Source organism: Hemitrygon akajei, chromosome 10 (assembly GCF_048418815.1).
Source record: "Hemitrygon akajei chromosome 10, sHemAka1.3, whole genome shotgun sequence".
Taxonomy (NCBI): Eukaryota; Metazoa; Chordata; class Chondrichthyes; order Myliobatiformes; family Dasyatidae; genus Hemitrygon; species Hemitrygon akajei.
In genome coordinates, this window is record NC_133133.1 from 81,395,841 (window position 1) to 81,456,788 (window position 60,948).

The following is a 60,948-nucleotide window of genomic DNA, read 5'->3' on the forward strand; positions in this document are numbered from 1 at the left end:
AGTGCAAAGGAGACTCTTTGAAACAGTCAGCTCGACACCGTCTAAGTTCCCAGCAGTCTATGGAGTTTCTCACAGAAGAGGAGGTGGCAGACGTGCAGCAGTTTTCTCAGACAGTAGAGACCCTGATCAACAGGTATGGCCCAAAGTCAGAATACTGCTTGCCAGGAGCCTGCTAACATCCATTGCATTCATTCTATTATTCATTTTCATTTTTCAATCTTTTTATTGATTTTCAAATAAAGAATATACAAATCAGAGAAGGAATTTAGCAAACATAATATAAAAGACATATAAACAACAATAACAAAAACAGAAAGTATATAATGACAAAATCAAATAGGTAAAATATTACGCTGTTATATATACAATGGTCAAAAAAACCTACAATTCCTCATAGCAATCATAAAAAAACGATTGGAAATTTTATTTGATAAAGGGAAAAAAAACCCACTAACTAAACTGAAATTAAAAAAAGAGAAAAAAAAGAAAAAGAAAGATTGGGCAGTCCAATTGAGGATAAAAATTTTTAAGAAGAAAAAAAAATCCTTCCAGTCATCTCTGAACCTTCATGGATAAGGATTTTCCCCAAAAGAGAATAAATAAATAAATAAATAAATAAATAAATAAATTAGATCATATGAAAATATTGAATAAAGGGTCACCAGACCTGTTCAGAATTAAAGGATGTATCAAATGTCCGGCTTCTAATTTAGTGTCTAAATAAGTGTCTGCTTCCGCTCAACATGTGATAGCTTTTTCAACTTTACTGGCTAGGAGAGCTACTTTGCTACACTGGAAAGAATCTAACCCACCTACTTTTTTTTTATTGGCTCTCCTCCATTATGTCATGTCATTCTATTATTCATCAGTCATCCATCATCATTGACAAGATTCAATAAAGAGAGATGGTGAATGGTACAGCAAATTCAGCCACAATATCGTGGCCCCAGTGGCCTGGATTTGACCGTGACCTCCCATGTTGTCTGTGCAGAGTTTACATGTTCTCTCTGTGGACATATATGTTTCCAAAGGTGTTCCCATTTCCCCTCACATCCCAAAGGCATGCAGATTGTTTTTTAGGAGCTTCAATAAATTCGTCATCAACCTATTTTCATTAATGTTAGTCATCTAAACTCATTTCTGTAGTCAAATATTGTAGCCCATGAGTGACATTGATGAGATTTTAGTGCTCAGGCAAACATGATGAGGACCACTACCTGCAGTGATCTTTCAGGGAATAAGCATCAGCATCCTGTTGTTATTTAAGTGTTGTCTCAACTCCCCTGTAATTCTTCCAAAATTTATTTTAAGGAATGACCATAAATTATTGATAAATATGTTAAGGAATGCTGTTTCTCCTCTTCAGTTAGGATTTTCGTAACGTTACTCAGCTTGATTCAATTATTTTCCTCTTTACTGGATATCTCAACTTCCAATACCATCTTCATAACCCTGTGGACTCTTTTGAATGTAAATGAATCTTTCGTCAGCTAATGCTTTAATCATGACCAACCTGGAATGAACTCCCTGTTCCTTTATTTCCTGGTCTTGGTCAGAGAGGTCAGTATCTCATCTGTCTTGGGATGCACCTTACCCATCTGTCTTGGTACTTTCCAGGTTTAGCAAATATACATTTCCGAGTCTATCTGTCCTTCAATAGTAACTTCATTGTAAATGTTGATACATCTACCTTGTTTGTGCTCTGCAAGTAAATTAACTTACACTTCTTCAGAAAGAATTTCATTTGCCATTTTAATGCATTAAAAACAAACTATTTTCCTGTGGTCTAATTTTGTGTAGCATTTGCAAATTTCCTTAATTACCGGTATGTCCTTTAAGTTTGAAGGTAAGTCCTTGATACATAGATTGAATGAATGGACCAGTGACTGACTGCTGATGAACTCCTTCTCACAAAATTACTCATTAGCCTTTACTTCCCAGCACTGAGTGACACATTGTCTAAACTGTATTTCCAGACAATTTTTAAATCTTGTGGGAGTCCCTGTCTCTACCACTTTTATGACAGTGAATCTTAGATGGGAATTACCCTCTGGATAAAAAAATAATTCTTCACATCCATTGTAGAAGACTTAACCCCACCATAAAACCAAGCCTTCTAGTTTATGCACTTGTGCTATAAGGAAAAATTTCAAACTATCTACCATATCTTGTCCACTCTAATGTAACAAAACTCAGTCTTTCCAGTTAACTGAAATGCTCTATCACAGGCAACATCCTCATGAATCTCTTCTGCATCCACTTCAGAGTAAACATATCCATCCCTCCTATAGTTCTGTGACCAGACTGCACATGGTTGTCCAACTATGTCCTAATTTTGATGAATGGTGGTACAGGCTCAAAAGGCCAGATGGCCAACTACAAATCCTGTTTCTTTTGCTCTCAGACAAAGGATCAGGTACACTAGCACCTTTGTGAATAGGGGGAGTGGTGGGTGGGATTGGGGGCACTAGAATAACATGCAGTATGATTGTGCAACACAAGGTAAGTTACGTATAAATTAGCAAACATGGTGGCAAAGATTCAATGTATTAATAGTAATTAATTCTGGTGAGATGATCAAGAATAGAAAACCAGTAACACGTCTGAAAAGGATATTTTAAGTGAGTTGGCTCAACACCATTGATGTTGCAAGCAATGTATCCTGTGACCCATAGGGAGGAGATATCTTCATGTCGTACACTGTTACACTGTACATGCTAATTTAATATGAGTGGAATTTTTCTACTTTACAGAGTCCACCAGGCAGCAGAGAAGCAAGAGTTGTTTGAGCAGGAGCTGGCCCATGTCGTCAATGCCTGCTCCCAGCTGCTGAATGAAGCCTTACCAAAGCAAAACACAACTGAGGTAAGTCAAGTTTATTTAATACTGTCCTTGTCCCTTTTTTAAAAAGTCCCTAAGATCTTGTGGGCAGTGTACTATTCCTCTGACACTACATAGGTTGGGAACAGGGTAAACTATTGCTCTATCAAACTGCCCCAGGTATAGAATTTATCTGATATAGAATGGTGCTCCTCTGAATTCAGATGCCTTGATCTAAACTCCCCAACACCCCTCCACCCCTCCACCCCAATGTCTCATCTTAAACCTTGGATAATATTCAGAACTAAACTAGTTCTGCTTTGCTCATAAAACAGCCCAGGCCAGTGCTTGAATGAGATAACTACTTAGCGAAGGTATGCTCTCGTGTTCACCAATCCCAGAGGAGGTGTGGTGCAATTAGATACAACTACTGAGTATAAGGGGCATTTATACACATTTAAATAGACGAGGAATCATACAGATGGACACAATGGTCAACCTGGATGTACTAGACTGGAGGGCCCGTTACTGTGCTGCACAGTTCCGAGGACGTGCAGCATGGATCAGAATCCGAATCAGGTTTAATTTTGCTGGCCTTGTCGATTGTGAAATTTGTTTTGTAGCAGCAGTACATTTCAATACTTATAGTAATAATAAAAGTTATATATAACAAAAATATATAATTTTAAAATTTAATCAAATATGTAGTGCAAAAAGGGAGCAAAGAAGAAGAAAAGAATATAGAGGTAGGGTATGTGGGTTCATTGTCCAGTCAGAGTCTGATGGCAGAAGGGAAGAAGCTGTTCCTACAGAGGGCTCATCCAGGGTCATGGACGTCCATAATGATGGATGCCACCTTTTTTGAGGCATCACCTTTTGAAAATGTCCTCGATGCTGGGGAGGCTCGTGCCCATGATGGAGCTGGCTGATTTTGCAACTTTCTGCAGCTTTTTCTGATCCTGTACAGTGGCACCTCCATGCCAGACAGTGATGCAGTCAGTTAGAATGCTCTCTGCAGTACATCCGTGGAAATTTACAAGGGTCTTTGGATACATACCAAGTCTCCTCAAACTCCAGATAAAATTTAGCTGCTGCCATGCCTACCTTGTAATTGCATCAACTTGTTGGACCCAGGATAGATCTTAAGAGAAGTTGACACCCAGGAACTTGAAAGTGCTGATCCCTCGATGAGGGCTGATGTGTGTTCCCTTGATTTTCCTTTCCTAAAGTCCACAATCAAATCCTTGATCTTATTGATGTTGTGCAAGGTTATTGCAACCAGCTGATCTGTCTCACTCCCGTACACCTCCTTGTCGCCATCTGAAGCTCTGCCAACAATAGGTCAGGTTTCAACAAATTTGTAAATGCTGTTTGAGCTGTGCCGAGCCACATGGGTGTGGGTGTAGACAGAGTAGAGCAGTGGGGTAGACGCATGTTCTTGAGGTGTGCCAATGTTGATTGTCAGTGAGGAGGAGATGTTATTATTGATCAGCAGTAACTGTTGTCTACCAATGAGGAAGTGAAGGATCCAGTTGCATAGGAAGATACAGAAGCCAAGGTTTTGGAGCTTGTGATTAGTACTGAGGTATGATGGTACTGAACACTGAGCTGTAATCAACAAACAGCAGGCGATGTATGCATTGTTAATGTTCAGGTGGCTGGACAAGTGGAGAGCCAGTGAGACTGCATCTGCTGTAGACCTATTGTGGCGATAGGCAAATTTCAGCAAGGCCACAACCTTGCTTAGGGAAGAGTTGATTCTAGCCATGACCGACTTCTCGAAGCATTTCATCACGATAGATGTGAATGCCACTGGGCAATAGTTATGGAGGCAGCTCACCCTGCTCTTATTGGGCACTGGTGTGATTGTTGCCCTTTTGAAGCAGGTGGAAACCTCTGACTACAGCAGTGAGAGGCTGAAGATGGCCTTAAACACTATTGTCAGTTGGCTGGCACAGGTTTTCAGTGCCCTACCAGGTAGGCCATCAGGGCTTGATGCCTTGTGAGGGTTCAGCCTCTCGAAAGATGTCCTGACTAAGGCCTCTGAGACAGAGATCACAGACGATTAGATGCGAGATGAAGCTACAGCACAGGCAGTTCGCTGAAGACTGGGAAAGCTCAAGTCTGATGCAGCAGATACTGACCTTTCATCAGAAGTATTTTGACAGAACTTTATTCTGCATATGATGTATATTGTGTCTGCTCTGGAATTGTTTGATAAGAGAGTTGTTCAGTTTAGAGGATGGGGGTGGTGAGGATGGGGGTGTATTTGGGTCATCCAGAGAAACCACCTTATCAGAATGCTCCTGGGCCTGACCAAGGTGACAGGGTACCAGTCTAAGAAGCAAAATATCAATACAGCCCCCCCAACATGACTGTCTGTCCATCTTCCAAAGTTATATCGGTGCCAGTGTCCATTGTTCACCAGCTCAGTGGATGCTGTCTGGGATTGTTGGACACCAAAGGAGATGAAGTACAGACTGGGCAAGGAGGATAATGTTTCAACTGCCTGTAGTAAATGAACAAGAAACAAAAGAAAGAGTTAAACACATTGAGCACAGTCTTGTCATATATTACCAGGGCAGGGATAGATGTGGTAGGCATGTTAAAACCCATAAAATAAGACCTGCAAAGACCCTTTAGATTAGATTATGAGGACACTCAGTCCTCGTTTATTGTCATTTAGAAATGCACGCATTAAGAAATGATACAATGTTCCTCCAGAGTGATATCACAAAAAAAACAGGACAAACCAAAGACTAACACTGACAAAAACCACATAATTATAACATATAGTTACAGCAGTGCAAAGCAATACCATAATTTGATAAAGAGCAGACCATGTGCACGGTAAAAAAACAGTCTCAATATGGACTCCGATAGTCCCCGATCTCAGGCAGCAAAAAGGGAGAAACTCTCCCTGCCATAAACTTCCAGATACCGACAACTGATGCATTGGAAGACCCGACGACAGCAGACTCTGAGTCCGTCCGAAAACTTTGAGCCTCCAACTAGCCCCTCTGATACAGCCTCCCGAGCACCATCCTCTGCCGAGCGCCTTCGACCTCGTCCCGGCCGCCGAAACAAGCAAAGCCGAGGTCTCGGAGGCCTTCTCCTCCGGAGATTCCGGATCGCACAGTAGCAGCGGCAGTGAAATGGGCATTTCAGCAGTTTCTCCAGATGTTCCTCCACGCTCTCACGTCTGTCTCCATCAGATCAGGATTGTGCACGGATCCCTACTTAACAAGTAACAAGTATCATTCACCGGAGAGGCCGCGCGCGCTGCGTTGCGTCGCCATCTTCTCCTCCCTCCTTTGTGCAGATAGAACAAAACTTGTGCAAACAATAAAAGTAAGCTAATGTCATTTAAAACAAAAATGAGTCATCAGACATAAAGCCTGGAACAGCTGGAGCTGGCCAACAGCGGACTCCACCCAACCAGCGTTTTCACTCCAGACTTAATGATCCATACCAACAGTATCCCATTTGAGGTAGTTCATTTTCCTAACTTCCCACTGAGTGTACATGCACCATCCACCTCACCACCCGTTGTAAGTGGTGCCACATCTCACATTCTTACGGTTTCCTAAGAGAAGTAACTTGTGTTACGAATGTGCCACAACTCTGAGGGGCTGAAGGGTACAAAGTAGCCCCCTCCTTTTTGAGAATTGCAAGATCGCTATTAATTCGGGTCTGGGACCCAGGAAATGAGAGAGAGAGTCACGCAGAATCCACAAGGTTTGGAATGTGTCCTGGCCTCAGCGAAACAAAAACCCCTGATAACGGCTATTGTCTCTAGGAGATGGAATTGTGTATTGAGTACTGTAATATTCATTGAAGCCCCTCAGGGAATGACCAGAGTGGGCTGGTTGAGGGATTGCATCATCCCAACCTGATTGACATCTGAGACCCCGTGAGTAAGGATAAAAGAGGGTCTGGGGAACAACCCCTTTAGACGCACCAGGAGAAACGCTAGAAATCCCGTGACAGCATTTAATAGCGACAGCCGGTGGGGGGGCTCGTGTGTCCTTCCCTTGCCTGGGATTGGTGGCCTCACCACGGAAGAACGGCTTTAGCTAAAGGAGAGGCCGCAAGTGAACGGCCACACCAACGGGACTCCCGATGGATCGAAATCATAAAAAGGAAAGCTGGCAAGTTTCTAAAAATCTCTCTCTCTCCAACCAAAGGCTGCAGCCTGAATGAACTGAGTGACTTTTATATTTCCATCGGACAATACATTATCCTCTAGACAACGATAGAGCTTATTTTTAATTGATTATTATTATACCCGCACTTTTAGATTTAGTATTGATGACATATATTATCTGTATGTTTGCATTGATATTATTTTTGTGTATTTTACTAATAAATACTGTTAAAAATCGTATCATCAGACTTCAACGGACCTCTCTATCTTTGCTGGTAAGTGACCCAGTTATGGGGTTCGTAACACTTGCCAGATTGCCATTGGGACCATGAGTAACAGTCTTATGTTTTGTGGACTCATTAGTAGAGGCATTATTTTTTCTTCAGCTCATCTATTGATTTTCATAAATCTCCCTATTGGTTCCCTGGTTCTCAAAGGCACAGAGTCCATTCCTATACTTTCCAAACCAAATACTTCAAATAGCGGCACCGAGAGTCAGATGTTGAAGGCCATTTCCGGAATGTTTAATAATGATGAAGTATTAAGATCCTTCTTTACTGGGGGCAGCTTGTTTATTGACCCATGTACCCTTGTGTTTCTTTTAGGCTATCAGCAGGAGTGTGGTAGTAGATGTTTTCAATAATGTTAAGACCCTTCGCACAGAGACCAAGTCACTCCTTGATGGGAAATTACTGGTATGTAATTGGACAGGTGAGATTAACCGATTCCTCCTCTTGTACAGACGTCACTGATTCCAATGCAGGGCATTTATTTAACATCTTGTTATTAAAACTTGCTTTGCGCAAACCTACTCCTGCACCTCCCAGATTATATTATAATGTCATGCTTTCAAAGTTACTCACTTTGAGAGTGTGTTCATCCTTTCCTTCTTTTCTCTTACTACTTTGTAAACTTTTATTTAACTTTCCTTCACTTTGTGGGATGTCTTGTTTTGGTGTTATTGCATGTCCTGCTGTGGTAATTCAAGGCCATTGAAATAATATTTTGAAGACATTTTCTATACCAGAAACTAATTAGTTCAATATTGTGCATTTATCAAGGAGTTGGAAACTCCCTATGAGGAGGAATTGTTGGCTGCACTGAACACTGTTGAGAGTGAACTCCAGAAACTGTCCGAGCTCCACTGGCTTTGCCAAGCCACTCAGGCCACCGATGAGGAGGTGAGTTAGTATTTTCTGCTCAGGTCTACCAAGGATGCAACCTAAGCAATCTTCCATAAAAGGCAATGTGAGCTGAGGGATTTCAATAGTAATTATTGTCAGTTTACAATTTACTGCTGTCTGTGTTTTTAGACAGTGGCCAGTTCCTAATGTCTTCATGCAGGGTATGGACCTTTCACAATCTATCCGTTTACATCATATTATCCATTCAGACAGCCCTTGCTGGTTTCTGATCAGCTTTAGCACATAGTAATAACATCACGAACCTACTTTCTGGCTCTCCAGTAACATGTCTGACAGAAAATGTGAAAGAAGCTTGACCCAAAAGTAGAGCAGCAGAGACAGTTCAGCAGTGAACGGTAGATTTAATAATAGACTGCAAAATAACAAGCCACAAAACAACAGAGAACAGATACTAAACACCATTGCACTGTAGCTATTTAAGGGAATGCAGTTGGGGCCATTCAACGACATGGCGCATTTTCTCTGGGTCCATTGTTATGCCTGGGGTGAAAGGACGTAACCCAGGAAATGAGTTGGGTGTGGAACTGGCACTTTTGTAATGCTGTACAGTCGGTTTTCGAGGAGCTGCTGAAGAACTGAATGGACGTGACAGACGTGGTCTTGGGGGTTCTTGCAGAAGATGATGATGTCGTTGAGGTAGACTAGCATGTGCTGTACCTGTATCCAATGTCTCAGAGGATCTTGTGAATGTAGGATTGGAAAACGGCTGGACCATTGTAAAGTCTGGAAGGCATCACCAAGTATTCGTAGAGACAAGTTGGTGCTATGAATGCTGCCTTCCACCCATTCCCCTGTTGAATGCCTGTTAGGCTGTACACACTCCATAGATCCAGTTTGGTGAAGGTCTGGTTGAGTCCACAGTTGTCGATGCAGGGATGGAGGCCCTCACCTTTCTTTTTGACAAAGAAAACTCCTGCACCGGCTGGAGACTGGGATGGTAAAATGAAACTGTGCTGTAGTACTTTGGTGATTCAATCATTCACGGCTTAGGTCTCAGCAGGAGAGAGAGGGAACAGTTAACCTTGGGAAGGGGTGGTGCCTGGGAGGAGGTAGATCACACAGTCGTAGTATGTTGGCTTTGCTTTTACTGATGGCGATAGCTAAGCTGAGGTATTCCTGTGGGAATTTGATTAGGTTGCGGTTTACCACTGTATCCACGGATTTATGGGGTCAAGTGAACTGAGGTTGCAAAGGTGATCCCCAATTCAGCTGTGAATCAGATGACCAGGTGAAGTGTGATTCATGAATGGACAGCTGGGATAACCCAAGATGAGAGGAGTCTTGGTTGAGTCAATAAGGGTGAATTGGATAGACTAGCATGCTCTCCAATATTCATGTGCACAGGCTGTGTTATGCACTGACCATCCCAGACCCCAAGGGACATCTGTCAATGGCTGTGGTGCAGAAGGGATGAGAGAAGGGCTTGGTAGGAAGTCCAAGCTGCACACACAGTGTCCAGTCCAGAATGTTGCTTGCTGAGCTGGAATCCACCAGAGCCTCCTGTGCGTGAGAACCTTCAGGGTGTGGAGAAGGACAGGGAGAATGAGTCAGGCTATGGTGCTGGAATGAGGGTCCAGGAGAAGCTTACCAGAGAGAAGGCCCCTTGTCTCTGCTTGGTGGAGCCATTTCCTGGATGGAGCTGACGTTTGATGTGTAGGTGATCGACCGCTCTGCAGCAAGCACACAAGTTGTTCCTCCACTGATGCTCACTCTCCTGGGGGTGGGTTAAAGGAGCTCTCTGTAACTGCATGGGTTCTGGACACATCACTGATGAGGTTCTGCAGCAAAGGAATGGAACTGGGGTTCTGGCTGGTGATCTGGAGGGGCATTGCATAAGTCACTTGTCATGTGAAGGGCGGAGTGGCGAGGCTTTTGAGATCAGTGGGAATCTCCCAAGTGAACAGCTCGTCATTCAAGTGCTCCGAAAGGCCGTGATAGTAATAGAACAGCAACACATCTGTATTCCCGTCACTCTCTGCCACAAGGGTCCTAAATACCATGGTATAATCCAGCGCTGAGCGTGAGCCTTGACAAAGTATCCAACCTACTTCCAGGTGGTCAAAAACCTGGTACATCTCTGCAGTGAATTTCTCATAATTATTGCAAATGGTCGTTTTATAGTGCCAGTTAGCAGCAGCCCAGGTCTGAGCTCGGACAGTCAAGAGTGAAATGATGCAGGCAATCTTGGCTCAGTCTGCAGAGCACAGAGGTGGCTGGAATGCCAAGTGTAAAATGCACTGGTACAGGAAGTTGCAACATCAGGCTGGAGAACCCATCGCAGTTCAGCAGCTCCAAGCGAGGAGGATGACTGGTGCCCGGATGCTGTTATGAGATGGAGAGCTGGTTGCGAGGGTGAGCAAATGGTTGGTAGTTTCCTGCTGTTTCTGGACTGTGGAGTCATGTTGGCAGACAATTTCTTTTAGGTGAGCAAACTCTGCTGGGTCAATCACTGATTCACTCATTCCTGTCAGGAAATGTAGAGGAGGCTTGACTCAAGAGCAGAGCAGTGGGGCGAGATTCAGCGATGAATGGTAACTTTAATAATAGACTGCAAAACTGTAAGCCACGAGGAGCCACAAAACATGAGAGGGCAGATACTAAGCACTACAAGCAACCAGGTAACTGAAGGCTAGGAACAACTAGTTGAGGCTGGCTGGTTTGATGAGTGAACAAGGACTGGATGAGAACCAGGGTTAAATAGGCTGCAGGTGATATCTCTGGAACAAGCAGCAGGTAACCCTTATTAACTGGGTGGAGACTAGGAGGAACCTGCCTGTGCAGGCCTGACACAATTTGTTTACAATTCCATTGTAAACAATCCCATTATATGCTTCTTTCTCTGTGTAGTAGAGGCAAGCTAGGAAACAACCTGTGAGGGGTAATATTCTAGGGAATGAAAAATCCTGGATCTAGTCCTTTAGCTTTTTAAACACATACTAGCCCCAAGTACAACATTTAACTCACATTTACAACCACTGCTGATTATAGTGTTGGGGGATAATCAGAGACCCCAGAAACTGGGAGATGGAGAAAGATTCAGTTGCCTGGAGATCACCTTCCACCATCTTTTCACTGGACAAGAACATTATGAACATTGCTGACCAACCAGAAATGCCTCTTAATAAGTTTAGCCAGACTTCAGAACCATTCCTCAAAGGGACCATTTTCTCTCAAACCAAATGGAATTCACTACACTAGGAGTCAAATTACTGAACCAAATTATGATTCCTCTGGACAAAAAGAAACCTATCTAACTCAGGGTTTATTCAACAAAAGAACATGAGATAAAAACAGGACAGAATTCAATTAGACAGCCAAGAGGGCTGTATGAGGTCCTCAGTACCACTGCAGCAGGGCCTTATAGTCAATCCTCCTGGGTGCGTTCTGTGGTAAATTATTGCACTAATTGGCTTCAGTTGATCTTAACACAGACACCTAGTAGTCTCATTTCCCGGCACTTTGCATGGAATGCCTGCAAGATGACTGAATGTGAGCAAGTGCAGCCGGTGTCTGGATGATGTCCTGCCAAGGATTGACAGTGGGCAGACTAATGGGCTGGACAAAAGGCTGGTGGATCACAGGAAATGAGCATGAGGTCCAACAGAAGTTTGCACAATACATGGAACTGCGGTTCTCTCAGTAATTGTGATTAATTGTCTGTGTCTCCTTAGGAAATTTCCAAGGGGAAGAACAAGGGCAGCATGAAGAACAAGATCAAGAATATATCAAAGAAAGAGAAACTCCAGAAGCAGAAGTCAAATAGTTCCCTGATGGGTGAGTCAATGCACTTTCACCCCATATTATAAGCCCTACTGAAGTAATTTGGAGCAACACCCACCTCTTACTAAAGTCTTTTCAGCTTCTCTCTGTGTTCATTGGTCCTGGTAATGTTTGAAATTCTTGGAGAAGCCAGGCAAATCTTGCCCCAATTATTCACCCAAGTTCGCCAAGAATTGGAGAATTGATATTTCAGTCTAGACATTGGGTGCAACCACCTCAAACATTGGTCTGAACAGCCTGGAATTGCTACAGTATCTACCAAGTGAAGATTGTTGATCCACACTTTGTAGATGAAGTGGAATAACACTAAAGGTATTGTTATCTCATCCCTCTGGCAACTCCCTTGTTGAGAAAGATAACAAGGAAATGAAAAGAAATGTCACTGGATTGGAAGGTGCAGCAGATTCCCTGCATTCTCCCTCTGTTTCTTCCCTACCTCACTTTTTTTTAATATATATTTTTAATCTAGTCAATATATGGATATACTTACTGTAATTCATTTTTACTTAGTTATTTAAATTTTCTAAAATCATTCATTCATGTGGGCATGTGGCGGGACAATCAGAGAGGTACTTGAGTGAGAATAGGTCACAATGGAATAAGTGCGGGGCGGGGTATGGTGGTGATGGGATTAAAGCAGGGTTCCCAACTTTTTTATGCCATGGACCAATAGTATTAAGCAAGGGGTCCATGGGTTCCTGGTTGAGAACCCCTGAATTAAAGGGATTTTTCTGAGAGCTGGTATAGACTCAGTGTGTCCTTGAATGTTGTTATGAAGTACAAAATAAGAAAAGAGAAAATACATGAAACAGAGGAAAGAGCCAGATAATTGTAGAAAAATTCTGTGCTCAAATAAAGAAACATGGAGCAGGGAGGGGAGAATCTACTTGTTATGCATGTGCCAGTTTATTGTGAATGAACAGATGGCAAGGACTGGGCCAGCACTCACCCCCAGCTTGTAGAAATGGAGATCCCATCAATAAAGCACTTGGATGATGGGCAGGCACTTGTCAGAGTGAGCAGGTGCTACATTGTTCCGGCCTCACTACAATGGACACTTGCTCAGCAGCTGTGGACAGTGATGGATATTATCTCAACAGCTGTGGGCTTTGCGATAATGCCCGGCCAGCTGTGGACTGTGATGTCATTATTGCATCAGCTGTGGTGTGTGATGGTGCTGTGCCATCAGCTTGGGCTTTGTTGAGCAAACTGTGGGCCATGGCTAATATTCCTTATCAGCTGGCCAGATGAGTGCCGTTGTGATGCGGAGCTCTGAACTTTTCTCTGCTGGAGGCGTGCTGACTGCAAAGGTGGACTTGTTCACACCAAGGCATCGCAGAGACATTATAACATGTCTTGAGATCCAGACCATTGAGATGTTATGGATGGAAACATAGAAGGAGCTATTAAACATTCTTTTTAGGAGCCCCTGTGACCATGCTGTGGTTCCTTGGATTTCACTCCAATATCTGTCATGCTCACAGTGTAATAATTGTCTTCATGAGCAGATTCACTAGCATGGTGTTTGAAGGATTAGCAAGGATGAACCATCGAACCTGGGGCTGTGTTGTGGCATCTTGCAGGTTGATAAATTTTTTTTCTCACCAACTTTGTGTTTTTCCATTATATAAGGTCTCTTGTGATTAACACTACTGACTGGAGTGGCGCTGACTCAAATGCTAACTGATTTAGTCCCTCTGATCTGCACTGTCTCTCAGGCACAGCACTGCCAAACTACAGCTCAATCCCACTTGCTTCACAACCTAAGTTCTATCCCTTATCCACTAGCTTATCTCTGCTTGTAGAGAGAGTCTGTGAGTCTGCTGTCATGGTGATAACACCTTGCAATTCTGTTGGACTATGCCAGAAAATGACATGCCCCCACACCAAGTCATTAATGCTTCTGTCTTATTTAGTGAAAGGAACAAGGACCTAACTATTAAACTGTTTTCTTTTCTTTAAGGATCTACAGATAACCAAGGTGGATCACAAGAGGTGTATTATTAGGGCTATCAGTTTGAAAATAGTCAAACTCCCTGGCCTGTGACACCCAGGCAAGATGGAAGGAGAGGGCCTGTTGACAATGCTCAGCATGGACTCTCCGTGACTCTCCGTGAGCTGCCAAGAGGACATCACTGACACCGAGTGTCTCTAATGTAAAGCAGAATGAATGTAACTCTTGCCCTTGTATCTCTCATCAAACCTCCAGCACTGCACGGCCAGACGCATCTCGCAACCTCCACCACCCTTAGGCATGACCTCAGGGATCGCCATGGTTACTGACTGGGTACAATACTGTAGGACCTACTCCTCTGAGGGGCCACACATCAAGATTGTGTTAGTAAATGAACAAGTGAACCCAACATTTGGGTGGTCACCTGGAGAATCAGCTCTCATTTGGTCGTCCTGCTCCTGATGAGTTCTGACCAGGAGCACTGGCTTCCCACGTGTGAGGGTGTGGTTTAGCCAACAGCTCACATGTTCTCATCCAGCAAAATATTGGCTCTGTGTTCTCTCAGTGAGCTCTTCTTGAGGATTATTGGGGAGCAATCAGTAAACATGGATCTTAGGTCAGTACAATACAAACTGCAAACTCCATGTCTATAATGTGGAAAAAGAGATCACTATGATCATGTAATCAATTGGTACTGCCAACACTCCAAGCTTTTTCCCACACCTCCCAGACCCTGGGAGTATTTGATGGGCTGTGTAAAGGGAGCTTTACTCATAGTCTAATCCATGATGTGCCTGTTTGAGCATGTGGTGATGGTGATGAAGAGCTTTTGTTTGTATCTAAACCTTGCTGCCCTGCTCTGGGAGTGTGTGATGGTCTCTACCATTTTGAACTTTGATCAAGGGATATTAAAGGTTGTAGAGTCCTCCAGGATGTTCCTCACACCATCACAGTTCACAATTCTTGCTGCAGCCCCACGTGTGCCAAGGGCTGATGTATGGGAGGGGAGTGACGGGAAAATGCACATGACAGCACAGGTTAACGGCATTGTCAGCATTAGCAGAGGTGAAGGAGGAGCTGAAGACACAGCCCCCATTTAAGGTATGTTAAACATAATAGGTTTCTTTATTTTTCTCTGATTGGTGAAGAAAATACCAGCATAGTGTAGATCCCGTTCAGCCAAGCCACAGTCAGTAGTACAATCACCCACAAGAATGTTTTATGTAGTAGTTTACAATGAATAATAGTCTCTGTCTTTGTCTCTACTGTCCCCATTCTGAGAAATGCTGGACAGAGGGAAATTTACTCAGTATGCATCCCTGTTTTCTCTACCTGGAATATGCGATGGGAAAGTATAGAGGGAAAGTTATACAGTATTTAACCTGTGCTAGTCCTGTGATGGAAACATTTGATAGGACAGTGAAATAGGAACTCTACTCTGCCTGTCTGAATGTGTGGCAAGGCAGTGCAGAGAGCTCTATTCTTTACCTTCATAACATCCTTTACTTAGGTTGTGTAATGGGCCAGATTAATAGGAGCTTTCTATAGTTTCTAGGCCAGGCCATCTCTGTCCTGGAAATGTGCAACCAAACAGTGTAAAGGGACCTTTAATCTTATGTTACATGAGCTAATTGTGCAATGACTGTGCATTAGATTATAGTGCGTAGGGAGTTTTACCCACTGTCTAACCTGTGCTGTCCCTGCTCAAATCATGGCATTGCAGACTTCATTCCAATGCAGAATGCCTCCCATGTGGAATAGCTGCTGCGCTGGGCTGAGTTAGAGAGAGTCATAGAACAATAGATTACTGCATAGAAACAGGCTATTTGGCCCATCTAGTTCATACTGAACTGCTATCCTGCCCAGTCCCATCAACCTGCACCTGAACCAGAGCCCTCTATATCCCTCCCACCCATATTTAGAATTCTCTTAAATGTTGTATTGAATTTATAACCCCACTCACATCACCCTCTGAGTGAAGAACATCCCTCTCGGGTTCCCTTTCACCCTTAACCTATGACCTCTAGTTCTAGTCTCAACCAGCTTCAGTGGAAAAAGCTTGCTATCCTATCTATACCCCTGATAATATTGTATACCTCTGTCACATCTCCCTTCATTCTGTTACTGTCCAGGGTATAAAGTCCTAACCTACTCAGCCTTTCCCGACAACTCAGGTACTCAAGTATCTTTTCTTAGATCAATGACCAGAACTGTACATATTACACTAAATCTGGCCTCACCAATGTCTTATACAACTTCAACATAATTTCCCACCTCCTGTACTCAATACTTTGACTTAAGGCCAAAATGCCAAAAGCTCTGTTTAGGATCCTAACTATCAGTGATACTTATCTAGCAGTTCTGGCGAAATGGTACTGGTTTTGCCATTAGTGCTCCATATTCAACAGGAATATCTGGTTAGTGAATCACCCATTAAGAAGTAAAGTGCTCCTGTCCCAGAAACAATGTTGCTCATCCTGGTATCTATAGAGATTCTATTATCCTTTGGTCTTGGCATGGAGCTTCTGAAATTACGAGGGTGAAAGGGTGATGTGCAGTTGCTTCCAGGGTTGTCTAGCTCTGTTCTAAGAGTTGGCAAAAGCATTTCTGACCCACAGCTTGCAAGTCCTCTTCAGTATCACATGGAGCTGTAGGCACATGGGCAGCCCTGGACTCCACCATTACTGAGACTGCCACAAATGAGCTAGTGGGTTAATATTCAGTGGGGGAGGATTGCTGTTGTTGATGCCAATGCACTCCCAAGTGTAGTGATTGATAGGACCAGACCTTAACTTGTCAGGTGGTTGGGGAACATACAAAAATGTTCAGGGTGGTAGAGTTTCCCTACTTCAGATAACATACCTCAACTGTCAAACCCATACTTCACTGATCTCAGCCTGGAGAATGGAGGGGAGGGAGAGTTGCCTCTGCTCAAATCAGCTTCATTGTATTGCTCACAACACCTGAAATGCATTTCATTGGCTTTAACTTGTTTTGCATATCCTGAGATCACAGAAGGTGTAAAACTAAGGTCAGTGTTTTCTCTAAGGTATCCACCCCCCTGACATAGACGGAGAGATAAACCACTAACCTCCATTTCCCCCATATACAGGGAGAGTAAGCCAAGTCCAACCCCTTTACCCACCATCCACTTGTAGACAAGGAGAGAAAAATAAATCTCCTCTCACATCCCATGTAGACAGGGAGAGTAATACAACTCCAGGCCCTTCATTTGTCCTCTCACAAAGACAGGGAGAGATAGGTCACTCCCCTCTCACTTCCCCATTTGGACTCAGGGAGCAGGTTAAATTCCTCTCCATGTAGAGGGGGAAGTAGAAACCATTCTCCTACTTCTGACCCAGATGGGAAGGGAGAGGGATGTACTGCAGAATAATTGCACTCCATCACGGACGGAAGAGTAATGTCATGTAATTCCAGACTCCTCAATGCAACATAACTTGTAGACAGGGAGTGTGACAGAACTCCAAGCCCATCACACTTCCTCCCATGTAGATAGGGGGAATAACGTAACTCTAGACCACTCACACTCCCTCCCCAAGTAGAAAGCAGAGTAATATATTACAGACTCCTTTAGTGCAGGGTTTCTCATGCAGTGAGCAGCTGTGCTTTGCAAACACTGACTGTCCACCTCTATGTTTACATCTTTATGTAGCAATGTGTGTGTATAAAATGTGAATTCAGATGTATTTATTGTCTGATGCATAAGAGATGACTTATAAAGAGATTTATTTGTTTTGCACACAGCGCGCAAGGTTAAATGTACTTTGTGGTAATAAATCAAACTTCCAAAACATTTATCAATATGCAGTGTGTTTCATTCGCTCTTTTCTGAAGTTATCTGAGGAGGCTTTTAGGGTTCAGGCAAAACCAGAAGAAGGGCTGTGTTGGTAGTGTTAACTGGGGGGCAGCAAGGGCTGAGTTACCTGAAAAGAGGCTGTAGGGAGTGAAGTCACCTAATGACTTTAAGGGGTGGGATACATTGGAGAAATTACACTAGAGAACAAGGACTTTGCTTCCTGGTATCTTTCGACGGTATCTTATGGATTTTGGCTGCTGATCATGAAAATCAGCATGAAATTTCCCTATCACACACCATTTTTTAGATCACTTATATTTGTTATTTCAATTCATAATTTAAGTCAGAAGAAATGATGCCAAGATTAAAGAAGGCATTTCTGTTGATTCACAAATCAAACAGGTAAACCATGATAGGCAATTTGAAGAACTTCCAGTGGGACTGGAGAAACTTGCATGCAAGGCATTCAAGGACGTTATTGAAAATTTTCTTGGCAACTATAGAGCACCAAACTACTGTATGTAGAGCCAGTTGATAACATGTTTCAAGCATACAAAACCATGAAGTGCAACATGTCACTAGAGTCATTTTTTTTTGCATTTGCATACAAACTTCTTCTCCGAAAATCTTGCCACTGTTAGTGACGAGCATGGTGAAAGATTACAGCAGGATATTGTGGTCATGGAGAAACGGTATCAGGGCAATTGGAATCTATCACTGTTGACTGATTATTGTTGGATACTTAAACAAGAAGGCTCAGACACTGAGTACAAATGAAAATCATCAACAAAACATTTCTAGCTTAGTTGAACAAGGCGTCAGCATCATTATACAATTTAGCGCTTTATATTCAATAAAATATATTGAATAAATATTTTCAATATGGGGAGGTTAGCTAAGACTACTGGGGAGAGTTTAAACTAGAATTGTTGGGGGGTGGGAACCGAAGTGAAGAGACTGGGGAAGAGGAGGTTGGCTCACAAACAGTGCGAGAGGGAGGATAGGCAAGTGACAAAGAAGGGATGCGCTCAGATCAAAGGTTTGAGATTGTGTCTATTTTAACGCAAGGGGTGTTGTGAACAAAGCGGATGAGCTTAGAGCATGGATCAGTACTTGGAGATATGATGTGGTGGCCATTACAGAGACTTGGATGGCTCAGGGACAGGAATGGTTACTTCAAGTGCCGGGTTTTAGATGTTTCAGAATGAACAGGGAGGGAGGCAAAAGAGCTGCGGGTGTGGCACTGTTGATCAGAGATAGCATCACATCTGCACAAAAGGTGGACACCATAGAGGGATTGTCTATGGAGTCTCTGTGGGTGGAGGGTAGGAACGGGAAGGAGTCAATAACCTTACTGGGTGTTTTTTATAGGCCTCCCATTAGTAACAGGGATATCGAGGAGCAGATACAGAAACAGATCCAGAAAAGGTGTAATAATAATAGAGTTGGCTTGATGGGAGATTTTAATCTCCCACCTATCGATTGGCATCTCCCTAGAGCAAGGGGTTTAGATGGGGTGGAGTTTGTTAGGTGTGTTCAGGAAGGTTTCTTGACACAATATGTAGATAAGCCTACAAGTGGAGAGGCTGTACTTGAAATGAACCTAGTCAGGTGTCAGATCTCTCAATGGGAAGGATTTTGGAGATAGTGATCATAATTCTATCCTCTTTACAATAGCATTGGAGAGAGATAGGAACAGACAAATTAGAAAAGCATTTAATTGGAGTAAGGAAATTATGAGACTATCAAACAGGGATTTGGAAGCTTAAATTGGAAACAATGTTCTCAGGTAAAAGTACGGAAGGAATGTGGCAAATGTTCAGGGGACATTTGTGTGGAGTTCTGCATAGATACGTTCCAATGAGACAGGGAAGTTATGGTAGGGTACAGGAACCGTGGTGTACAAAGGCTGTAATAAATCTGGTCAAGAAGAAAAGAAGAGCTTAGAAAAGGTTCAGAGAACTAGGTAATGTCCGAGATCGAGAAGATTATAAAGCTAACAGGAAGGAGCTTAAGAAGGAAATTAGGAGAGCCAGAAGAGGCCATGAGAAAGCCTTGGCAGGCAGGATTAAGGAAAACCCCAAGCCATTCTACAAGTATGTGAAGAGCAAGAGGATAAGACATGAAAGAATAGGACCTATCAAGTGTGACAGTGGGAAAATGTGTATGGAACTGGAGGAAATAGCAGAGGTACTTAATGAACACTTTACTTAAGTATTCACTATGGAAACGGATCTTGGTGATTGTAGTGATGACTTGCAGCAGACTGAAAAGCTTGAACATGTAGATATTAAGAAAGAGGATTGCTGGAGCTTTTGGAAAGCATCAAGTTGGATAAGTCGTTAGGATCGGATGAGATGCACCCCAGTCTACTGTGGGAGGTGAGGGAGGAGATTGCTGAGCCTTTGGCAATGATCTTGGCATCATCAAGGGGACGGGAGAGGTTCCGGAGGATTGGAGGGTTGCGGATGTTGTTTCTTTATTCAAGAAAGGGAGTAGAGATAGCCCAGGAAATTATAGACCTGTGAGTCTTAACCTCAGTGGTTGGTAAGTTGATGGAGAAGATCCTGAGAGGCAGGATTTATGAACATTTGGTGAGGCATAATATGATGAGGAATAGTCAGCATGGTTTTGTCAAGGGCAGGTCCTGCCTTACGAGCCTGATTGAATTTTTTGAGGATGTGACTAAACACTTTGATGAAGGAAGAGTAGTGGATGTAGTGTATATGGATTTCAGCAAGGCATTTGATAAGGTACCCCATGCAAGGGTTATTGAGAAATTAAGGAGGCATGAGATCCATGGGGACATCACTTTGTGGATCCAGAACTGGCTTGCCCACAGAAGGCAAAGAATGGTTGTAGACGGGTCATATTCTGCATTGAGGTTGGTCACCAGTGAGGTGCCTCAGGGATCTGTTCTGGGACCCTTACTCTTTGTGATTTTTACAAATGACCTGGATGAGGTCAGTAGGTTTGCTGATGACACAAAGGTTGGAGGTGTTGTGGATAGTGTGAATGGCTGTCAGAGGTTACAGCGGAACATTGATAGGATGCAAAACTGGGCTGAGAGGTGGCAGATGGAGTTCAACCCAGATAAATGTGAAGTGGTTATTTTGGTAGATCAAATATGATGGCAGAATATAGTATTAATGGTAAGACTCTTGGCAGTGTGGAGGATCAGAGGGATGTTGGGGTCCGAGTCCATAGGACGCTCAAAGCAGCTGCACAGGTTGTGGTTAAGAAGGCGTATGGTGTATTGGCCTTCATCAATTGTGGAATTGAATTTAGGAGCTGAGAGGTAATGTTGCAGCTATATAGGACCCTTGACAGACCCCACGGAGTACTGTGCTTATTTCTGGTCGCCTCACTACAGGAAGGATGTGGAAGCCATAGAAAGGGTGCAGAGGAGATTTACAAGGGTGTGCCTGGATTGGGGAGCATGCCTTATGAAAACAGGTTGGGTGAACTCGGCATTTTCTCCTCGGAGTGATGGAGGATGAAAGGTGACCTGATAGAGGTGTATAAGATGATGAGAGGCATTGATCGTGTGGATAGTCAGAGGCTTTTTCCTAGGGCTGAAATGGTTGCCACAAGAGGACACAGGTTCAAGGTGCTGGGGAGTAGGTACAGAGATGTCAGGGGTAAGTTTTTTATGCAGAGACTGGTGAGTGCGTGGAATGGACTGCTGGAAACAGTGGTGGGGGTGGGTATGATGGGGTCTTTTAAGAGACTTTTGGGTAGGTACATGGAGCTTAGGAAAATAGAGGGCTATGGGTAAGCCTAGTAATTTCTAAGGTAGGGACATGTTCGGCACAACTTTGTGAGCTGAAGGGCCTGTACTGTGCTGTAGGTTTACTATGTTTCTAAGTGTCAATCAATATTAAGGAAGTTGGTATCACCCATGACATGTTACTTTACCACTTTTCCAAAATCTACCTCCAGATCATTCCCTCTGTGTCTCTGTTGCTATTGGGGAGGAGTCTATATATAAAACTCCTAATACAGTGATTGCTGCCTTCCTGTTTCTGGCTTCCACACACTGACTCAGTAGATAATCCCTCTTCAACATCCTCCTGTTCTGCAGTTGTGATGCTATCCCTGATTAGCAATGCCACTCCCCACCTCTTCAACCTCCCTCCCTGTCAGTTTTGAAACATCTAAAGCACAGAACAACCCACAGCCATTCCTGTTCTTGTGACATCGTAGTTCCATGTATGTCCCATGCTCTGAGTTCTGCACCCCTGTTTCTGATAGTTCTTGCATTAAAATAGGCACTCTTCAGCCCATCGTACTGACTGCAAATCTACCTTTATCAACTGCCTATCCTTCTTCACAGTCCCTCTACACATAGCACCTATCTGTATTTTGTCTTCCCCATCCTCGGATGGTTCACTGTCAAACTAATTTATACATTTCCAACACCTCTTGCAAATTGAGCCTCAAGTTCAAGAGTAATCTGTACTTTTTGTACAAGTCATTCCTTCCGCAGAAGAGATCCTAATGACCCACAAATCTGTAACCCTCCCCCATGCACCAATTCCTTAGCCACACATTAATTTGCCATATCATCCTATTCTTACTCTCAGTAGCGTGTGGCACAGGCAGCAACTCAGAAATTACGACCCTTGTGATTCCGCTTTTCAGCTTCTTGCTTAGTTTCCTATGTTCTCTCTTCAGGACCTCATCCATCTTCCTACCTATATCTTAGATACCAAAATATACCATGACTTCAGGCTGCTCATTCTCCCCCTTTAGAATGCCATGGACCTGATCTGAGATGTTCCTGATCCTGGTACCTGGATGACAATGTACCAGTCTGATTCTCCTGAAACTCCTGTCTGCTCCCTTAGCTATTGAATCCCCTGTCACCACTGCATTCCTGTTCTCCCCCTTTCCCTTCTGAGCCATAAGGCCAGACTCACTATCAGAGATCTGATCTGCAGTTTTCCTCTGCTAATTCATCTCCCCTCCCCAACAGTGTCGATTGCTGTATACCTACTGTTGAGGAGAAGAGCCACAGAGATACTTTGCACAATCGGCCTATTCCCTTTCCCTCTCCTGACAGTCATCCATCTTCCTGCCTCCTGCAACTACCTTCAAGTAGTTCTTATCTATCACCTCCTCATCCTCCTGAATGAGCTGTGGGTCATCCAGCTGCAGGTCCATTTAACAAACACGGTCTGTAAAGAGCTGCAGCTTGATGCATGTCACGCAGATGTAGTTATCAGGGAGACCATAGGTTTCCAATATCTCCCACATTGGTCATAGAGAACACACCTTTGACCCTGGACCCATCCTCACTAGACTGTGATGGCATCCGTTAGTCATGTGAGACCATGGATCTGCGCCTGGAAAGTCTTGCTTCAGGAGTGCTCTCTCCAGGGCACAGGCCTGGGCACAGTTGTATGGAAGACCGGCAGTTGCCCAAGCAGCAAGTCTCCCCTCTCCATGCCACCGATGTTGTCAAGGGAAGGGCAAGGGTCAATACAGCTTGGCACCAGTGACATCACAGGAGTTGCCAGAGTGAGGTTGAAGGCAACGTCGGAATGCCTTAGGGACTCCAGCTCCGGATTTGTCCTCAGGGTTTACTCCCGAAGCCTTTCCCATGAGTGGGTATGGCCACAAGGCAGCGGAGGTTTGAAATCAGAGCTTTCCCACTCTTAGATGGACTGCCTTCCCAGGCTGACGAGCTCCATCTGCATGAAGCACTGGTTTAAAGGCGCCAAGACCCGTCTTTCCCCTTCTCCTGTCAGTAGAAACAGTTCCGCCGGGCTTCAAGGCTAAACCACATGAGAAGGCCAGGAGTTGGACTTGGTTGTCAGAGGCTATTTGAGGCGCATGCTGTGACGAGCACTTTTAGGTAGCAGGAGCTTGTCCCCACTACAACTCCTCGGCTTGACAACCTTGGAACTAATACACAAGAAAGAAAGAAACTTACCAGAAACTTGCCTTAGCCTCCACCGCTCCTTGCTGAAGTCTCTTAAAATAAAGCCTCAGCTCTCCATTCTAACCCTGTCCACTCCAATAACAGCCAATGGCTGCTTCTCTTTTTATAGGCCTTTGCCAAGAGACTAATAAACCATAATACCTCAAGCTCATTAAAAAGTTCATGCAACTAGTAAGCAGGTAAACTTAGAGGATGAGGAAGCAACGAATGGACCTATGATCCTGTCACAGTATCAGAAATAAATCAGACTCACAGCTCAGAGTTCCCATATTTCTCTTTTACAGAAGACATAAAAAAAATATGAAAATAGGTGAATTAGTTGCATTACTATTTAGGGAAATATCACAACTTCAATCAGCAGGAAACACTGCAGAGCCCTTTCCACTGAGTCAACTTGGGTTAAACTCAAAATTAAGAAAGTTTCAATGACAGTGATGGAATTATACTATAGGCAGTAGAACTTAGAATAATAAATATATGAACAGGTTATGGAAAGCATGTTGAAGAGGGTGATCACGAGGAAATCTGCAGATGCTGGAAATTCAAGCAACACACACAAAATAGTGGTAGAACACAGCAGGCCAGGCAGCATCTATAGGGAGAAGCGCTGTTGAAGTTTCGGGCTGAGACCCTTCGTCAGGACTAACTGAAAGGAAAGATAGTAAGAGATTAGAAAGTAGGAGGGGGAGAGGGAAGTGCGAAATGATAGGAGAAGACTGGAGGGGCTGGGGTGAAGCTGAGGGTCGAAATGGTGATTGGCAAAAGGGCTGGAGCAGGGAGAGGATCATGGGACAGGAGGTCTAGGGAGAAAGAAAGGGGAAAGGGAGCACCAAAGTGAGATGGAGAACAGCAGAGTGATGGGCAAAGAGAGAGAGAAAAAAAAGAGGGGGAAAATAAACTAAATATATCAGGGATGGGGTAAGAAAGAAGAAGAGGGTGATGTTAGTTCCCCAGTATTATCCTGGATCTCCTCAGTGCAAGGCACTTTAAACCCAGAAACTCGTATAGGTTATCCACGAGGGTTCCTTGGAACAGAAGATTCCAAGAGGCCATACTACATTTTGTATGAGGAAATGACCCTGACCAAGAGGTTAGTTTCAGCGGAAGTATCTTTAAGAAACAGTGATCGTATGTCCTGAAGTAATGAATAAGCATAAGCCTGGACCCCATAGGAAATTTCTCAAATGGGAAGGAACAATTATGACATATTTAGACTGGAGCTAGTGAGAATAAACTGAGAGCAGCAACAAATTGGCAAGCCCATGTCTATTAAATGGGGATCATTTAAATACAATCTGATCCAAATTCAGACTGGCATGTTCCAGTAAGAAGAAAGACTAGGATGAAAAAAATTCAGGCACTTTGGATGGTGAGGCATGTTGTAAATTTAGTCAAAAACAGAAATGAAGTTTGTGTAAAATTTAGGAAGCTGAAATCAGTCAGAGACATTAAAGAACATGAAGAAAGCAGGAAAACAATCAAGCAGAGTATAGTGAAGGCCGAGATGCTGTGGCATATCCTTGGCAAATGGAATTAAGGAAAATCCTGAGGAACATTTTATGCACATTAAAAACAAGAGGATAGCTAAGAAAAGAGCAGGTGTACTTTAGGACAAAAGGAGTGAATTTATGTCAGGGGCCGATGGCTATGACTGATGTATTAACATGAGTATGTTGCATTGGTATTTACCAAGGAGAAGGACATGGAGGATAGTGAGATAAGTGTTGGCTAATAATCTAGGGCACATTGAGATGAAGAAGGTGGCAATGTTGGGTTTATTTACCAATATTAAGATAGTTAAGCTCCCAGGATATGATGGGATCTCTCCCAAATTATTCAGAAAGGAAAGAGAAAATTGGTGGTGCTTTGTCAAAGGTTAATTTGCCATCTCTTCACATAGGACTGGAAAGTAGCCAACTTTGTTCCTTTAATTAGGAATAATAATTATGGACTGGTAAGCCTTGCACCAGTGGCAGGAAATTATTGGAAACTGTTCTTATGGAAACGATCCCCAATACACAGGGACGCATTAAGAATAGCCAATATGGCTCTGTGTGGGACAGATCATGTTTTACAAAGTTGACTAATTGCTTTTTGTTTTGAGGAATTGATGAAGATGATTGATGAGAATACAGCAGCGGATTTTATTTACATGGATTTTATTAATCAATTGTCTAGGTCTTTCGTGGTAAGCCAATCCAGATAACTAGGAATGCATGGGATGCACAGCAATCTACTTTGAGATTCAGATTCTCCTTTCAGAAGGCCTAATGTTGTTCTAAGTTTCAGTGCCAAATTCACTGGAGCTCTTTGTGAGGATTTGTCGCATCAGAATTGAATTTAAGCACATAACATTTCCACATTCAGGTCTCCGGGAATGCTGCAATTCCCACTGTAAAGAATATGCTCTGCATAGGATGATATGGAAACTGATGGAATAGAATGGAGGAGGAGTCCCATTGTGGTGGGAATCCGAAGTGATGGCACCTGGTTGCCAGTGTTTAATTCCCAAGATGCTCGAAAGAAGAGGGTGGTGAACACAATCACAAACTATTGCAGTCCCTCTGGTGAAGGTGTTACCACAGTGGGAATTTCCAGGATTTCGATCATGCATTGCTCAAGGAAAATTCAGTTGTTTTTAAATCCTAACAGTATGGGAGCTGGAGGAGAATCTGTCTGTGGTGGCTCATCCCTAAACCTGCTGCCACGTGCTTTTCATGGTTTTAAAGATGGTTGGTTGTACAGGTGCTGCTGAAATATCATGGATGAACTCTTTTATGAATTTTTTGCTGAATAAGCACCAGCTGAAACAGACACTATGATTAAGACTATGCAATTCAATAAATACCTGAGGATTATTACAGAAAATTATTTGGCTTGGGGTTTCTATAACAATCACACTGTGAAACTGAGTTTCTTCCCAGAAGCTGTGGTTCACACTGATTAATTGGATTGCACTGTAAAATGATTCACCTACAGAGAGAGGACCCGGTGAACAGGTGGTGGGACAATAATGACAGGGTGACTGGTAACTCTAACCTTCTGGAGAGATGAACTAGACAGCAAACCATTCGAGTACAGTCAGATACAAGTAATCCTCTCACTGGGGCTCATATACATCTAGGGTTAGTATGATTTGGGAAAATTGGGAATTCCAATGTAAGACCTTGATTTGAGTGGATGCTGGTAAGTACTGCTCATACACAATTACCAATTGGCAAGAAATAGCAAATTGTGCGCTGTATAAAATTATGGACAATATGGAGATATCAATGGAAGTGTACCAATTCACAGAAATGGAGGGAGTTTGGATGGAAAAACTTGGTAAGATATTTTATTACACCCTCTCAGAAATCCCATTATGATAGTAACCTCCCTGTTTGCTGGAGAAATTGTGGAAATCAACCCCAACTCGGGATAGGGTTCCCCTTGTCCTTACCTACCACCCCACCAGCCTCCAGCTCCATCGTATAATTCTCCGTAACTTCCGCCACCTCCAATGGGATCCCACTACCAAACACATTTTTCCCTCCCCCCCCCCCCCCTTTCTGCTTTTCACAGGGATCGCTCCCTACGCGACTCCCTTGTCCACTCGTCACCCCCATCCCTTCCCACTGATCTCCCTCCTGGCACTTATCCTTGTAAATGGAACAAGTGCTACACCTACCCTTACACTTCCTCCCTCACCACCATTCAGGGCCCCAGACAGTCCTTCCAGGTGAGGCGACACTTCACCTGTGAGTCGGCTGGTGTGGTATACTGCGTCCGGTGCTTCCAGTGTGGCCTTTTATATATTGGTGAGACCCGACGCAGACTGGGAGACCGTTTCGCTGAACACCTACGCTCAATCCGCCAGAAAAAGCAGGATCTCCCAGTGGCCACACATTTTAATTCCACGTCCCATTCCCATTCTGATATGTCTATCCATGGCCTCCTCTATTGTCAAAATGAATCCAAACTCAGGTTGGAGGAACAACATCTTATATACCAGCTGGGTAGCCTCCAACCTGATGGCATGAACATTGACTTCTCTAACTTCCGTTAATGCCCCTCCTCCCCTTCTTACCCCATCCCTGACATATTTAGTTGTTTGCCTGTTCTCCATCTCCCTCTGGTGCTCCCCCTACCTTTCTTTCTCCTGAGGCCTCCTGTCCCATGATCCTTTCCCTTCTCCAGCTCTGTATCACTTTCGCCAATCACCTTTCCAGCTCTTAGCTTCATCCCACCCCCTCCGGTCTTCTCCTATCATTTTGCATTTCCCCCTCCCCCCACTACTTTCAAATCTCTTACTATCTTTCCTTTCGGTTAGTCCTGACGAAGGGTCTCGGCCTGAAACATCGACAGCGCTTCTCCCTATAGATGCTGCCTGGCCTGCTGTGTTCCACCAGCATTTTGTGTGTGTTGTTGTTTGAATTTCCAGCATCTGCAGATTTCCTCATGTTTGCAAATCATTATCATATTTTTTGGGACTGCCCTGTTATCAAAAACTATTGGAGGGGGATACACAGTGCCCTACAAGACATCTTTAAATGTGAAATACCCTTGGAGAGTAAGACCATATATTTTGGATATATACCTCAAGAATGGTTGAAAAGAGATAGATATTTAATGAATGCACTGTTGGTGGCTGGTAAAAAGACTCTTACTAAGAAATGGTTATCACAGGAGAGCCCAACTTTAAATACATGGATGGAAATTACAATGGACATTTACAAAATGGAGAAAATAACAGCATCTGTTAATCATAAGCTGGAACAATTTGATTCATACTGGGAAAAATGGTTTAACTACATAATGCCTCATGGGCCTGATTTTATTCTCACAAATCAATGAACCTGTTGTAAAAGAAAAAAGATCACTCCCTACTTGTACATAGTTCTTTCCTTTTGCTTGATTTTTCTTTCCACTCTTTTCTATAAGTGTATACCTCAGATAAATACTTTGTGGAGATTTTGTGATATATATGATTATATGATGTATATGTACAATGTCTGAAACACATCTTATGGAAATGTTTGTTTGATGAACTTCAATGAAAAAATAATGAAAAAAAGAAAGTGTATTTATCAGCTTCATCAAATAGTTAATAGGAAAAAGAAAAGAAGAAAATAAAAGGGCCCATTCCAACTAAACCAGTGTAAATGTGTATACAGTGTTGGAGCTCCTGTCATGTCTGTAATGGACTGTACCACTTCACTCAGCGTGCTGAACTCTCATCACCAATCACAGGTAGAACTTCCCTTCATGAGCTCCTTGCCTTAGGATGTCCCCTTTGGATCGATTCCGCCTGGATCCTCTCCTCTCCGCATGACCACAAACCCGATCACTGTCTGTCACAAATCTCTCTCTAGAACCTTCTCCGGATCCCACCATCCTGATTGACTGGCACAACACTCCTAAGCTGAACAACATGGCTCCTTATCTTTAACCAAGACCAAAACATTCTACCAACAGAGCACACTGCTTTTACAGAAAACTGTTAAAATGAAATACCTACAGCATAGCAGTAGAAATATTAACCAGGGCGTTATATACAGGAATTATCTTCTAAGTTGACCATTGAATGTATGCTCGTAGTCTTCGGCTTCTGCAGCCCATCCGCTTCAAGCTTGTGTATTCAGATATAATCTTCTGCACACCACTGCTGTAACGCAAGGTTACTTGATTTACTGTCGCCTTCCTGTCAGCTGGAACCAGTCTGGCTATTCTCCTCTGACATCTCTCATTTACAAGGCATGTTCTTCCACAGAACTGCTGGATGGTTTTTTTGCACCATTCCCTGTAAGTACTAGAAACTGCTGGCATAAGATCAGCAGGGGATCAGCGGTTTCTACGGTACTTAAACCACTTCATCTGGCACCAATAATCATTCCACAGTCATAGTCACTAAGATTGTATTACTTCCCCATTCTAATGTTTGGTCTGGACAACAAACAAACCTTCTGACCATATCTACACGTTCTTATTGGAACTGCATTGAGTTGCTGTCAAGCTATTGGCTGATTAGATATCCACAGCAATAATGGAGTGCTTTGAGTGGCTGATTATAGATCACATTAAACCACACTTTCATGCTACATTGGACCCTTTCCAGTTCAGTTATTGCTCAAACCTGTCCTCTGATGATGTTAGAGCCTCTGCCCTCCATTCCATCCTGTCCTATCTGAAATTGGTGCATCATATGCCTGGATGCTGTTTATTGACTTCAGCTCACTGTTTAATACAATCATCCCTCAGAAGATGATCAGCAAAATGCCCTTGTTGGGTCTCTGTAACTGGATTTTCTACTTCTTGACAGACTCTCTGTGGAAAGAGTTAGGAGCACCAGCTTTCTGGGAGTACACATAATGGGCAATCTCACCTGGTCCTTCAACACTGCCTCTAGTCAAGAAAGCACAGTAGTGTCTCCTCTTCCTCAGGAGATTGAGACAAGCAAGTCTCCCTGCTCCATCCATCCGCCTACCCCAAATTCTAGCCAACAAAAGTATTACATTTTTTAACTATTGCGAGTGTCCTGACCAGCGCTATTTATCAGAATAATTATGTGAAGCACAAGAAGGGACAATTGGAATATCCTGACTGGCTGCATCACTGCCTGGTATGGGAACTGTACTTCCCTCAATCACAGGACTCTGCAGAGAGTGACGCGGACAGCCCAGCACATCTGTGGATGTGAACTTTTGACTATTCAGGAATGTTACAGCGACAAATGTGTAAAAAAGGCCCGAAGGGTCATTGGGGATCTGAGTCACCCTAACCACAAACTGTTCCAGTTTCTACCATCTTGGAAATGATACCACAGCATAGAAGCCAGGACCAACAGGCTCCAGGATAGCTCCTTCCACCAGGCCATCAGACTGAATAATTCATGCTGACACAATTGTACCTCTAAGCTATATTGACCGTTCTGTTGAGTATCATATTCTACTCAGGGGTAGAATTTTAGGTCACGGGCCGGATTGAGCAAAATGCAGCTTCATGTGGGCCGGATCAGTCGGACGCGTGCAAACGCAGCTTTCGTTGCCTCCGTTTTTTCAGCCTGCTCTCATGTGTCTCAGTCTCTGCTATAACTACAAAGTGTTTCACTTTACAAATTCCGTTTCTTATGAAGAAGACTGCCGAGCAAGACTGTCGAATAAACACTAAAAACCCTGAAAACCTGGTACCTGAATAAACTCAGCATTAGCCATATCATACGCCATAGGCGCTTCGATTACTGGGGCCAGCTTTAATAGTAATTAGATATTATCTCGTGGGCCAAAGATAATTCCACTGCGGGCCGGATTTGGCCCGCGGGCCTTGAGTTTGACATATATGCTCTACATACTATTTATTACAGATTGCTATAATTTGCACATTGCACATTCAGACAGAGACATAATCTGCAGATGCTGGAAATCTGAGCAACACACGCAAAATGCTGGAGGAACTCAGCAGGCCAAACAGCACTTCTTGTATGTGTTATTTAGTGTACATCTGGTCTCACAACATTCGAACACCTGCTTTCTTTAATTTATTTTTATTTTTGATTTTAGTTTCTCCTGATATTATTAGGTAATAATTCAGTTGATTCTCCAGTATATTGTTACAATATGATCCAATTGTCACAATACATTTGCTCTTCACTGAAATGAGAGCTCTGCTATTCTGAACGACCATGTTTCGGTTATCTCCCCTTTAATACTGTCAAGTCAAACTGGAGTTTCTAGGAAGTATTGGGACCTAGAGGCAAAAGAAAATAAAATTTATAAGTAATAGTAAGAATCCACTGATAGACCGGATGGAACCCACTGCCTGAGGGCTGTTTCTGCCCGGAACATTGGGGGGACCCGGCAGCATCACAGGGCAGTCCGGGAGCAGCATTGGAATCTGCGGTAAGATGCTGAACTTTAAATAAGTTGAGAGACTGTTTCATGGAAAAGAGCAGTGCTGTCACTGCGTTTGGGTTAGCGCTAGCTTCACGCCACGGGCTTCGATCACCATGCACAGGCGCTTGTCGGAGAGATGGCGCGAGGTTCAGATCAGCAAGCTTCGGGAATATTTGGCGGGCTTCAAACATAACGGTCTGTTAGAGAGCGGAGACTGTGCAGGTGCAGTCCGGAGAGGCCGCCGGTTTTTTCACCTAATGGTTGATAGAATTAATGGAACTATCAAACTGCCGCAGTTGCGGAAAATAAAAGGAGGAAAAAAGAAAAGTTGTTTGGTCATGAGTGGAATCCAGTTAAAAAACCTTCGGGTAGACACATTCAATCTCTTTCAAGTGGAGAGCTGCACATATTCAAAGAAAAAAAAAAGAAATCCAACTTGACAAATACAGTCGACTGCATTTCTCCGTAAACGATTGAAACCAGTTCAACCAGCTCTATGTCATTAGATTACACTTTGATATTGATGATGCTGAATTAGCTTCATGCTATTACATAAAATTACAACTAGCTGTGTACTACTGCATTTCTTACACTGTTGGATGATGCTGCAAATACCTTTGTACTATTGGATAATATTTCATTTATCACCTCACCAACATATTGTTCTGCAATCTTCCTGAAGCTGGTGAGCTATATTACAAATATGTTGACACAATTACAACTTGTATTTGTCTTGGCCATGTTGTTTTATTGTAATCATCACAATGGATTAAATTATAACTTATTGGTTTCTTATTCACGTCATTACACTCCAGTGAACTTTGTACAATCAGACTTCACTGCATTAGTCTTTCCATTCATTAATATAACACAATTCCTTCCACATTGCTGAGTTAGACTTAAATTATCTCCAAATCAGGGGTGTATTATACACATTCAGAGGATTAGGCCAGGTTCTGCAGAAAATTGTTGCTAGCCTACACTGGGATCTGCACTATGAACAAAACAGGTGTCGCATAGGTGATTAGTCTGACTAATCGATGGGAATGAAATTTGCACCCATCTAAATGTATAACCTGAATGATTAATTTATTTAAATTTCTTTAACGGTTCTAGGTGTATCCAATGTCCAGTTGTTTGTCTTTTGATCAACATGTTAACTCAGGACTGTCTTCAAGAAACTCACGTGTAGGTTTTTGCAAATAAAATGAGGTGAGGCTTTTTATGTTTAACAAAATCCGTGACACATTTTATTGAACTCCAAAACCTAAACACCGTACTGCGCTAAAAATCCTTACTTAACAACATCATCACGTCAAACCAGTCTCTGAAAGGGAAACTTCAACTCAATGTTGGTGGTTGTGAATTATGTAAATTTCTCCTAATTATATAATCCTACACAGGTTCTCCCAGATTTCAATAAAACCGACATTGTGAGCCTGTGCAGAGCTCGGACAAGCCACACGGCTTGGGCACTGTGTTCCATGGGTGGAGGAACAGCAGGTGCCTGTGGCTTACCCAGAGGTGTGTTGACACACTCATGGTCATGTTGTGATGGCAGGGGCATGGCAGCAGAATACTCCAAATCTTGGTGGGCCGGTATAAGAAGATCTGCTGAAATACGTTCAGGTTTACTCCTCCTGTCTTTGATAAAAGTCTTTTCTCCCCATTCCAAAATGTGAACAGGCCATCATAAGAGGGTCTAAGGTGTGCATCATGGCAGACAACAACAAATGAAGTGGAATGTAGGTCAACAGGGATCCAAGATTGCTGTATGCCATGATGGGAGGTAGGAATAGGTGGAAAGGAATTGAATTTACTGAAGAGGCTGTTGAGAGGATGATCAGGCGCTTGTGGTGTCAGGAATGAAATCCCCTGGCACTTGTAATGACGGCCCATATCCCAACTCTGCCGCAAATGACTGCAGGTCCACTTCTAGAGCAGTTCTGAGCCTCAGCAGGATCCATGGGAGATGTTCATGCCAACTCTCATCAATCAGGGAAGCTCTCAGAGCAGCCATTAAGGAGTGGTGAAATTGCTCAAATAGGCCATTGGACAGTGGGTGATACATCCAGGTGTGATGTAGCCTAACACCGAGGTTCTGGGCAATCACAGCCCAGAGGTCTGAAATGTATTGGGGACCGTGGTCAGAGGAAATATGCCAACTGAGCAACCCTGTTGCTGATGAATGCCTGAGCTACGCCTGCGGCTGTCGTCGATAGTAGAGGGATGGCCACTGGCCACCTGGTAGCAAGGTCCACCATTGTAAGAAGGTGTATCAAACCACGGGAGAGGGGAAGATGACCAATAAGGTCCACATTGATATGGCCAAACCATCGCTCAGGGTCCTGAAATGTGCCAATCGTGACTGAACATGATTGTTAATCTTTGCCCACTGGCACTCCATTCAAGCTGCAGTCCAATCACATAGTCCTTTCTGAGGCCGTGCCAAACAAATTTTAGTGTAACCAGTTTCTGTGCGGTCTCCTGGCCTGGATCCGTGTCAACATTTTTATTTCTTCTACCAAAGTGCATGACCATGCACTTCCCAACGCTGTATTCCACCTGCCATTCCTTTACCCATTCTCCTAATCTGTCTGTCCTTCTGTAACCTCTCTACTTCCTCAATGCTACTGCCCCTCCACCTATCTTCATATAGTCTGCTAACTTTGCAACATAGCTATCAATTCCATCATCCAAATAATTGATATGTAATGTAGAAAGATTTGGTCCCAACACAGATCCCTGTGGAACACCACTAGTCACTGACAGCCAGTCAGAAAAGGCTCCCTTTATTCTCACTCTTTGCCTCCTGCCAATCAGCCACTGCTTTATCAATGCTAGAATCTTTGCTGTAATACTATGGACTTATAACTTGTTAAGCAGCCTCATGTGTGGCATCTTGTCAAAGACCTTCTGAAAATCCAACCAATACTCCTTTGTCTAGCCTGCTTGTTATTTCTTCAAAGAATTCCATAGGTTTGTCAGGTAAGACTTTTCTTTAGGAACCCATGCTGACTATGATCTATTTTATCATCTGCTTCTACGTACCCTTAGACCTCATCTTTAATAATTGAACTCCAACATCTTCCCAACCACTGAGGTCAGACTAACTGGCCTATAGTTTCCTTTCTTCTCTCTTCCTGAGTGACATCTGCAATCTTCCAGTCTTCCAGAACCATTCTAGTAGCTATTGATTCTTGAAAGATCATTGCTAATGCCTCCACGATCTCTTCAGACACCTCTTTCTGAACTCTTTCAATACACTCTCTGGTCCAGGTAACTTACCTACCTTCATACCTTCCAGTTTCCCAATAAGCTTTTCTCTGGTTATGGTAGCTTCACACAATTCATGCCCCCGACACCTGGAACTTCCACCATAATGCTGGTGTCTTCCACAGTGAAGACTGATGCAAAATACTTATTCAGTTCGTTTGCTATTTCTTTGCTTCCCATTACTACCTCTCCAGCATCATTATCCAGGGGTCCGATATCCACTCTCCCCTCTCTTTTACTCCCATCAGGGTACTTTTACCCTTTACTAACTCTACCTACAAGAATTCTATTCCTTTCTATGTCACCTCTTTCTAAGGATTTAGTTTCATTTTTTAATCAAGAGAGCCACTCCACCCTCCCTACATACTTGCCCATCTTTTTGATACAACATGTATCCTTTTATGTTAAGTACCCATCTATGATCTTCTTTCAACCACGAGTCAGAGATGCTTACATCATCATACCTGCCAATCTATAAATGCACTACAGGATCATCTACCTTACACGAGGAAATCTGCAGATGCTGGAAATTCAAACAACAACACACACAAAATGCTGGTGGAGCACAGCAGCCCAGGCAGCATCTATAGGAGAAGCACTGTCAACGTTTCGGGCCGAGACCCTGGGAGTAAAGGGAGCCTTTTCTGACTGGTTGTCAGTGACTAGTGGTGTTCCACAGGGATCTGTGTTGGGACCAATTCTTTCTACATTATATATCAATTATTTGGATGTTGGAATTGATAGCTATGTTGCAAAGTTAGCAGACTATATGAAGATAGGTGGAGGGGCAGTAGCTTTGAGGAAGTAGAGAGGTTACAGAAGGACAGACAGATTAGGAGAATGGGTAAAGGAATGGCAGGTGGAATACAGCATAGGGAAGTATATGGTCATGCACTTTGGTAGAAGAAATGAAAACGTTGACACGGATCCAGTCCTGACGAAGGATCTCGGCCCGAAACGTCGACAGTGCTTCTCCTATAGATGCTGCCTGGCCTGCTGTGCCCCACCAGCATTTTGTGTGTGTTATCATCTACCTTATTCTGGATACTGCATGCATTCAGATATAACACCTTCAGTGCTATATTCATCACCCTTTTTGATTTTAGCCCCCTGTTACACTTTATCTTATCCCACAGACTGAATTTTGCCCTATCATCTGCCTGCCTCACTGTTGTACTATACACTGCATCTAGTTGTATACCAGCTGCCCAATCCTCACCCCTATCGCTCCAGCTCCTGTTCCCCTGCCAAACTAGTTTAAACCCTGCCCGCAAGGATATTGGTCCCCCTCCAGGAGAGATTTCAATAATCCAGAAGAGTTCCCAATAATTTAATAATCCCTGCATTCATTCTTTAGCCATGCAGTCATCTGCCAAATCATCCTATTCTTACCCTCACTGCTGTGTGGCACAGACAGGAATCCAAGGATTACTACCCAGGAGGCCCTACTTTACAGCTTTCTCCCTAACTCCTGATGTTCCCTCTTCTTCTATCTGTCATTGGTACCAATATGTACCATGATTTCTGCTGCTTACCCTCCTCCTTTAGAGTACAGTGGACTTGATTCAGGATGTCCCTGATCCTGGCATTTGGGAGGCAACGTACCATCTTGGTGTCTCTTTCATGTCCACAGAACCTGTTTTCTGCTTCTTTAAGTATGGAATTCACCATCACGATGGTACTTCTCTTCCCACCCCTTCCTTTCTGAGCTACAGAGTCAGGCTCGGTGCTAGAGATCCAGTTACTGCAGCTTTCCCCTGGTAGGTTCTCTCCCCCTCCCCATCCTCTACAGTATCCAAAGTGGTATATTTATTCTTGAGGGGAATGCCCACAGGGCTACTCTGCACTGGCTGCCTATTCCCTTTGTCTCTCCTGACAGTCACCCAGCTACCTGAATCCTGCAACATAGGGGTGACTACCTCCCTATAGCTGCTTTCTATCTCTTCCTTATTTTCCTGTGTGAGCTGAAGGTCATTAAGGGGCAGCCCCAGTTTTTTACATGATCTCCAAGGAGCTGCAGCTCAATGCACTTCATGCAAATATAGCTCTCAAGGAGACTGGAGGTCTCTCAGAGTTCCCACATCTCACAGAATGGACTAGTTATGTGCCAACATTTTAAGAAACTTACTACAAGGTTATTTAGAATCTCTGCCTATGAGTGGCCAAGCCTGTTGAGGGAAAGCTGGACCACACTAAAATTACCCCACTCCAACAATGGCCGCTCTGCCTACACCAACTTCCTTTGTATTGGCCCGGTCTGCACTGAATGCAGCTTGCTGAAAAGGTGTTGAAAAGCACCCGAGCTCTTTTTAAACTTCATGTTGCATCACCAATGAACAACCTCTCATGCCGATTTCAGATCACCAAAAAAGTTCTAGAGGCGCTGAGTCACTGAGTTCCTCCAGCATGTTATGTGTGTTGCTAAACACGGGAACATGCTTTGTAAAAGAAGATTTAGTTTTTACAATGGCTGATTTTACAAACACTGATTTGGTTCCATCAAAAAACATACTCCACTAAGTCTCCAATATTGGTGAGGCTCATTGTGGTTGTATATGTATGGAGCAATAGGAGATCAGAGAGATGTTAAAAGAATTCTGTTCTTCCTTTTTCATTGAAAGCCATAACAATGTTGTTTCTAAACATTATTACCACAACATCTTTTAATCTGTTGTATTCATGATAGTAACTATGGATTCCTTAAAATTTTAATATAAATCTTTACTACTACATTATATTCCCACACGACTAACATTTGTAGGTCACTAAAAGTGTATTTATATGCTTGGTATTTGACTATATCGAAAACCTTTGTAATAGTGGGAGCCCTCACTAAACTGGAATATGAGGATTGGGTAGCCACAGGATTGGAAGAGTTTCCAGATAAGTGGACTTTGCTCATACTGATATCCAAACACCTTGTTACTTGCTTCTTTTGCAAAATTACAGCAAGGTATTATAAACTTTACGGTGAAGCAGTTAAGTTTAAGTGAAGGAACTCTGGAGACAAAATCCAGTGAACAATAAGGAATATAAGAATGGGGGTGGGTGAGTTTATGGAAAGTGCAGAAACAAGGTCTGATTACTTTAAGGGATTGTGAGAATGGCGATTCAGTGAGTTTTAATAAGAAAGCGAAATGGGTTTGTGAACAGCAGGGTAACAATTGGACACCACATCATATCTGTACTTAAGAAGCAAGTTTCCGCAAGAGGAAGGGGAGCTGGAAAGATGCTTTCTGGCTGCTAGCAGCCATCATAAGACAACAGAACAAGATGATCGTGGAGAGAGAGCAGGGGATAGTAGGTCTTAATAATGAGATGGAGATGCTGCATCAGCGCTGTGCCATCATGGGGGAAGTCATCCGGTTAACACAGACATGGGCCACAGAGCTAGAAGACAAGAATTGAATTGAATTGAATTTTGGTTTATTGTTATCCAGAAACCACAACTGCAATGCATTTAAAAAATGAAACAATGTTCCTACAGAATGATATCACAAAAGCACACAACAAAACAGACTACACCAGAAAATTCACATAATGTTTGGCAATCCCCAAATCCAGAGTCCGGAGAGGCTGCTGTGCATTAATATCACGCTACCGTCTTAGCGCGTTTCCCAGAAAGGAGCTCCAAACCCACCAGACAAAACAAGACTACCCAGACACACCAAGTCAGGAGACCAACTCTACCACCCAACAAACCAAAAACTAAAGCTACAAGACCTACACAAAACCACATAGTTACAACAGTGCAAACAATACCATAATTGATAAAAAAAACAGATCATGGGCACAGTAAAAATAGTCCAAAGATGTTAAAAGACTATAAATTCAAAAGAAACCACCACACAGTAGCAGCCTCTCTGGAGTTGATATCTGTTATTTGTCAAGCAGGGTCCCGTGCAGAATCCTAATCTGATGAAAAACGGACGTGGGAGCACGGAGGAACATCTGGAAATCTCCAGGAAGGCCTCCTTTGTTGCTGCTGCTGTTGTGAGGTCCGGGTCTCTGCTGGGAAGAACAGGTCCCCAGTCCTTGGGGTCGCGTTGCCGATGGCAGGTGGCGGGGGCGTCGTAGTGCGCTCGGCAGAGGATGGTGCTCAGAGAGGCTGTGCCAGAGAGGATGGTTGGAGGCTTGGAGGTTCGACGGACTCGGAGTCCGCTGCAATTAGGGCGCTTTCACTGTGTGCTGCATCTGCGAGGCTGGGTCGGCGGCGCTTTCATTGTGTGCTGCGTCTGCAAGGCTGAGTCCGGTGGCGCTGTGGAAGTCCATAGCGGGGGTAATCCCTTCTGCCGCCTGTGTGGGATGACGAGTCAATCGGGACCCTGAGGACTTGTAACCAGTTAGCAAATGAAGGTGCAACAATTAGAGACTAATTGGCAACTGGATCCCGTTAAGGTCTGAGCCTTGATCTGGTGCGGCAATGATCCCAACAAGTGGATGGAGGATGTAGATATCTGGGCTGGATGGTGAGCATGGGGCAGAGAGGGAAGAGTGAAGTCCAATGATTCTCCTTCAAAATGATCACCCTCTCCCCTACCCACCCGAAACAGTGTAGGCCAGGCCAGTGACCATGTGGCCCCATACCGCCATTAGAGGCTTTGGCCAGTGGCCTTTTCCTCGCAGGAGGAAGATCAGAAGAGTGTCGGGCGTAGTACTATGGGCCCCTCCATGACCACTGAGATCAGGGAGTTCTCCACTAAAGAACTGGCAAGATTAGGGAATAGATATAGACAGAAGCCTGGAGTGTCTCTGGCCACGCGGTTGTTGAGGCTATTGGATGGGGGGGGCGGGGTTGGGGGTTTGTACTGGAGTAAGCCTATCTAATAGAGAGATGGGCTTTTTAGGGAGGCTGTCATACCGACACATAATCAATAACGCCCTGAAGGAGCCACTGGCTTCCTGCCAGCATAATGCCTCTTTATGGGATTGGGTGGCAGTGGTGGTCAGGGTCAGGTACCCATTCCTCCTTGAGTGGTGTTGAAATCCCTGAGTGGAGTGGAGCACAGTAGAGGAAGGGACGCGAGCCCTTCGCCAGTGAGCTCTAAATATAACTTTATACAGTGATAGGCACAGCCGGCCAGAGAATTCTGAATTAACCCCTGCTGTGATAGTGCATTTGTTTACTGTAGCTGCTCCCTGGTTGACAGGAGTGGCACTGTCTTTAATAGGACTGGCAGTCAGGTGTCTCATAAATGCAGCCATTTTGTTGTTGGAAGTGTTGGAGTATGTGAAGATGGGATCCGTATGACATGGATGAAGATGTTTTTAGCACTGCTCAGATCTGGGATCCCAAAGAAGCAAGTAAGTAGGGTTCCCAATCCTACCCTCTGTGCCATGTGGCTGGAGCATTGCCAAGGGAAGGGAGAAGGGCTATTTTCTAAGCCCTCCCTTTGTCACCCACAGTATTCCTTTCATTCCCGATATCCCTTGCTGGAGACTCTGCTACAGGTACTGGCGGATATTCAGTGGCAGCAGGGTTTAGGAGCGGGTGACACCTTCCCTCCTCCCCCTGTAGGGGAGGGGGCCCCCTCACCCCCTTCCCCTTTGAGGGGTGATTGATAAGTTTGTGGCCTAAGGTAGAAGGAGATAAGATGAGAAGGAGATGTAACGAGAGCTGTATAACTCATCTCCTCCTCTTAGGCCACAAACTTATCAATCACCCTTGCTGTGGACACTTTCGTGTTCTGTGGACACGACTGCTGGTCTAAGTGTGTAAATGTAGGAGGAGACTGTTGAAAAATAAAAGTGCTAGGTTTTCTAAAACTGACTCCTACCTTAGGCCACAAACTTATCAATCACCCCTCATATAATAAAGTGTGAATGGTTTGAGTTTAGGAGAAATGTTGCCTGTGGTGTGGCAGGTTTACTTAAGAGCCAAGTCTGTCTTGTGTTTGTTAAATCTGCATTGGAAGGGAATCCTATGCTTCAGTGGAAAAGGTAACCAATTGAAATATTTTTAAATTTGAAGTGGATTTGCAGGAGCTCTTAACTTTTAAAAGGTCAGTGCTTTTACACGGTTGTGTGAATGGGTTAATGTGCTCTGGGCCCCCAACTGGAAATCTTTTCCTTTGTTCTTTGTAAAATGTGTTCATTTTTCACTGTGGGAATTAACTGCTTATTCGAAGTTTTGCAGTTACGGTTGAAGATTCTGAAGTAAGAGAAGTACAAGCATGGATTCTTGCTTGTCCTGTCTGTGTGTTTTGTTTGTTACTCTATCTGTTTTCCATGGGATTGGTTCAAGGAAGAGACAGATTCCACACTGGCCAGGTGGAATTCAGGTTAAAGCGATGGAAATCTGTGCATCTTTATTTCGGATATGAGATGCCCACATTCCAGAGGGAAATGGGCATTTGAGGAAATTGCTCACTGGTGGACAGTTAAGTTGGGAATTCAGAATTTGTATTTTGGATGATTAGAAAGTTTGAGGAACAATCCCAAGACTGCTTTATGTCTAAATACTCAACGACTAACTCAAAGGCCCTGACATTTGAAAGTGATTACCCAGCTGACTGGAAGAGAAAGGAACACTGGTGTAGGCAACGTGACAGGCACAGGGTCCAACCAATCAATGAGACACAGTGAGAGGAAGAAGGTACAGTATTTTAGGATGACAGTGTCCATGAAGAGTGGTGCTATGAAGGTGGGCACTCCCGGGACACTGAATAGCACTTACTAGATATGCAGCTCCTGGGGCTACCCATGGTGTAGTACAGCTGCTGCCCATATGGGATATCTAGTGCCGTGCATACACCACTTCAGTACCCTAGATGAACACCCTACCCAAGTTAGTCAGCGTAGTAGGAACGCTATCACAGAGGGAAAAATGTTTTGGATAATAGCTTTTCCCAGTATGCACAGCCAGTCTGTCCCAGGAAATGATGTGGATGGTTTTAGATTACCTGCTTGCAAAGAGAGATATTACCTGTGGTGTTATCCGGCAAGAATGCTGCACATACGATCCTGATGAGTCCAGGGAATGTGACTGAACTGGCTGACCACATACGACAGCAGGAGATGAGATTAAGTGGTGGGGCAGGGGCAGTTCAATAGCTATTACACTCTGGGAGGGAGTCTACTGGCCTTCTGTGGTCACTAGGAAGCTGCTGGACTACTGCAGTACATGGGGTCGGGTAGAGTAAGGTGACTATTGGCTTTATAGTACTGTACTGGGTTTGTTCCTTCCTGTTTTATATGTAGTTTATTGGAGCAATCTATGCTCCAAGGCAGCAGACAACTTCCAAGCCAACTAGCGCATGCAGCGCCTCAAGGCGAGTCAAGAAAGACACAGGAAGGTGTCCGCTCCTGCCCCAACAAGTGGTGCTCCTTGCCCCACCTGCGACCGTATCTGCACTTCGGACTTCGGCCTCAGAAGTCATATGCATGCCCACAGATGTTGACTGCACAACACATTCATCTTCCTCGAACTTCGAGAGACTACTACTACTATTATTGGAGCACTTGTGTGGGTCATACTACTCTGACCCACACAAGTGCTCCATCTTTCAAGGGGTAGAAGGTAATGTGAAGGGTTAATTTACTTGCCAGTCAAAAGTTGCTTTCAGCATTACATTGGCCCATTCATGGGATGCAGCAGCTCTTTCCCATTGATTGCCTTGAATGCCATGGCATCAGTTTCCAGTCCCAGTCGACTCAGGGTATAAGAATAGCACGGGCAAGAGACCTGCTCTCTTTCCTTTGTCTCCAGGGGCTCCTCTTTACACTGAGGTCACGACCAGTGCTGAAGAGCCATTGGAAAGAGCTGTAGATATAGGAGGGCCCACATACACACTGTTTGTTGAATGTTTAGTTGCAACAAACAAGTTGTGTAACTTGGGCAGTCTTAATGAGTCTCCAGAGACAGCTTATCCACCGATTTCACTCTCTCTATCTCTGGAGACAGCTTTTCCACCGATCTCCCTGCCTCTATCTTTGGAGACAGCTTGTCCACCGATCTCCCTGCTTCTATCTCTGGAGACAGCTTATCCACCGATCTCCCTGCCTCTATCTTTGGAGACAGCTTGTCCACCGATCTCCCTGCCTCTATCTCTGGGGACAGCTTGTACACCAACATCACTGACTCTATCTCTAGAGACAGCTTATCCACCAATGTCTATTGTAAACCAATGGATTCTCCCAGCTGCCTGAACTATACCTTGTACCACCCTGCTGCTTGTAAAAACACCATTCCCTTCTCTCAATTCCTCCGTCTCCACCGCATCTGCTCTCAGGATGAGGCTTTTCATTCTAGAACGAAGGAGGTGTCCTCCTTTTTCAAAGAAAGAGGCATCACTTCCTCCATCATCAACACTGCCGTCAACTGCATTTCTTCCATTTCATGCATGTTTGCTCTTACCCCATCCTCCCACCATGCCACTAGGGATAGGGTTCCTCTTGTCCTCGCCTACCACCCCACCAGCCTCCATGTCCAGCACATAACTCTCCGAAACTTCCGTCACCTTCAACTGGAACCCACCACCAAACACATCTTCCCCCTCCCAACTTCTTGCTTTCTGCAGCAATCACTCCCTACGCAACTCCCTTGTCCATTCGTCTCTCCCCACTGATCTCCCTCCTGGCACTTATCCTTGCGAGCCGATCAAATGCTTCACCTGGCCATACACCTCCTCCCTCACCACCATTCAGGGCCCCAAACAGTCCTTCCAGGTGGGGTGACACTTCACCTGTGAGTCTGTTGGGGTGATATACTGTGTTCAGAGCTCCCAGTGTGGCCTCTTGTACATCGGTGATACCCGACATAGGTTAGGAGACGGCTTCGCCGAGCATCTATGCTCCGTCCACCAGAAAAAGCAGGATCTCCCAGTGGCCACCCATTTTAATTCCACTTCCCATTCCCATTCCGATATGTCCATCCATGGCTCCTCCACTGTTGGGATAAGGTCACACTTAGGTTGGAGGACCAACACCTTATATTCCATTTGGGTAGCCTCCAACCTGATGGCATGAGCATCAATTTCTCAAACTTCCAGTGATGCCTCCACCACCACCCCCTTCACCATTTCCCCTCCCCTTGTCCCTCTCTCATGTTATCTCCTTGCCCACCCATTGCCTCCCTCTGGTGCTCCTCCCCCCTTCTTTCTTCCATGACCTTCTGTCTCTTTCACCAATCAACTTCCTAGCTCTTTGCTCATCCCTCCCCCTCCAAGTTTCACCTATCGCTTGATGTTTTCCTCTCCCCTTCCCCCAATTTTTAAATCGACTCCTCAGCATTTTTTCTCCAGTCCTGTCGCAGGGTTTCAGCCTGAAATGTTGACTGTACTTTTTTCCATAGATGTTGCCTGGCCTGCTGAGTTTCTCCAGCATTTTGTATGTGTTAATGAAGTACCAGTTGAGTTTGGAGTGTTACTGGATATCTTGTGTTTTCATTTTTGTAACTTAGGGTATCTTAGATGAGAACTTGTTTGATTTAGATGTTTATTTGAATGTTTTACTGTTTCTCTGTAAATAAATGGTTATTCATTGTCAGTGTCTTCTGTCTCACTTACCAAACCCATAAGCCTGCTGCTTCCCAACAGTGGGTCACCTGTTTTCTTCAGCATTTATTTTTTCCACCTATTAACTCCCAGGTGCTCAATCCTCTCCCTCCCCACCCACCTACTTTCACCTATACCCCTCCAGCTTGTATTCCTCTCTTCACCTTCTCATTCTGGATTCTTCCCCCTTCCTTCCCAGTCTAGGCCCCAAACATTGATGACTCTTTACTCCTTTCCACAGATGCTGCTCAACCTGCTGAGTTCCTCCAGCATTTTGTGTGTGTTACTCTGTACACTGTAACAATGTGTGAATTGGTGCATGAGCAACAGCGAAGAGATTGGGCATTACCTACTGACGAAATATTAAGAATTGAAGTCATTAACTATAATTTACAGGAATGTTATTCCAGGACCGCATTGGAGATGAATGCTCTTTGAAACAGGATCACGTCCACCACTGACTCTTTCCTTTCTTATGGACAAGGAAACAGAGTGGTTTAATTTCTCACAGGTGAAGCTACAGTGAATTACATCGCTTGCTTGTGTCAATACAGTCGGAGGATTGTGCTGGGGTTGGCCTTCGTGTGTTGCTGTGCTTCCAGCTCCAACAGAGCCGGCCCACAACTCAGTCATCTTTGGAATGTGTAAAGAAACCAGAGTACTTAGAGGAAACCCACACGTTCATGGGAAAAACGTACTAACAACTTACAGACACGGCAGGAATTGAACCACAATCGGGGGTCGCTGACGCAGTAAAGCATTGCACTAACCACTTTGCTACTGTGCCAGCCTAAACAATTCTGAAGAAAAAGAGGACCACAGGGCAGCCAATTTCTTAGAGAAAGTTAGAAACAGGGTGTTGTCACATAGACCATTCAGTGAGTGACAAAGGGAATGGGATGATCCCTATCTTTGTTCGTGAGTGTACACCGGACATTGCCCCAGCACCTCCAGTCTCAACACAATCTACTAGCACAGTGCTCAGTTCTCTCAATCATGGCACCTCAATGCCTGTTGGTAATCTCTAATTTTCAGATTAGGTGCCCAAATCTGGTGTGGTGTGCCAACCAGATCCCTGCTGAGTTTCTAAAACCTGTTTGATCACAGCCTGATGCCCCACATTTTTGAAGAGGAAACAACTCCATGGGATATCGCTGGTCGTTATAGTTTTGAGCAACTCTTTAAATGAACCAAATCTGACAGTCTCCCTGCTGTCCATTGACCTGGAAAGACAAGGCTAGGGCTCACCTCATCTGTAGCTTCCTGTAGTTAAGAACTTCTTCCCAAATGACAATATACTTTAGAAAAAAAAACAAGCAAGTCCTTTAATGTGTGACAACTCCAAAGCAAGTAGTATCAACCACGATATAGTGTGTTCAGTTTTTCTCACAAAGTACTGTCAACCCAGGATTGAGAATGACTGTGGAGCACCTTTCTCAAATCTGGCGGCCCACAGAAATGTATCCCAATAATCCTTCTACATAATGGTGTGCACAATCTGAAGATTACTAATCTCAGTTTGGTTTGCTATCAAACAAAGCTTCAATATCACCTCTAGTTTTTCACAGACCTTCTGTCTTTGCAATGCTAATCCTCACCAACACAGCAAACTTCCTGCTCACAAACAGATAATCAACAAGATCAATGTGAACTATTCAGCTGAGGTTGCCGCCTCTCGAGAATTCAGGTCAACCTAACCTCAGCCACGAAAGAGCTTCACAACAATGAACAGATGACATTCCATTGCTCACATGTTTGGAGCACTGGCACATTGCTAATTCGCTGAAGGATCTATGAAGAAAAGGCAAATGTCCTCTCCAATATCTCACAATGGCACATAACCACTCTCTGACAATAAAGGCTTCTTAAACAGTGTGTCTCTTCTTTACTTGGAAGTCTCCTAGTAACAAAAGCAAGCACTGATAATGAAATTTGCCATCTCTTTCAGAGGGGCAACCTAGCTTAAGGCTACATCCACACTACGCCGAATAAATCCGTAACCAAAGCTTTTTCTCTTTGTTTTTACCCTCCATCCACACTAAAATGGCGTTTTTCGTCCCCCAAAACCGGAGCTTTTCAGAAACACTTTCCAGGGTGGGTATTTTTGAAAACACTGCTCGGACAGATCAGCGTGGACGGGATAACCGGAGACTTTTGAAAACGCTGTCAGACGGCAGCGCGCTATTTCATTGTTTTCCTGAATGCAACCTAACAATTTCAGAACAGACAGCAACGAGACCGAAGCCAGAAGAGTTAGAAATGTACTCACCAAATACTTTGACCCATAACTTACTAAATAAATAAGTATACTGTACTCACTTTGCCCTGTTTTCTGTCCTTGCTCGTATGAAGGTGGTTTACTTATTTATGCAAGTACTTCTTTGACAATAGATGTGTAACAGCCTAATGTAACATTGTATGGAAATACAAAATAACACTGATGCAGACATCAAAATATTTATACATTTAACAAGGTGCTTTATTAATGCAACAGAGTTAGTCAGTTTTTCAATGTACATCGTCAACCAGGTCAATCTGTCCGTGAACTCCCTGTCGGTTGCCTCCGTACGCTCCAGTATTTGTTTTTTTTTACTTTTATGTTCTCCTGCGCGAGAGCCAACAGCTGTCCATCGTTTTAAGTTTTTGTAGTCTGTAACTACACAAACGTGCACTTTTACGGCGAGATTCGACTCCAAACATGTCGCTTGTTTTCGGTAGATGTGTCCTGCGCATGCCCAGTAGGAGGAGATTCGCCAAAATCACCGTTTCAATGTGGATAGAGGTATTTTCAAAAACAGATAGTGTGGACACCTATCGTTTTTACGCGAAACCGGCATTTTCAAAATTATCCGGTCTAGTGTGGATGTAGCCTAAGGCTGCAAGAAAAACAGTGAATTGAAAGTCAACATCTGGGAACCAGTTTAAAGCTCGTGATCTGCTGTGACACAATGATCCCTACCCTGTGTAAATTTATGTACAAGGAACTGCAAATAGCACTTTGAGGTAGATTAAAGATATCACGGGCGTTGTCTTCATAAAGTCCATTGGCAGGGCATGTAAAGCAACATTAGTGTTTCCTGCCAGGCCTTCATCTCCCACCAAGCTGCCTAGTATTCAGTCTGGCTCCATTAGGCAGAACGTGTTGTTCAAATGTCCGGTGCAAGACTCCAGAAACAGACATTGCATGCTGAGCTCCATCACTTCAGGTGATTATCACATAACAACGAGAAAAGGATCACAGATGTCCTTAAAGTATCATTGTAAAGTCTCATGGCAGTATCTGGAGACATCCTGGCCATGACTGATCACAATGGATTAACATTCAGGATGACACTGAGAAGCTGCTGTCTCTTTTGCCCCATCAGTGCACAGGGTAAAAAGAGCACCACATCTCACATGCTACCCACATTTTCAGTTCATCAGGTCACCCGAGCAGCAGCTTGGGTTTGCCTCTTTGTCTGCATCCCTGCCACCCACAAAACCAGTACAGAGGCAAATTATTTTCAATCCCCAGGACATTCCAAGAACAATTAATATTTTTCTCATACCTTCCAGGAATTAAACATCCCAGAGTTCTTTATAGGAATTCATTCTGAAATATGGCCACTGTTAGAACTTGGACCAGAAGATTGTACCATAATCTGCTAGTGAAAGACCCTTGTCTAGTACAGTGTGATGATCCACAACCATGAACAAAAGTGGTTTTGTCAATCCGAATCACCAAAGCCCACTTATGAGAGGTTGGCAACCCCACAGATAAACAAATACTGATGTTTATTACTAGACTGAATTATGTTTAGGGTCACTCCAAACTACAAAGTCCCAGAAATGGTTTCCTGATTTAAGGTAGCTGGTGTTTAAATTTGTGCTTTGACAGGATTTACCTGCGATAATTTGTAACACTTAGCAGGGTGCAGCCTCTTTTAGTAGATCCCACAGGCTATGAACTATCCACCAATTTAACAAACTAAATCCCCTTTGCAAAGATGACTAATTTGTACTGTTTTACCTCCCTGTGTGAAGCGTACTCCAGTTTTCTTCAGGAAAACTTGTCAGTGTTGCTAAAATTCTGAAATACTATCAGAAAGCTCAAGTACAGCCAGTAGATTCTGTGATGGAAACAGAGAGAACGTGCCTGTCTTTGATCTTACCATCTGACAACATGTCATCAGCCTGAACTCCACACACAGCGTTATTTGCTTTTAGATCAGGTGAGTTCACTGAGCTCTGGTGAGCTCACATGGAGGCTGACAGAGAAAGCATTGACCATCGTCTATATGCAAGGCTGTTATTGAATTTTAATGAACTAAAGCACTCACATCTGACGGTATGTACACCTCTACCCAGGGTTAAGTCAGATCAGGCACTTAACTGATCCTCAACAGCCACAGTGCAGATTCTAAAGCCAGACAGAAGCAAGCCTCTAGTAGAATGGACCAACCCAGAGGCCATTTGTTGGGAACACTTGATATGGGAAAGGTTTCAGTGTAATTCAACCTGTGTGCAGACGATTACATAATATTTATTAATGTGGAGACTATTGCTACTTACTTTAATAATGCAATGATCATTTGAGTATAATCACAGCACAGACACAATTACGTGGTGCTCAGCGAGAATTACAGTAATATCACTTGCTAGAGCCAATTGCTGTGTGTACAAATAATGTAGAGACATATCTATGCAAATGGTTGTTGTGACATGTCTAGTGTGGTAGTGTAGTGGGTAGTGCTTGTCACTCTCACTTTCAGCTTCCACCATTGGCTAGCAGTCTTGCGAAAAGGAGAGTTGAGTGTGTACATCTCTCCCTGCCAGTACACAGCTGAGTGTGTAAGTCTCTCCCTGCCAGTACACAGTGAGTGTGTAAGTGTCTCCCTGCCAGTACAACAGCAAGCCCCATGTAGTGGTGACATATGGAAACCGACCTCCTTTTGGACTCAGGCTGAACTACGGAGGTTGAGGAGAAGGTCGAGCCCCTGTACACGTAGCACACAGGCCCAGCAGTGTGTGGACACACACTAGTGCTCATGAATCAGAACCCCAGCTATGGGTAAATAGCCCCACTGCCTTGTGGACAACCTTGGGAGAGACTAAGGCTACGGGAGTAAATTCAGACAGCAAATCCAGAGTGGAGTCCCTAAGGCAGGACATCATCGAACATCCTTCCGGCAGCACCTGCAGCCAAGCTGTGCCAAACATATTACTTCATAAGCTTTCCTTTGGACTACACTGGTGAGGCTGAGAGAGGGACCTTGACATCTGGGCATCACAGGATCTCCATACCTTCCACCCAGGCTTGTGGGTGATAATCCACCCATTGTCCTTCGAGAAAGATGGATGCCAACCACCACACATACAAATATGAGGTCAGTGTAGAACAGGCTAGTATGCTAGAACATGTCGAGCTTAAGGAAGAAAATGTGCTCGAACTTTGAAAAACATTAGGATGGATAAGTCTCAGGTTACCATGGGAGGCAAGGAAAGAGATTGCTGCAGCTTTGGCGATGATCTTTGCATTGTCACTGGCTCCAGGAGTAGTACCAGAAGATTGGAAGGTGGAAATATTATTCATTGTTCAAGAAACATAACAGGGATAGTCCTGAGAGCTATAGACCAGTGAGTCTAACATTAGTGGTTGGCAAACTATTGGAGAGGATTCTTAGAGACAGGATCTCTGAGCATTTGGAAAATAATTGAAGATAATCTGCAAGGCTTTGTGATGGGCAGGTGGTGCCTCACAAGACTGATTGAATTAATCGAGAAATTAACAAAACAAATTGATGAAGCAGTGGATGTAGCAGGATTCTTAGCAGTGTTGAGGAACAGAAGGATCTAGGGACCCACACCAATAGGTCTCTGAAAGTTGCCGAGCAAGTTTATAGAGTGATTAAGAAGACTTATTGTGTGTTACCCTTCATTACTTGGCGAATTAGTGGAGAGCTGCAAGGTAAATGCCTGCTAATGAAGACCTGACACTGGCTAACCAAAAACAGCTGCATTTGTTGGGCTGATCAGCAACCATGAATAGGAGACAGCAGTTTTAACAAGCTGTTGGTCGGGAAGTGTGTTGGATTCCTAAATGAATGGAAATATTTAGTGTTCATCTGGTGTTCTCTGTAAGTATTCGGGTAAGGGTGTTTAAGTGGTGCCATGCTGGTTGGAGGGGTGAGGTGAGGTAAGTGTGGTAGCACCATATGGTTGAGTCTGTAGCTACAGGAGTTGAGACATTGACAGATTTTCTCCCTCGAGATAGGTTGGCTGGAGTACAGTTGGACTGATAACACCAACAGTCTGAACCTCAGTAGCAGCACATTAGCAATATACCCACATCCAGCATCGGTAACAGTGTGGTAGATATTCATTGTCCTGGGTCAGTAGGCTCTCGGCTGTTTTCTACACACAAGCAGCTACTACTTGAAAGGCCAAAATAACTTGTAAGTAAACTTCCAACTAACAGTTTGTTTAGCTTCTGGTCATAAAAGGAAGTCAGATTGTAAAATGCAAATGAAAAGCAGTAATCAGCTTAAGTTAAAAAGAATGAACTGTAGCACAGCTGCGAAAATGTCTGTGGAAACTCCCTGCACCTGATTTATTGCTATTAAGACAATAGGTTGTTTAATTTGGGTTGTTTTGAACAAACAAGCTGACACTTAATTTGTTTAGTTGACGGAAGCTTGCAGAACAGATGAATAATATCTTTAAAATGTTAAATAACTGATGTTTTTATAGTTGGAAGGTTTTATGTGATCAAAGAATTTAGCTTCTTGGCATTTATTGCATTTGCTGTATTTTTGAAAAAAGAATGTTTTTAGTCCATTTAGTTAAAAGGATATCTGAGGAAATAACATATGCCAAGAAGTCACTCAGTGGGAGAGAACTGTATAAATGTAAAGAGTAGTTCAGGCTTATAAGGAATGGGGTAAGGAACGTCATGAAGAAACATGGGGAGAAGATGGCACCAGGTCACTATTATTTGAGGCATAGCTATGGCAGGGTGAAGTTGATTTAGGGGTGACAAACCATAACACCTTCTATGAATAGGCCCCTGAGTGACTTGAACAGTAATATTAAACACAATAGTTAATTGCGTTCAAACTGTGCAAACAGTCTGTCTACTAATTGATCAGTCGCTGTGAGAAACACGAGTGTCAATATTTGGAGAAAGGTGGAGAGGGGTGGAACTTCATGGCAGGAAACCCTTTGCAGAGCAAAGGTCGAGGACTTTCTTTGAGCTTTGTAATCAGTGACCGCATTAGTGAGTGCACAAACCTTTAGTTTATAAACTCTACATTATGTAGTGTGTCACACAGATTGAAAGATGGCAAATGGCAGATGGCAAATGTAGCAACATTATTATTAATGCTTTTTGAGATAGTGATTTAGATGCATATCATATTTTTTACTGAGTTAAGTATTGTACGTAATTAGTTTTGCTACAACAGGTGTATGGGACATTGGAAAAAAAGTTGAATTTCCCCATGGGGATGAATAAAGTATCTATCTATCTATCTATCTATCTATCTATCTATCTTATTTAAGGAAGTGGAAAGAGTGAAATAACAAGGAGCATGAGAGACTCTAGCCTGATATCAGCAAGAGGACATGTGGTAGAATCTAATATAATGGCAGTGTGACAAAGCACTGCAGAATGAATAATAGGAAAAGCATGAACGGCAAATCATACTTGACAAACAAACTAAGCTGTAAATGAGAGAATCTCTCAGCTATTCAAGCCTACATGATATGCCAGAAGCATATTCTGTCTTGCCTTTAGGTTCAAATTCTGCATTGCACCCTGCTTCAAGAAATCTTTCACTCCTCCTGGTTTTCAACTACTCAGTGACCTCTGCTTAAAGCATGTTCAAATGCCCCTAATGTGAAATTATTTAGCACTCCTCTTGTGGTAGTCAAGGGGTTAAAAGTCAGAGGGTTGAAATACCATCGCAGAGTAATTCATTAGATGTGGAAACATAGAAACATGGAAAACCTGCAGCACAATACAAGCCCTTTGGTCCACAATGCTGTGCCGAACATTTACTTACTTTAGAAGTTCAGCTTTGACAGATGCCAGGAAGTTGTCACCTATGCAGTGGTTAATGTGACTGCCTTTATAATACAGGGGTAAGTGCACTACTCTGCCACTCAGTTTAAATACAATTTATGATAGGGAATTGTAATTAACAAAACACCCAAAATATACATGGTGGGACTGAATGGATCTCTACATTGTTACAAGGCACATTAAGAGTTACTGCAGAGGACAAAACAGAACTCATTGTGCACTAAGCACATTGTCAGAGTATAGAGAAGCAGCAGGCAAGCAGGATTTAAATAATAGATATAAACTGGTCTGTTTCTGGTAAAATATGGTGTGTCAACAGAATTGGTTCCAGGGCCTGAACACAATAAACTCATATCTGAACTGAATAAGTTTTGTTGATAAATGTGCTGGTGACACAAAGAGGTGTAGAAAAGTAAATGTGAAGAATATTTGAGAATATTATGAAGGGTTATAGGTAGACTGAGGGAGTAGAAAAAAATCTGAAAAAATAAAAAACTCTCAATTTGGACAGGGTGAGTAGCAGCCTATCCAAGTGGCTCTGGCATGGAGAGTGATCTGGAAAAACCCTTCCTGCAGTACATGAACCAAATGTAAGAAGACATATCTACTGAACAAGTCAATAGACAACCATCATTACTATAATGATTCGATATTATGATGCAGGTAGGAGTTATGCAGCTCACACAGTCCTCTTCAGTCACTATGTCCCTCTAACCAGCAGTAATCTGGTTATGATTTAATGATATATACTCCAGAGCATATACTGTATAGCATTTGATGTTATATATACTGGCATTCAACGTCATATTATTCATTCACAGAATAAATTCCCTTTTAAGCATTACAACACTGACCACTCTCACTTCACACACAAAATGCTGGAGGAACTCAGTAGGCCAGGCAGCATCCATGGAAAAGAGGAAACAGTCAATGTTTCAGGCCGAGACCCTTCAGCAGGGCAGAAGTCAGAGTAAGAAAATGGGGATGAGGAAGAAGATGTACAAGGTGACAGGTGAAACTGGGTGAGCGCATTGGGTGAAGCAATGAGCTGGAAAGCTGATAGGTGATAGAGGGAAAAGGCAGCAGAAGGGGGCATCTGATAGAAAAGGGTAGAAGAGCATGGAGGAAAGGGAATGGGGAGGAGCACCAGAGAGAGGTGATGGGCAGGTAAAGAGATAAGGTGAGAGATGGAAACAGGAATGGGGAATAGTGAAGGGAGGGGCAATTACCAGAAGTTCGAGAAGTCGATGTTCATGCAATCAGTTTGGAAGCTACTCAGATGGAATATAAAGTGTCGTTCCTCCAACCTGAGTGTAGCCTCATCATGGCAGTAGAGGAGACCATGGACTGACATATCGGAATGGAAATGGGAAGTGGAATTGAAATGGGTGGCTACAGGGAGATCCCGATAGTTCTAGCAGATGGAGCGTAGGTGCTTGGTGAAGTAGTCTCCCAATCTGTGTCAGGGCTCCTATATATATATATATATATAGGAGGCCATGCAGGGAACAACAGAGAGATAACCCCAACAAACTCACAGACAAAGCGTGGCATCACCTGGAAGGACTGCTTGGGCCCTGAATGGCAGTGAGGGAACAGGTAAAGGGACGGGTGTAGCACTTGTTCAGTTGCAAAATAGCAAACTTAATATCTTTGTTACATTCTGGTATCATGCTAACTGGCAGTCTAAAAGGCACAAACTGATCACAACTGGAATTGAATCAAATTGGGTTTTCCTAAGGAACTACAGAAGCAAATTTAACTTAGCTTCAATTAAAATCTCATGGGGGCTTTGGATAAACTTTTTGTGATGAAAATATTTGTTACCACAATTTTGCATGATAGAAACATTTTGAATGCTTCAAATTGCTCACCAAAATTTAAATTCAGAATGGCCAATGCTCAATATATGAAAATCTTGTGCTCAGTGGCTTCTAATGAAATCCTACATGGGAACAGTTACAGAGTACACAATTGTGACATGGAATGGTATACAGTTATTGGAATAAAGGCAAGGAGTCTTTACCAGTGATGAGTAGAGTGCATCAACAAAAGGCTGTTTAAGCTCCTGCTATTCACAGTCTACATCAGTGATTTGCCAGATGAGATTCAGTGTCACATCTGTACGTTTGCTGGTGCATTACATTTGTGGAAATGCAAGTTAGGGAGGGAGTGTAACTTGGCTTCATTATGATATGGACAAGATTAGTGAGAGAGTGATGAGATGGTGGATGGAATATAATTTGAAAAATATGAGGTTAACCACTTTAGTGTATAAAGCAGAAAAGCAGGGCTGTGCTGAGATGGGAGAGATTAGGTAATATTGGTTTCCAAAGGGACCTGGATGTGTTTATACATATATTGCCAAAAGGCAACTTACAGAGAATGAGAAAGGAAAATACTACACCATCACAGCAGAAGTGATATACTGTAATCTTACAGGACCTCAGTATGCTACTGTGCAAACCTTTAGGCCTCTTTTGAAAAAAAATATGCTTGTTATAAAGGGAGTGTGTCGAACTGGTTCCAAGCATGTTTGGTTTGTCAGATGAACTGAGATAGAGTAGGCCAAGCCTTCAAACTCGAAAACGTGAAAAAATGACTGGAAAACCCATTGAAATATATAACCCTCAGATGGGATCACTGGGAAAAACTGTTCTCTGAGTATGAGATTGTTCATTAAAGATGGAGAAGAATAGAAGGTGGTTTTTTAGAGCAGTTGCTGGTTGAATACAAAAGGGAAAAGGTAGTTTCTAGTTTGGGTGTTGTGTATTGAAGTAGATTTTATGAAGGGTCTGAAGGTAAGGAAATCTGAGGAGGAGGTGATCTTAAGATGATAGAATTCACCCTCCAGACTGAGAGCGAGAAGCTAACATCAGAAAACAGAGGATCAGTTTATCCAAGGAAGAGGAAAGATTCTAAAGGGAGGATGTGGAAACTACGGCTGACAAAGGAAGTCAAAGGCAGAATAAATGCAAAAGAGAGGGCACATAATATAGCAAAAATTTGTTTTAATCCTAAGGGTTGATAAGCTTTTGAAAAGCAACAGAAGGCAAATAACAAAGCAATAAGGGAAGAAATAAAATATGAAGTTAAACTGGCCAGTAATATAAAGGGGAATACCAAATTGTTTACAGGTATATAAAGAATAAACAATAAGCAATTTTGGATATCTGATCGTGGGAAAATGACGCTGGAGAGGTAGTAATGTGGGACAAAGAAATGGCGGATGAACTTAATCAGCACTGTTCGTCTGCACGCTGCCCTTAATCCGTCCTCAATGTCTTCCTCATTCAGGTTCCTGCCTAGTCACTTAGATCACAGTCCCCCTTTTGACGTTTGGTCTGAACAACTAAACCTCTTGATCTTATCTTGACCTTTATACATTGAATTACTGCCACGTGATCGTTTGATTATGGTATATATTTGAGTACAGGTGTAACTAGAAAGGGTAAGTGTGCGTGCAGTTACAGTGCTCACGGACTTCTCGGAAAAGTTTTTTTGTCGTTTGTTTTCATTTTCATTTTCATTTTCAGTTGCGCTGTAACATTGGACGTTCCTGCAGTGACGAATCCGGCAGGAAAACACCTAATTACAATAATTCCCTGTGCAAATCCTTTCGGAACCCCAACAGAATGGAATTCTGTGAGCTGGGAAGTTGCCAGATAACAAGGTGAGTGTCTCTGCTCCTGCTCCTGCCTCGCAGTTCGGACCGCTTCGGTTCTGTGGGTTGATTCGGTGACAAGTTAAATTCCCTTCGCTCTCTGACTGAAAGCAGTTTGGGAGATCGGTCCAAATGCGTGTGGTTCACAGTTCCCGAACAATAGGGGGCACAGAGAACGGAGAACGAGAAGCCTGTGACGAGTGTCGACCCGCCAGGAGAGGTTTCCTTTCTGATATGTTGACGGTTAATGATCCGCTTGTCCGGGGAACTGAACTCCGAACGGATGTGGCTCCGCCAGGAGGGACTGTAAACAGTGTGGCAGCAGGTGCAAATCACCAATCCACGTCAACAGGGCCGCAGGCAAAAGGCTATTGACTGCTCTCCGAAGGGCCGGGCTTTTAATTTGAAAGGTTCAAAAACAAATTGGAACTTTAGATTCTTGTGATGAAATAAACTGGGAAAGTAAACCAATGAAAATTAATAACGGGGTGTGTGGAATTGCTGTTGCCGTCCCTCACCTGCTTAGTGCCTCCAGCATTTTGTGTGTTAATGTGGAATGTAGTAAAACTTTCTCAGGCTGACTGAGTGCCACCCCCACCCCTCATCCTACCCGTGGCTTCAGTCTCAGAACAACGATCTTAACCCTTGACTGCCCTCTGTTTTGACCGAGTTGATTGACTGCGGAATTGATTGTGGACTTTGGGAAGGGGAAATCTAGGGAACATACACCAGTCCTAACCGAGGGAACAGTAGTGGAAGGGGCAAGCAGTTTCAAATTCCTGGGCCCAACATGGTGATGCAATTACAAAGAAGACACGTCAGCGACTATATTTCGTGAGGAATTTGAGATTTGGTATGTCACCAAAGACACTCGGAAATTTCTACAGACGCACCATGGTGAGCATTCTAACTGACTGCATCACCGTCTGGTCTGGAGGGGCCACTGCACAACATCAGAACAAATTGGAGCGGGTTGCAAACCCAGCCAACTCCAATATGGGCACTAGCCTCGCCAGCAAACAAGAATCTTCAAAAGGCAAATGTCCCTCTGCATGTCACCTTGGCTGAACAGAGGAGCACTTTTAGTAACAGACCAAGACAACTGTGCTGCTCCAAAGAGGTCATTCTTTGGACCTGAGCATATTCTTACCTTGGCTATTAGGCTCTAGAATGAGTCAACCCATAGCTGGGGAAGTGATGACTCCTCCTGTTAGACTGTTTAAGGTAACTTATTTTTTTATTCTTTCTTACTTCTCTTGTAATATTTGTTTATCTGTGCACTTGTAATGTTACTGCAACACTATATATAAGACAACAAATTTCACAACGTATGTCAGTGATATTAAAACTAGTTCTGATTCTAAGTCATTTCAGTTGGCAAGCAGAAAGGGACACCGTGGGCAGAGTGGAGGAGTATGCTGTCTATGGGCTGGAGAAAGTCACATGACTTGGCTAAGGCAGAACCCTTTCTGAAAGAGGAAAATAAGGGGGCTTATGTGGGAATTCAGAGCTCCACAGATATAAATGTCATAAACTGGTGCGAAGAGACTCAGTGACTAAAGGGTGGGTGCTCTTATAACCTGGAATCAGGGAGAAGTAGTTAAACCAAGCTGCAAGTTGGAGACCCTCCCCAGGGTGGAGACTTTGCCTTTTGAGGGATTAGTTCAGCAGTGTTGTGGCTTTATCTCCAGATAACAAGGGTTAAATTATGAGGGTTTACACCAAACTCATTTGTACTCAATTGTACATAAACTGGCTAGCACAGCTTTCAAATAATGCACTGATCTGCAGGTCTTTGGGGTTGTGGGAGGAAACCAGAGGACAGGGACGAAGCCCACATGGTCAGAGGAAGAATGCACAATCCCCTCCCGGACAGAGCCAGAACCTTCCCAAGCACTGTGACAATGTGGGGCGTCTGATAGCAGGTTGCCAAGGGCAACACCAGATGTCGGGCTGGCTGGATGGAGGGGAGAGGGAAGGAGAATTAACCAAGAACGTACATGTCCAATGCTCACAATATGAGGGATTGAGCCCATGTAAGGAAGACAGAAGCAGGTTTGCTGCTGACTATTTGTGGTCTTGTGTTCACGGGGCCCAAAAGCACAAGTGATGCCAAAACCAGTTTTCACACAGTCTGATGTCACCCTGCTTACCAGACAGGTCTGTGGGTACCTTCACTTCATGTAGAGTCATTTCTTACATGAAGAATTTCTCCCACATTGTATCCGGCCATTGTTGTTTACAGGCTGTGAAAATCAGTGAGCGTGTTTCTTTTCTTGTTTTCATCAGAGTCTGTGCCCCTGATAGAAATTCCCACTGTTAATGAAGCCCTCTGTTTCATCCTGTGGCAATTAGCCCGTCTCCTTAAAATCCACACGTGTTCTCCCATTTTATTAAGCTTCTCCTGTGCAGTGATACAAGAAATTAAGACACAGGCCTGAGAAGGGAATGACTCGAATGTCCCCAGAGCCAAGGTGATATTTGCTAATTTATTTTCCTTTCAGGGAGAAAATGAACTCTTCAGTCCTTTACAAGTTCTTCGGAGCTGAGGAGGTGAGAAGCCTACAGTCCATGTACAGTAAAGGTGATGTGGTAACGGTGATCCTTGAACTGAAGCGGAAGGCAGAAGATTTAGCCGGTGTGAAGATCAAAATTGCCGTGCTGGGTGACGTGGGTTCTGGGAAATCCACCTTCATCAATGCCATGAGGGATGTTCGGAGTGACGATCCGGGAGCTGCTCCAACCGGGAATGATGAAGCCAGCATGGTGCCAACCAGATATCGTTATCCATCCCTGCCAGATGTTCAGCTCTGGGATCTCCCAGGATTAAACTCCTTTGGTTTTGAACTGAACCGTTACCTGAAACAAGTGAATTTTGAAAGCTATGACTTCTACATCATTGTGTCTCAGTCGCGATTCAGAGAGTGTGACGGTGAGCTGTCCAAAAGGATTCAAGAACAGCAGAAGGAGTTCTACTACATTCGGTCCAAAATTGACAATGACGCCTTTTCCATGCAGATGCAAGGCATTGACTTCAGTCAAGGGCAGATGCAAATCATCCAGGACTGTGTTAAAAACTTTCAAAATGTCGGAGTCAAACCACCAGCCATTTTCCTGATCTCCAGTTTCGATGTGAAAGAATATGATTTTCCAAAATTAAAGTCTACCCTTGCCACTGACCTTGAGAGCATTAGATCTAATACCTTTTCACGCTCAATTCCAGAGATGATGCTGGGAATTCAACAATCCAAACGCAGGCCGATAATGTGGGTGATCGTGCTGTTGGCCTTCCTGTCTGGGGCCGTGGGCATAATCCAAGCCCCGGGCTTGCCTTTCCTCACTGCCATTGCCTGTACTGCTGCCGGCTGGATGTTCCTTCGATGGCAACTGGGTGTTAGTGACCATGTGCTATGGAACTTGTCTGGCAGAGTCAACAAGCCTGCATCACTTCTGAAAGCTGAAATGGAACGTCGACCGCCTTTCCTGTTGCTTCGATTTGCCCCTAAGGTGCTGTCGCTCATCCTCATTGTGGTCTGTATGATAGCTATCTTCACAGACAGCCACCATTCAGTGACAGTCTCTGTCTTTGGGGCAATGTCCTCATCTGTCTTTACCTTTCTGGTTCTAAAGGATTCACTGGATGACCGGTTGCTATCTCAGCAAACCCTCGCCAAGACCGCACTTCAGCAGGAAGGTGATGACCACCTTTAGGTCTCACAGCTTTCAAAGTTCAACTTGATCCCAATGTCATGGTTAAACTGATTTGTTTATTTGGGGGTCACATTCATTTTCTACAGAGGGCCATCTGAAACATTCACTCTTTATGCATCAGAAAAAAATAAACATATAAATACCTAAATGTAAACTTTTAATCAGGCTTTGCATTTTGCTTTTGGTAGCTGTTACCTGCTGCTCCATGATGCTGGAAATTCTCTTCTTGAATCACTGTTGTAATAATTGGTGAAAATAAATGGTTTGAGTTAACATAAATTTGATTAATTCTGAGCACTTCAAATCATCCAGGATGCTGAAAGCATCAGAGAAAGGGTTTCAGCCCGGCTGTCACACGTAAGGTGGGCTGCAGGTAGTCAGTGACCACCACAAAAGGTCAAGGGGATAGACAGATAATGCAGGATTCTCTGTGGCTAATTACTGTGAAAACCAGTAACCATTTGGGATGGTCTTTGGGGATGAGAGTTCAGAAAAAAAGCAGCAGCCATGCCTGTGGCACCTGGACTGTATCTGAAGCTCAGTGGGTAAAGGTGGAGGCAAATAGGACTATAGTGATAGGAGACTCGAAAGGTAAGTGGAGGTAAGCTCAAAAAGTTCAAAGTTCAAATACATTTGTTATCAAGGTACATATAAATTATACAACCTTGAGATTCATCTCCTTACAGGCACTCCTGAAACAAGAAACCTGAAAGAACCCATTTTAAAAAAGACCAACAAACACCCAATACACAGAGAGGAAAAAGAACAAATTGTGCAAACAATGAAAGCAAACAACGGCATTCAGAATGAAAATGAGTCCATAGACACGGAGCCCGGAGCAGACCCACAGCCTCAGCCTCAGTTCATCACACAGTGGGGCAAATCGTCACAGAGCTTGCAGACACGAAGCCTGGGGCAGACCCACAGCCTCAGCCTCAGTTCATCACACAGTGGGGCAAATCGTCACAGAGCTTGCAGACACGAAGCCTGGGGCAGATCCACAGCCTCAGCCTCAGTTCATCACACAGTGGGGCAAATCGTCACAGAGCTTGCAGACACGAAGCCTGGGGCAGACCCACAGCCTCAGCCTCAGTTCATCACACAGTGGGGCAAATCGTCACAGAGCTTGCAGACACGGAGCCCGGAGCAGATCCACAGCCTCAGCCTCAGTTCACACAGTGGGGCAAATCGTCACAGAGCTTG

At 43.7% G+C, this 60,948-nt stretch overlaps 2 protein-coding genes across 7 annotated transcripts in view; both read left to right on the forward strand.

The window, feature by feature from the left end:
- LOC140734508 (diacylglycerol kinase delta-like) overlaps positions 1 to 17,722 on the forward strand; it is a 170,566-nt gene extending 152,844 nt beyond the window's left edge. For 2 of the 4 annotated variants that reach the window (XM_073058573.1, XM_073058575.1), the window contains exons 23-28: positions 1 to 133; positions 2,754 to 2,865; positions 7,573 to 7,662; positions 8,029 to 8,148; positions 11,844 to 11,946; positions 13,916 to 17,722. The exon at positions 1 to 133 is cut by the window's left edge and continues 34 nt beyond it. In XM_073058573.1, coding sequence (XP_072914674.1) covers positions 1 to 133; positions 2,754 to 2,865; positions 7,573 to 7,662; positions 8,029 to 8,148; positions 11,844 to 11,946; positions 13,916 to 13,959 — 602 coding nt within the window. In that variant the 3' untranslated portion in view covers positions 13,960 to 17,722. Of the gene's footprint in view, positions 134 to 2,753; positions 2,866 to 7,572; positions 7,679 to 8,028; positions 8,149 to 11,843; positions 11,947 to 13,460; positions 13,536 to 13,915 lie in introns of those variants that run through there. The other 2 variants (XM_073058574.1, XR_012100551.1) reach the window with 2 other exon arrangements.
- A 32,659-nt stretch (positions 17,723 to 50,381) lies between these two features.
- On the forward strand, positions 50,382 to 60,024 carry LOC140734509 (interferon-inducible GTPase 5-like). 3 transcript variants are annotated; one of them, XM_073058576.1, is made up of 4 exons: positions 50,382 to 50,424; positions 52,882 to 53,033; positions 55,907 to 56,043; positions 58,539 to 60,024. In XM_073058576.1, the coding sequence occupies exons 2-4, from the start codon at positions 53,025 to 53,027 to the stop codon at positions 59,743 to 59,745; spliced, it is 1,353 nt and encodes a 450-aa protein (XP_072914677.1). In that variant the 5' UTR covers positions 50,382 to 50,424; positions 52,882 to 53,024; the 3' UTR covers positions 59,746 to 60,024. The 3 variants fall into 3 exon arrangements, with proteins under 3 accessions (XP_072914677.1, XP_072914678.1, XP_072914679.1); XM_073058577.1 differs by lacking the exons at positions 50,382 to 50,424; positions 52,882 to 53,033 and adding an exon at positions 55,700 to 55,821; XM_073058578.1 differs by lacking the exons at positions 50,382 to 50,424; positions 52,882 to 53,033; positions 55,907 to 56,043 and adding an exon at positions 56,085 to 57,258.
- Positions 60,025 to 60,948: the final 924 nt, after the last annotated feature.

Excerpts from the sequence above, each read along its gene's own strand:
- LOC140734509 (XM_073058576.1), top strand. Across the intron at positions 56,044-58,538 it reads GGAAGTTGCCAGATAACAAG|GGAGAAAATGAACTCTTCAG; the intron begins GTGAGTGTCTCT and ends TTTTCCTTTCAG.